This window comes from Bidens hawaiensis, unplaced genomic scaffold, assembly GCF_021521415.1.
Source record: "Bidens hawaiensis isolate Kalapana, Puna unplaced genomic scaffold, B.hawaiensis_p1.1 tig00009343_1, whole genome shotgun sequence".
In the NCBI taxonomy this organism is placed as follows: Eukaryota; Viridiplantae; Streptophyta; class Magnoliopsida; order Asterales; family Asteraceae; genus Bidens; species Bidens hawaiensis.
This window is the reverse complement of record NW_027491689.1, coordinates 494,827-566,369: the sequence shown is the minus strand read 5'-3', so window position 1 is coordinate 566,369 and position 71,543 is coordinate 494,827. Positions and strand designations below refer to the sequence as shown.

General features: G+C 38.0%; 5 protein-coding genes and 1 pseudogene across 6 annotated transcripts; 3 read left to right on the top strand and 3 right to left on the bottom strand.

Moving 5' to 3' along the window:
* Window positions 1-29,266: 29,266 nt before the first annotated feature.
* On the bottom strand, window positions 29,267-32,203 carry LOC143532100 (WAT1-related protein At5g40240-like). The gene is made up of 6 exons (XM_077027245.1): window positions 31,925-32,203; window positions 30,673-30,688; window positions 30,232-30,474; window positions 30,001-30,147; window positions 29,766-29,938; window positions 29,267-29,399 (listed from the first exon to the last, which is right to left on the bottom strand). The coding sequence occupies exons 1-6, from the start codon at window positions 32,146-32,148 to the stop codon at window positions 29,267-29,269; spliced, it is 936 nt and encodes a 311-aa protein (XP_076883360.1). The 5' UTR covers window positions 32,149-32,203.
* A 6,855-nt stretch (window positions 32,204-39,058) lies between these two features.
* Window positions 39,059-40,988, top strand: LOC143532086 (F-box/kelch-repeat protein At5g15710 pseudogene; annotated as a pseudogene). The gene is made up of 2 exons (XR_013135118.1): window positions 39,059-39,111; window positions 39,642-40,988. The product of XR_013135118.1 is annotated as an F-box/kelch-repeat protein At5g15710 pseudogene (transcript).
* Window positions 40,969-43,806, bottom strand: LOC143532087 (calcium/calmodulin-regulated receptor-like kinase 2). The gene is made up of 7 exons (XM_077027238.1): window positions 43,358-43,806; window positions 43,128-43,281; window positions 42,909-43,035; window positions 42,756-42,841; window positions 42,609-42,680; window positions 42,324-42,527; window positions 40,969-41,367 (listed from the first exon to the last, which is right to left on the bottom strand). The coding sequence occupies exons 1-7, from the start codon at window positions 43,621-43,623 to the stop codon at window positions 41,059-41,061; spliced, it is 1,218 nt and encodes a 405-aa protein (XP_076883353.1). The 5' UTR covers window positions 43,624-43,806; the 3' UTR covers window positions 40,969-41,058.
* A 2,546-nt stretch (window positions 43,807-46,352) lies between these two features.
* Window positions 46,353-49,847, top strand: LOC143532050 (transcription factor BIM2-like). The gene is made up of 7 exons (XM_077027204.1): window positions 46,353-46,516; window positions 46,621-46,708; window positions 47,814-47,883; window positions 47,963-48,058; window positions 48,943-49,277; window positions 49,363-49,477; window positions 49,547-49,847. The coding sequence occupies exons 1-7, from the start codon at window positions 46,435-46,437 to the stop codon at window positions 49,649-49,651; spliced, it is 891 nt and encodes a 296-aa protein (XP_076883319.1). The 5' UTR covers window positions 46,353-46,434; the 3' UTR covers window positions 49,652-49,847.
* Window positions 49,848-52,128: 2,281 nt separating this feature from the next.
* On the bottom strand, window positions 52,129-56,853 carry LOC143532090 (rhamnogalacturonan I rhamnosyltransferase 1-like). The gene is made up of 8 exons (XM_077027240.1): window positions 55,712-56,853; window positions 54,797-54,864; window positions 54,640-54,728; window positions 54,386-54,551; window positions 53,998-54,287; window positions 53,227-53,431; window positions 52,976-53,133; window positions 52,129-52,436 (listed from the first exon to the last, which is right to left on the bottom strand). The coding sequence occupies exons 1-8, from the start codon at window positions 55,998-56,000 to the stop codon at window positions 52,214-52,216; spliced, it is 1,488 nt and encodes a 495-aa protein (XP_076883355.1). The 5' UTR covers window positions 56,001-56,853; the 3' UTR covers window positions 52,129-52,213.
* Window positions 56,854-61,419: 4,566 nt separating this feature from the next.
* On the top strand, window positions 61,420-65,628 carry LOC143532049 (uncharacterized). Its single transcript, XM_077027203.1, has 4 exons — window positions 61,420-61,561; window positions 61,774-61,881; window positions 64,211-64,285; window positions 65,251-65,628. Exons 1-4 carry the CDS (start codon window positions 61,428-61,430, stop codon window positions 65,480-65,482), a joined length of 549 nt encoding a protein of 182 aa, XP_076883318.1. The 5' UTR covers window positions 61,420-61,427; the 3' UTR covers window positions 65,483-65,628.
* The last annotated feature ends 5,915 nt before the right edge of the window (window positions 65,629-71,543 follow it).

Below are 71,543 nucleotides of genomic sequence, written 5' to 3'. Positions count from 1 at the left end.
GATGTGTTCCCATTTCCACATTGGGAGTTCCGGTTGTTGCAGTAGACCAGATGGTTTCTGGTATTCTATCTTGACTCTGGCACAAGTCAAACATTTGCTCACGTAGGTGGCAATGTCGGCTTTCATGTTCGGCCACCAGTAAAGTGCCTTTAAATCATGATACATTTTATCTTAGCCAGGGTGGATAGAATATCGGGACTTGTGAGCTTCGTCCATCACTAGAGTTCTCAACTCTCCGTATCGTGGAACCCAAATCCGGTTCTCAAAATATCGGACCCCGTTCGGTCTGGTTTCAAGTTGCTTGCTCATGCCCCGCATGAGTTCCGATGGAAGATTATCATCTTTCAAAGCTTCCAGTTGCGCATCGCGAATCTGATCGGGTAAGCTGGCATGAATCGTGAGTTGCAATGCTCTCACCCGTCTGGGTTTATCTGTTTCTTTTCTGCTGAGGGCGTCGGCCACCACATTGGCCTTGCCAGGGTGGTACTTGATGGCACAATCATAATCTTTAAGCAGCTCGACCCAACGACGCTGTCGCATGTTCAGCTCCTTCTGATCGTAGATATGTTGGAGACTCTTGTGGTCGGTGTAAATGGTAAACTTGGTACCGTACAAGTAATGCCTCCATATCTTAAGAGCAAACACCACAGCTCCGAGTTCCAAATCATGGGTCGTGTAGTTCTTCTCGTGAACCCGTAGTTGTCTAGAGGCGTAGGCTATAACCTTCTCGAGTTGCATCAGCACACAACCGACACCTTGTACAGATGCGTCACAGTGTACCTCAAAATTTTCCGTTCCCTCGGGGAGGGCTAAAATAGGGGCGCTACAAAGCTTGGTTTTCAACAGTTGAAAAGCGGATTCTTGCGCGTCACCCCAGTTGTACTTAGTGCCCTTGTGAGTCAAAGCGGTGAGGGGTTGAGCAATCTTCGAAAATCCCTCGATGAAACGCCGGTAGTAGCTGGCCAGTCCTAGGAATTGTCGCACCTCAGTCGGAGTCTTAGGTGCTTCCCAGTTTTTGATGGCCTCTACCTTACCGGGATCGACGTGGATACCATTCTCGTTGATCACATGTCCTAAAAAGTGAACCTCGCGAAGCCAAAATTCACATTTCGAGAGTTTAGCATACAGTTGTTCCTTCTTCAGTAGTTCCAGAATTATCCTTAAGTGCTCTTCGTGGTCAGTCTCGTTCTTGGAGTAGACGAGAATATCATCAATGAAAACAATCACGAACTTGTCGAGGTACGCCTTGCATACTCGATTCATGAGATCCATAAATACGGCTGGTGCGTTGGTTAGGCCAAAAGGCATAACCGAAAACTCGTAGTGACCATACCGTGTTCGGAAAGCCGTCTTTGAAATATCTTCTTCGCGCACTCTCAGCTGGTGGTAACCGGATCGTAGATCGATCTTCGAGTAGTAACTCGATCCCTGAAGCTGGTCAAACAAATCATCAATTCGGGGTAAAGGATAACGGTTCTTGACCGTCACCTTGTTCAACTCCCGGTAGTCGATGCACATTCGGAAAGTCCCGTCTTTCTTTCGGACAAACAAGACAGGGGCTCCCCATGGCGATGAGCTAGGTCGGATAAAACCCTTATCCAACAAATCTTGCAACTGAGTGGACAACTCCTGAAGTTCCGCCGGTGCGAGTCGATACGGGGCTCGTGCTATGGGTGCTGCACCGGGTGTCAACTCGATTTGGAATTCGACTTGACGAATAGGAGGGAGTCCGGGCAAATCCTCTGGGAAAACTTCCGGAAAGTCTCGCACAACCGGTATGTCTTCAATTCGTTTCTCCTCCGCGGGTTTCTCAACAATCTGCGCCAAAATTGCCGGATGACCCTTTCGTAGATACTTCTGTGCCTTCAAAAGGGTAATGACGTTGGTGGTCATGCCGCTTCTCTCGCCTCGGACCGAAATGATCTCGCCGGAAGGGGTGGTGATATGGACTATCTTATCATGGCATATAATCTCCGCTCGGTTCTCGGATAACCAGTCCATGCCGACCACGACATCGAAACTACTAAGCGTAAAAGGAATAAGGTCGATGTCAAAGACATGACCTGACAGTTTCAACTTACATCCCGCAAGTATATGAGTTGTTACTACAGTTTTACCGTTAGCTAATTCAACAGGAAACTTAGCGTCTAACGGGGTTGGAGTAAGGTCTAAAAGTTGGCTAAAAGCTTTTGACACAAAACTCCTATCAGCTCCAGTGTCAAACAAAATAGAAGCAAAACAATCGTTTACAGGGAACTTACCAGACACCACATGCGGATCATTGCGGGCTTGACCCGATCCAATCACAAACGCTCTTCCTTTGCCATTTCCTCCACCATTACTGCCACTTCCATTACCCCCATTATTGTCATTCTGTTTCAGCTTGGGGCAATCCTTCCGGAAATGACCTTCCTGTCCACATTCAAAACATCCTTTAGTCGTCATCGGTGGCTTAGGAGCACCCTTCGCCGCAAGGTCAACTCTACATTCCTTCGCTTGGTGACCTATCTTTCCGCATCTTTGACACTTGACACGGTCACACTGGCCAACATGATGATAGTTGCACCTGTTGCACTTTGGATATTTCCCAGCATATCCGCTCGAAAACTGCCCGCTACCGTTGTTGTTGTTGTTGTGATTCTGAGTGTTAAAGCTCCGAGTGAATTCGGGCTTACGGTAGTGTTGTTGCGGTGGGAGGTTCGAGGATGAAGATCTGGTGTTGTCAAACTTCCTCTTCCCGCTGTTCGGGTTGCTGTTGCTGTTATTGTCGTTACTCTGGTTGTCACGGGCTTTAACGGTCGAACCCCTAGGTGGTAACGCACCCTAGGTCACAGCCTGATCCGTCAGTTTGTGAGCCAAACGGATCGCTTGTTGGATCGTGGCTGGTCTGGAAGACGTCACCATACCCTGAATCTGTGGTGCTAACCCATCAATGTACATCTCTATCCTCTTGCTCGGCGGATCCACCATCCGCGGACACATTACAGCCAACTCGTGCGAACGAGTAGTGTAGGCTTCAATCTCCGAACCCACCATCTTCAACGACCAAAACTCCGACTCTAACTTCGAAATCTCTTCTCTCGGACAATACTCCTCTCGCATCATGTTTTTGAACTCCTCCCAGTTCATCGCGTTAGCCAGTTCCAATCCAAGGATCTGCACATTTGTACATCGTCTGTGGACACCTCTGAGTGTGCCTCTGGCTCAGTCGGTTCTTCCTCCGATTCCACTTCGGGTTCCTCCTCGGGATCTTCCTCAGGATCTTCTTCAGGATCTTCTTCAGGATCTTCTTCAGGCTCTGCCCCAGGCTCGGCCTCAGGCTCTGCCTCAGGTTCGGCTGCGTTCTGAGCAAGTTGCATTTGTAAGACATCGCAACGCTCTAACGCTATCTCAGTTCGGGTCCTTGCTTCTTGGAGTTGGTCTTGCAAGTCTATCTTCTCAGCTTGCATCTTCATCATAACCTTCGTTTGTTGCTCACTAGTCTCTTGCATATCTTTCATTGCCGCTGCCATACGGGCAATCTCCTCCTGAGTCTCGGTTCCGTCTTTAAACAGTCTGGAAACGTTCGCTCTCGTATAGCGCATGTAACCCACATCACGCTCCAAACAAGAAACGACAGCTGCGAGAACTCGCTATACAGGTTCGGTTATGGGTGGTAGGGTGTTGGGATAAGCAGGGTGGTTCGGGTGAGGCAACGGGGGAACTTGTTCACGGTAGACCATACGTCTGATCTTGTTGGGGTACCAATCCCAGCTAATGTCGTTTTCATACAGGCCTCCGGATAGGCGGTACCTCTTCGGTGCAGGAGCTTCGAGTTCCGGGACTACACGGGGTGGCGAGGCAGTAGGTAACTGCGGTTCCTTCCCGTGAGCATGCGTCATCGAATCGGATGATGATGAGGGTGGCGTCGACATTCCTACAGGTAAGCCGTGTATATGCGCGCGTATGAGTGAAAGAGGTAAAGAAATAAGATTTCAAGACTACACAAACCTATGCAGTGCGTATCATTATAACTAATGGGTCGTCGCGGTTATAGTCTAGTATGCATGCAGCTTCTAGTTCGCTATAACCAATGGCTCTGATACCAATCTGTCACACCCTCAAAATCCACTAACGGAGTTTTACCGTCAAAGGGTGTGAACTGGCAGGATCGAAATCATTAGTTATAATCAAACCAAAGAAAAACGTTTAAATGTAAATAAGTGCGGAAGCGTAAAACCTTAATTCAAAAATTGCGTCACGCAGGACGACTTAAAACCAAATGTAACTGTTAAAATTAAGTTTGCAGAATAAAGATGTTTTCAATTAATGCATGCTCCTAAACCGCGCGCCCGCCTCGGCTACCTGAGAATAACATACTAAAAGTGTCAACACAAGGTTGGTGAGTTCACAAGTTAAATAAGACAAATCGTTTAGCGTTTTGCGTAACCTCGTTACGGCGTTTCAGTGTTGCGTAACCTCGTTACGACGTTTAAGTGTTGCATTACCAGATAGTGTTATGTCAAATTATATATCGATAGGTAGCTAATCTATACAACAAGTATCGCTAAGTGGTTCGCGACCGAAGCTGACTGTTTATCAAGTGCCCGTCACCAGGTCAATCCAGACCATGGTAAGTGTTAGCCAAAATTACACCCACTCAACCTCCAGTTGAGCTTAACTTCGGGTGGGGTTTGTCAAACCTAGTAGTACTACTCAACAGTGACTCGCTATTCCAAATATTAACCGGTCCGATGTGTGGGACTTCAAATGTTACGTTTGCCGCTTAGCCTTTACAAGTGATATATAATTTATAACAAAATCTTAAATATGCGTTTATCTCAGAAAATATGTTTATCGGAGTATGTTATCTCCCCCAAGTGAAAAACGTTTGAAAACAGTTCAAAGAGCGGGGTAAGTGAAACTCACTGTTTGCGAAGAATATCCCGATCTAGATCACCAAGTGATGTGCGTCGTAGAAACTCTCTAGCGTTCTAAATAACAAAGAGATTTTCTAAGTATTGGTACGTTTAACGAGTCTCTAGACTCGGCACATAATACCTATGCACGTAACAGATTTCGTGTTTCGTTTGTGAATCGTGTGTGACTTAAACAAGTACAATTGTGATACGATACATGAGTGAGCAATTACTTTCGTGTCACGTACTAATAACATACTTTACTAGCAATTATCCCCGTAAGGGCATTTTGGTCAACAAACAAAATTAACTAACCATTATTCCCCATAAGGGCAATTTGGTCAATTCATGGAAATCAATTAGCAACTATTCCCCGCAAGGGTATTTTGGTCAAAACATAACAAATATACAAAAACTATCATATTTCATGCATTTTTACACAACTCAGCAGTTAGTTTCATTATGACAGAATTTCTACTTGAAAGATTGTACTATTTCACCAATCATAACGTCTCAATTAATTCACCAAAAATCACCACAGAAGCATACATATCTTAGGTTTCCAGAACATATTTTATCTTATTTTTATTCCACATATTTTTCTTATAATGACCAAAACATTACAGCAAACTCATATCAGTCAGATTCATGCGCAACAGAATGTTATTTGCAATTCCCGTTAAACGAAAAATCCAATAAATGCAAGACCACTTGGGTTTGGTTCCTAACTCAATGAGTCAACTTCCAGAAGTGGAACCAACCCAATTGGCCTCGTGGTTCATGAGATATAACATTTACAACTTAACCTAACAGCAGGTCTAACAGCTCAGCTTTGCACCACGTTTTTGTAAAATAATAAAAGTAAACTTCTACTTGTCCAAAAATTACAAACTTATACTTTATAGAAACTAGACTCAACCTAGTTTACTGCAGTACCCACAATCTCAACCAATTTTCACGTTTACACTTCGTTACAGTCACTTAAACATCGTATACACATTCTGTCCAGAATCTGTTCACATCAAAACTCAACAATTTAACTATCTATGGACCATAAATCAATCATATAACATGCTAGACACTACAACCACTATCCATGCATATCAATTACACCATACATACAAGATTAGGGTTTGTGTTTTAACTCAAATCAAAGACAACAATCAATCAAGCAACAACATCAATACTAGTTATCAATCATCATGAATTCAACAACCATCATGTTAACTCATACATACATATAAAAATCGGCTGCCCAGGGTTTTCAATTAACCCATTAAACATCAAAATCAAACAACAAGAAGGTAAAGGATGATCAAATATACCTTCCTAGCACCTAGTTCTTCAATCAAAGGCTTGAGTTGATGGTGTATATGTGTGTGAAAGTGGACGGCAGCCAAGAGGATGAGGCTTAAGGTTTCCGATCGGGATTTGGGTGGAAGAAAGAATAATAAGTTAGGGTTTGTAGTTAAGGTTATATTTATAGACATACTAGTTACACTCTAGTCCCTAAACTTCCAAATGTTACATCTCTAGCCTAAATAGTTGGTTCCTGTTTCTTGTTTAACATTCCACATAACAATCAAGTAACACACATATATCTAACACATAATTAACACATAATTATTGTTTTGACGTTTGTCGTTTGTTTATCAATCGTTTGTGTCAACTCGTTTGCGTTTCGGTGCAAATCCCGAAAGACTACACATGTAGTAAGTGTTAAGCGTCATTTAAACCCTAGTTTAAATGTAATGAAGTGTGCGTTATAGATTTAACGATCTTAAAGTTTGAATTGACGGAGTTGAGTTAACGGGGTTAACCTGAAATTGACGATTGTCACATCATTTCACTAAAGCTAGAGAAAATAGTTATAAAGTAAAAATAAAAGCTAGTGAAAAGATATTAGAAGTCTAAAAGCAAATCTAGCTGAAAAAATTAAAGTAATTGATCTGAGCTATGAAGTGTTAGAAGAAAAAACCAAACTAATAGCTAAAAGGGATAAACAGATAGCTGATCATCAGGTGAGAGTGGTGGAACTAAACCGGAAACTTGAGAAATTCAGAAATTCCACCGCTATACTTGATCACCTCGTTAGTGATCAAGGTTCCCCAGTTAAAAGGGGAGGAATAGGTTATCATGAAGTTCCACCACCTTACAATCATAATTACACTTATGATCATAGTAATCAGAAATCTGTTGATGTTGATTATAGTCAGACAGTTCCGGTTAAGGTAACTATTAAAGATCCAGAAGTTAGTAAAGGCGAAACGAGTAAGCCTGTGTCTAATGTGAAAATTTCTGTGCCTAGTCCTGTCTCATCTAACTCGGACAAGTCTTCCGAGTCGAGTGAGACAAAACAAGAGGCAGTGTTACCAAAAAGTGGGGAGAAACATAAAACAACTGAAAAGAAATCTCCACTAAACCCGTATGTCCCACCTTATGTGAGACAAACAGGCAGTAATACAGCCTCAACATCTAAAACAACTATGGAAAAGAAAATTGAACACAGGAGTTGTTTCAGATGTAATCGATTAGGACACCAAATTGCTGATTGCCCTCTGAAGCAGAAATTCAGAGGTGTGAGGCCTTCAAAATCTGAGAAAAGAAACAGTAATCAATATAACGGAAAAAATGAAAACCCATCAAAATTTAGAAATTGGTCTAATTCAGGTTTTCAAAGAAATAGATCTCAGTTTTTCACTGCTAACAACCAAACCATAAGTAATAATTCATTTAATTCACGATGGTTTGGATGGCCTCATAGTCAATCTCCAAGAAGGTATCCGCTCAGGACTTACAGAAATTATTCTGATGCTAACTTTGGACAGCCAAGGTACGGGATGTATCGACCCAAGACCAAGAGGTCTTGGGTCCCCAGATTTTAACCCTCTGCTTTAATCGTGCAGGAACAGTTGAACAGGGCTGCAAACAATCTATGGGTTGTGGATAGCGGCTGTTCCCGGCACATGACGGGTAACAAGAATTTGTTACACGAATGGAAACCTGTTCAAGGAGGAAGAGTGAGTTTCGCTGGAGAGAGCGGTGGAAGGATCACAGGAATTGGGACTGTGACGAATGGAAAGATGACTTTAGAGAAAGTGAACTTTGTTGAAGAATTGAAGCACAATCTGCTGAGTGTTTCGCAGATCTGTGACAAGGATTACACCATGCATTTTACCAAGAATGAGGCGATTGTGTTGCATCCTGGTTTTAAGATACCCGAGGATTGGATTGTTATGAGGGCTCCAAGAGAGAAGAATACGTATATCATGGACATGAGGTCGACTGAAATGGCCACAGAAGAATCGTGTCTTTTGTCGAAAGCGACTAAATCGGAGTCCGAATTATGGCATAGGAGAATAGGGCATATTCATCTTCGGAAGATGAACTACATTGTCAAGAATGGGTTGGTGTTGGGTGTTCCCTTGAAGAATTTCAACTTCGAAGATCAATGCTTATCATGCAAGAAGGGAAAGCAACACAAGAAATCCCATCACACCAAGAAGATTAATTGAATAGTCAGTTCTCTAGAACTACTTCACATGGATCTCTTCGGTCCAGTGAATGTAAAAAGTCTAGGAGGAACATCTTACTGCTTGGTGATCACTGATGATTTCTCTCGATATTCCTGGGTATATTTCCTGAAGTCAAAGGATGAAACTGTTCAGATGGTAAAGAATTTGATTACCAAGGTTGAGAATATCATGGGAAAAAAGGGTTAAGTACATCAGAAGTGACAATGGGACTGAGTTCAAGAACTATGAGATGGAGATCTTCTGCTTACATAAGGGGATTGAACACCAGTACAGCGCTCCGTATACACCGCAACAAAATGGAGTGGCTGAGAGGAAGAACAGAACTTTAATTGAAGGAGCCAGAACCATGCTGGCTGATTCGAAACTTCCCGTGGTGTTCTGGGCTGAAGCAGTTGCAACAGCCTGTTATATCCTTAATAGAGTGTTAACTGTTAAAAGATTAAATAAAACCTGTTATGAACTTATGCATGGGAGAAAGCCCAACTTGAGTGGTCTTGAATTCGGGTCACCGTGTTCGATATTAAATACCAATTCTAAATTTGGTGAAGTATCAGACGAAGGAATCTTAGTCGGATACGTTGTTGGGACTCCCAACAGACGGGTCTTTAATACATCGACCAGCAAGGTTGAAGTGGTGTGTAACACTGATATCACAAGTTACAAATCACCAAAACCAAGCACGGGACCCGCCGCGGTTTTCGACTATGATAGACTTTTTAAATCTTTTAACATGCCTTATTTGGATTTTGCAGAAGTTGAGGAAAGAATTGCTACGAAGATGATATGCGATGAGGAAGACACTTTGGTGCAACGACCACAGTATGATGAATGTCAGCCTTCCTCGTCAAATGCTGTCAATACCCCTGCTGCCTCTACTGAAGAGGAATTCATCAATCTGTTTCACTCTCAACATCAATCACACATTGATGAGCTATCTTCGAACTTGGAAGATAATCTGAATGTCAGTTCGGTTCCGACTACGAGAATTCACAAAAATCATCCTCTGTAAAATGTGATAGGTGATCTGTCCGATGGTGTACAAACAAGACAAAGCTTGAATGACCACACCTGTGTTTACACAAGCATTAAAGAATCAGGCATAATCAACGAATGCTTGTACACCTGCTTTATCAGCCAGATTGAACCAAAGAACTATCAAATGGCTCTCAAGGACAGCTCGTGGGTCGAAGCCATGCAAGAAGAATTAGCCCAGTTTAAGAAGATGGAGGTATGGAACTTGGTTGCAAAACCAAGGAATGTGCATGCGATTGGCACAAAATGGGTCTTCAAATGCAAGAGAGATGAGAAAGGGATTGTTATCAGGAACAAGGCGAGGCTGGTTGTTAAAGGCTTTAATCAGCAAGAGGGGATTGATTACAATGAGGTGTTTGCTCCTGTGGCAAGATTGGAAGCCATTCGGCTGTTTTTGGCATTTGCTGCTCATAAGGAGATGAAGGTTTTTCAGTTAGATGTGAAGAGTGCGTTCCTAAATGGTAAAGTCGATGAGGTTGTGTACGTTGAGCAACCTCCGGGTTTTCCTGACCCTGACTTTCCCGATCACGTGTACAAGCTAAGTAAAGCATTGTATGGACTACATCAGGCACCTCGTGCATGGTACTCAACGTTATCCGACTACTTGCTTGAGAATGAGTTTGAAAGAGGTAAGATTGATAGCACATTGTTCTTCAAGAGAAAAGGGAGCGACTTTCTACTGGTGCAAGTCTACGTGGACGACAGTATCTTTGCTGCATCAAAGGTCGCCATGTGTCAGGAGTTTGAGGCCGTCATGAAGAAGAGACTTGAAATGAGTGCTATGGGTGAACTAACTTTCTTTTTAGGACTACAGGTTGATCAGAAGAAAGATGGTATGTTCATTCATCAGACGAAGTATGTCCATGATGTTCTCAAACGTTTCAAGATGGAGGACAGCACTCCATACGATACTCCAGTCTGCGTCAACCACAAATTGGGTGCTGAGTCAGACAACGATGCAGACGTGGACCCAACCCAATATCGGGCTATAATAGGTTCTTTAATGTACTTAACTGCTTCTAGGCCTGATATAATGTATGCAGTTTGTCTTTGTGCTCGCTTTCAGGCAAACCCAAAGGAATCTCACTTGAAGGGTGCGAAGAGGATTCTACGGTATCTCAAAGGCATGCCTAAGCTGGGGTTGTGGTACACAAAAAGAGGAGACTTGGAGTTGGTCGCCTACACAGATTCTGATTATGGAGGGTGCAATCAGAGTCGGAAGTCTACAACTGGTGGATGTCAGTTTCTTGGTGGCAGACTAGTGTCCTGGCAATGCAAGAAGCAGACCTCAGTCGCAATTTCAACCTGTGAAGCAGAATACATGGCAGCATCCAACTGCTGCTCCCAGGTTCTTTGGATTCAACAACAGTTGCGCGATTATGGTCTGAATTTTACTCTTACTCCTATTTGCATTGATAACACTGCTGCTATCTCAGTAACTAACAATCCCGTTAAGCACAGTAAAACTAAACACATTGACATACGTCATCATTTTATACGGGATTGTGCTGAGAAGAAACTGATTGAGCTCGAAAAGGTTGATACGCTAGATAATTTCGCTGACTTGTTTACGAAAGCGTTTGACAAAACTAGATTTCAAAACCTTGTTGAGCTGAATGGGATGATCAATCCCGAGTAGCCATGCTTTATGTTTTTGTTTAAAAAAAAATAATAAAAAAAAAAAAAAACGTAACTATCGCTTAGAAGTATGTCGGTTGCCTCAGTTTGAAGGACATGTCTTCGGATATGTTTGGTCCTCATTTCTACTTGTAGAATATGAGGATAGCCATTAACCAGATGACTGAAAGTGACCGGGGCGGTTTACGATGTGTTTTCATTCTTTCGCTGAAAATTAGTCGATCATACTTAGTTAGAAGGACACATACTTGTATGTGGTCGGTCCAGCTGATCCATTGGATCTTCGGGACAGCCGTTTACCTGAAAACTTCAATTTGATCGGGGCGATTGAAGTTAAAAAATTTTTTTCTTTTCTTTTCGGGAGATGAAATTATTTTTCAAGTCTACTACTTCGTAAGAAGTACCTTTACTATGTTTAACAGAAAATTGATCCAACCTTGGAAAGTGATAGATATACTGATTCTGTGTGCTTAACTAGTGAAGTTATAAGGCCTAAAAGACTTTAGAACAGTCATTGTATGTCATGGTAGCTTTTTATGGTGCGTAAAAGTAGAAGTGATACTAACTATATCTACTCGATTTTATGTGGAAACTTCTTATGAGTTGTGCATGTCTCCATATATATCTTTCCGAATGATAGGCAGAAAAGCGATTACCCAGTCATACACGAGCCCGTGAGTGTTCTGATTTCCGTTAAGATAGCGTGTCAAGAAACTGCAGTGATCCAGATTCGGGACTTGCAGTAGTTTATCTGAAGTTGTGTAAATACTTAAAAAAAAAAAAAATTTGAGACATTCTAGAGTTCATAATATTTATACTTCTCAATCAAGGTGTAAGAAAGAGAACGGGAAGCAAAATCTAAAGATCGAAGAGTACTTACTATTTAATCAGACACTACGGGTCGAGGTCAACTCGGGGTGACTTGGGGAAAGCCAAATACGCTTTGAGAATATATAGGAGGCATCATAATCTCTGAGTTGTTGCCCACTTAAATTTTGAGCTTAATTGAACCTAACCCGTATCACAGAAACGATGAAAACCATTCTAAGTTATTTACCTGCTTACAACATGTTTCTTTATGTCATAATACAGCTAAACACGGATCTGTGTGACAGTCACATAGTTAGTATGATTCCTGTTCGGATCTTTTCTGAAACATGGTAGTCCATATCGAGACTGAAATTTGATCCCGTGTATTTTATTTTTGAAATTTTTCTGCTTATGTAGTTGTTTGATTTTATACCTGGTTACTTGGTCTTAATCGTATCATTTAATTCTTTAAAGGTTGTTTTAAAACTTAATTGCAAATTGTAGGGGTTTGTTTTGAAAATTTTCATATATAGGCGAACTTATCCATAACTTCGCCTGCAATAGGCGAAGTTATCCATAACTTCGCCTGTCAAATTTTGACCCTATATAAAGAAGTTTTAAGGTCAAACAGTATCATTATTTCAAAAACCAGCGAACTTAACTTTCTTGTCAACCGGCGAACTTATCGTTACTCTAACCGATCATATTTCATCGATCAATCTGTGTTCTCTTTTCAGATTCTAATCCGATTAAAGGTGTGTAGGGTTCTAATATCAATGTTTTTGAGGTTAATCATCGGTCGTTTCGACTCGATTATCGACCTCGTCTTTCGAAACCTTAAACACCCGATTTCAAACTTGTTATTACGTGTTCGTAATATACCTGAACGTCTAAAACTTCATAAAATCATGTGTTACGGAGTCCTCGATCTCCAATTTCATCATCTACACGTCGTTCGATAAACCTAACTGTTGCCGATTCGAATTCGGCGAAGTTACAGTTTAGGCGAAGTTATCCGTAACTTCGCCTGAGGTTTAACTTCGCCTGATTATAGATTTTGAAACAGTTTATGAGGCGATGTTGTGGTTAGGCGAAGTTATCATTAACTTCGCCTGGACCTTTTTACTTAACAGTTATCAGACGAAGTTCAAGTTGAAGCGAAGTTGTTCCCAACTTCGCCCCACCTCTAACTTCGCCTATATAGAATAAATCACAACTTCGCTCATGGTAACAGGCGAACTTGTGATTTGCGTTGACGTGTATCTAACTTAGTCTGTTTGATGCAGATATGGCTGCTGTAGGTGGTGCAGGCGGAGATGACGGTGGTGATAACCAGAGACAGTTCTTCCTGGGTCACAACATGTATATAACATTAGACCCGGAGGCGAGCGGAGTTGATGATTTCCGCGAAATCATCACATTCTTACTACGCTCGCGTATATTCCACGTGATCACTACAACACTGCCGATATCCTTGCCCAACATTGAGGATTTTTGGCAGACCGTGGAATATGACTGTAGAGTCGAGCCCCCGGTGATGCGCGCAACAGTCAACAATCAGATTGTTCAGTTCTCTTCTGAACAGATCCGGGCGGCTTTACGATTTGGAGATGAGACGAGGGATGACCCGACAGAGTTTGTGACTCCTTTCCGTGATGGAGCGTTTTTGAGGATGGGATACTCTGGTCCCTTAGGGGATACGCAGAGAAGGAAAGGGTTTTTACTTGACCAGTGGCGCTTTCTCATGCATGTCATGATTGTATGCATGTCAGGGAGAAAGGCGGGCACTGATGGCATGGGCGCGACCATGCAGTCGGCGATGACTGCTCTGACTTACAACAAGCGATACAGCTTTAGTCAGATGGTCTTCTATGAGATTGATCGTCAGAGAAGGGCGATGGCGCGTGAGAGATTCATCATGTATCCAAGATTCCTACAAATGATCTTGAATCATGTTGCTCCAACGCTACCTCAGCGCCGTCCGATAAGATACGTTGAAAGTGTGAATAAACGAATCTTCGCCCAATGTAGATCTTCGAGTGCGAGGAGCAAACCTGAGCTCCGTCCTCGCCATACTCCACTGTTTGGGTACTTAATCAACCCAGGGTATGTGCCTGCTCGAGGGGACGAGTTTCGGGACCCGGCACCACAACAGGCAGGATCACCTCAAGTTATACCTGCTGCACCTGTTGTGTCACCGGAGGAGAACGTTGACCTTGACGCAGAGTTTGGCGGTCAAGGATTTTTTGACATGGAGAGGGTTGATCCAGAGGAGTATGTGTAAGTCTCGGTTGAGAGGGTGTCGACTGTGAATGTTACTAGGACATCTGCTACGATGGTTGGTTCTGATGAGGCAAGAAGGATTTTGGTAACACATGAACGGACTCATGGAAAGAGAAAGAGAACTGATGATGACAGTGAGTCAGATTACGAGGAAGAGGTACAACAGTTAATACGCAGATCAAGAAGGGAACGGATAGGTGCAGGTTCTGGAGCTGGTGAGAGCTCGAGGGTGGTACGTTTCACCCCACCCGCACTATCCGGTATGACAATGGTTCCCTCATCATTACAGGTTACAAGGCCAAGCGCCACGGACGTTCCCGTGGTGGCTACCTCATCTGCCTTTGGCCTCCCACCAACTTCATTCCAACTACCGACTCCGGAGATCGTTTCGTTGCCGCCGCCGACTGTCTCCAACGGAGGTCGTGGCACACTTTATTGAGTCGACTGTTGTGGCCACTGCAGGGTTATCGGTGACGATACCACCTGCGGTTACGTCTTTGCCTACTTCTGAGGTCCCGGTTACATCGGAAATCCCTCCTCAGTACACTCAAGATATATCACATCTGAGGTTTGATTTCGATGCAACCTTATCAGACTCAAAACGAATAGCAGCACTTGAACGGGTCGTGGCAGAGCAGTCAAGGATTAATCTTATCCAGACCCAGGCTATTCAACGCCTTGTTGCAGAGAATCAGATGCAGTCGTCCCTGCTGGTAGAACATGGAAAAATCATAGATGCTCTGAAGGAGTTCTTGGCATCTCAGGGGGAGACGAGCTGTAAAGGCGATGAGTTGAGGACCAAGAGACAAAATGATAGAGACGATGATCCCAATGCGTCGAAAGATGCAGGTGGTGAGTTGCCAAGAACTGTACAAGCTCTTGGGACTTCCACAACTCAGGGGGAGTCGACAACTGCAGCTGGTGGTGATGATGTGGTGGTAGTGGAGGTTGAGGAGATGGATGATGACTTTATAGGTGATGATGATGTACTACCGAGTGATGAGATAGAAAAGATTGGTGAAGAGATAGTTATTGATAATGAGATTGAAGAGGGAGAGATAGTAGAGGAGAATGTGGAGCATGAGATACCGCAAGTCGAGAACGTAGATATGAGTCAAGAGATTGGGAATGATGAGACTGAATGGGAAGAGCAGCCTAGATGGAAAGAAGGCTATGCTCAGTGGTTCGTCAAAACGAAGAAACCAGCGGTCCCTACAATGTTTAAGAAGAGTTACAACATTAGAGGCTATGCTGAAGCGAGAAAGGGGATTATTTGCTGGATATACGATGAGCAGTTGAGGCTCTTTGTTATTAAGAGGTATGATGGTGTTCAGTACTTTAAAAGACTTTTAAGATCATTGAATACACTGCCAGAATGTGAAGTGAAAGACTTAGCCAGATTGGGATTGATAAACCGAAGTGATGATAATATGGCTAGAGTTATTGGGAAGATTGTTTGGAAGGAAAGTATAAAAGAGAAGAGGTTTGAGCTGTTGAAACCACAAAAGGGAAAACTTATCGAAGACAAAGATCGTGGATTGAGAGCAGATGGTAAACCTTGGATGATTATGAAGTATAAGCCGATCCGGTGCCTTAAAGAAGTGCCGATGAAACAGATGCCCAAGGATGTGCTCAAAGATCTAAAGTGGTGGTATGTAGATTGTGAAACAGCTGAAGCAGTGATGGAAGACGAAGATGAACAAGAGCTGCTAAGAGTTTATGATCCGATGCATCTAGTGAACTTGTCGCAAGCTGATCTGCAGGTGCTGAATGAGAAGAAAATCTTTTATTTTCCTGCTTGGAAAGACGAAGCGAAGAAATATCAAAGAATTGTATCAGTTTGTGTACGCGAAGGAGTTCATGCTTGAAGATGAAGATGCAAGGTCGTTGAAGATTACAAGACACGTGTTTGAAGATAAAGAGTTGAAGCTACTGCCAAGGGGGAGTCTGTTGGTACATGATGTCAGTAGTTCAGTGTCTAGTGTCTGTAATCGAGTCGTTTGGATTTGAGTTTGTATGTAAGCGAAGTTGCTAACAAGTTCGCTGATATGGGCGAACTTGTTAGACAAGCGAAGTTAGGGACAACTTCGCCTGAACATGCCATGCGAAGTTGTCGTGATATATATGTCCTAGGTTACGGCTTAGAGATAGAAAATTCAACGAGTTAGTCATTCAGAGAACGAGTTAGAGAGAGTCTGTATTTGGTGATCTTTGTATCACGTGTTTACGGTTGCAATATAACGTGTTTGTGTTTATTGTAACGTGTTTAATCGTTTTGTCTTCTACGCTCGTAACGTCTTACGTAGGGATTCCGCACCTACGTAGAACGCGATATCTCGTGTAGATCCGGCTGGGAACCTACAGATGGTAACCCACTTAGGGGTAAACACCAAACCAATGGGGATTGGACAACACATAAATGATGGTACAAACAGTACAATCACATCCTTGTCAAAAGGCCATGATGCCCACCAACTTCTACCAACCACCACAATCACACGAATGGAGAATATTATTGGTGGAGAACCTGACAAGGTGGTTGGTCATACTCTCTCTCCTCCGGCTATAAATACCAATGAACCTCCAAATGGTTAAGGATATACTTCCTCCTATTATCACTATCTCATTATACTATTTCCTACAATCAAGTACTGATTCTCACGCCGGAGGGTGGTTACGAGAGAACCCCCCCATTCCTCGTAACGAGCTCACGGTGTTCTGTTTTGCAGGTTGTACTCATCTGCGCCAAGATAGTTTTATAACCCTCCGTATAGGATACGTCCCCATTACCCTCGGACTAACGTGTTAGACCTTGAGGAGTGGATTCGTGTTTCTTCATTGGCGCCATCCGTGCATATAGCTAGAACTGTAACTCACTCCGTTCTTGACCCAGATGAGTGGCAAGATTACACCAAAAGAGGTTGGCCAAAAAGCCAACCTAAAAGGGAACATAGAAAATCTGGACGTAGAGGAAACAGGTGGAGGTTTTTTGAACACCTCCACCATTCACCCTACCGTCACAGATAAACAAAAAACAAAGACACCATTCACCATGCCGCCAGACATCATGGCGTGGCTCGAGGCTGAACAACAAAAGCTAAGAGACAAGGTACAAGAAAAAATGGCATCCGTTGTGAAACCTAGATCACTGTTTGATACAGCTTCTAGTAGCAGCGAAGGAGACGAGTCGGAAGAAAACTCAACGCCGACTCGTGCGAAGACACCTTTCGCCAAAACGTCTCCTGCTAAGCAAACCAGCAAAGCAGGAGACAAGTCACAACGGTCAAATCTAAAGGCAGATTCACGCCTAGACGACCCAGACTATGAAGAAAGCTGGAAAGGACCAGACGTCAAAAAATTGGTAAAGTACCATCCAGAAGCGGCCGTTGATTTTTCCAAGCCATACCGACCAACAACATCGGAAGGAAAATCAAAGTTCATAGCAAGAATAGCCGAAGCAGAGCTACCAGAAAACCCAAAAATCCCACCAACGATGGGCCAGTATGATGGTATCTCAGATCCAGACGATCATCTGCAAACCTTTACGGCTGCGGGCCTAGTGTCCGGATGGACTATGCCGTTATGGTGCCACATCTTTACACTAACCTTGGTAAGAGCTGCTAGAGCATGGTTTGAAAGGCTACCAGATGGCCAAATCACAAGTTGGGAAGACCTAACAAGAAAGTTCACACAACAATTTAGCCAACAACGGCGACACATCAGTGACCCGGCCGACATTTTGAATATCGTTAGAAAAGATAACGAGGCACTGGAGGATTTCATCACGAGATATAACAAAGAAGGGCTAAACATCGGCGGCGTAAGTGAAGAGCTTTTGAGGGCAGCCTTTCGCCAAAACGTAAAGTGTGATGATCTTATACGTAACCTTACAGGCAGAGATGACATGCCGCAGTGATAGGATGATGTCATGACCGCGGCTAAAAGGTACGCGCGAATGGAAAAAAGTTTAGGAAAAGAACTGGCAAAGAACGATGCCAGGAACGACATTAATCGGGCCCGTCAGGGCAAAAGAGCGTCCTCCGTATGGTCAAGACTAAATAGCGAAAGAGAATCCGCGTTCGATCCATCCAGAACAAGACAAAGAGGTCAGCCAAGTACACCACAAACAAACACCACTAGGTGGACTCCGCTGACAAGAAGCCCAGCCCACATAATGTATAATGAAGGAATCCAGCTGAAGAAGCCGCCACCAGTCAAACAAGGGCCAACCACAGATATGAAAAGTTATTGCGACTTTCATGAGAAACATGGGCACACGACGAATCAGTGTGTCAACTTGAAAGACGCGATCGAAGAATGTGTCAAAAATGGCAAACTAGACCACCTTGTCAGAAACATACGAGGAAAATACAGACGCCCACCCCCAAGAGATGGCGGAAGACCAGAAAAGAAGATCAAAGATCTACACGCCAATATGATCTTGAGTAACGTTCAGAACAAGAAAAGGAGGACAGAATGGGCACCATGGAAGGAAGAGCAAGTCATCTTTCCAAAAGTCAGAGGGGGGGGGGGGCGAGCAAAAAGGCACCCTTAGTAATTACAGCCGTTTTCGGCAATTACAGGACGCCCTGCTTCTTTGTTGACACAGGGGCAACATCTAACATCATGTATCGCCAGTGTTTTGACCTGGTAGACGAAGAAGACAAACGACGGTTGACGGCAGTGAACGCCCCAATCGCAGGGTTCAACCAAAGTATCGCGTACCCGTTAGGGCAGCTGACATTCCCAGTCGAGCTAAGCGATGGGCTCCACTCCCGAACAGAAGAGGTTGATTTCCTAGTAATGGAAACCTCTCACCCGCAATATGATATAATCTTGGGAAGAGAAGCCATTGGTGACTTCAACGCCACCCCGTCAACAGCACATGGGATAATCGGATTACCAACTCAGACCGGGATAGCAATGATCCACGCCAACAAAGAATGCAACATGGCGGAAAGGAAAGCGCAAAAGCGCAAAAAACGAACAAGGTTACAGAAACAGAAAGATGGGTGCTCAACAAGAAATTCCCAGAGCAAAGCATAACCATTGGCCCAAACATCTCGGAAGGAGCGCGTGAAGCTCTTAAAACCTTGTTGCTCAAAAACATCAGTGTATTCGCTTGGACCCCAGAAGACATGACGGGAGTCCCAAGAAGCAAGGCAGAACATGAGTTAAAAGTTAACCAAAGTTTCGTCCCGGTAGTACAAAAGCAAAGAAAGATGGGGCCAGAACAAGCAAAAGCCTGTGATGAGCAGGTCCAGCAGCTGATCGACGCGGGTATAATCAGAGAAATTCAATACCAAACCTGGGTAGCAAACCCGGTAATGGTACCCAAAGCAAAGGGGCAATGGCGCATGTGCATTGACTTCAAGGACTTGAACAAGGCGTGCCCAAAAGATTGCTACCCTTTGCCAGAAATCGACCTTAAAGTTGACGCGTTGGTACCTTTTCGGTTCAAATGCTTCCTAGATGCTTATAAAGGGTACCACCAAATCCACATGGCATCAAAGGATCAAGACAAGACGGCGTTCAGAACAAACGGTGGGACATACTGCTATAAAATGATGCCATTCGGCCTAAAAAACGCAGGGTCTACTTACCAAAGGTTGATGGATAAAGAGTTCAAATTACAAATTGGCTGGAATTTGGAAGTCTATATGGACGATCTCATCATTAAAAGCAAGACATACGAAGCCATGATAAAAGATATTGAAGAAATCTTCAACATACTAAGGTCAATCAGCATGAAGCTCAACCCAGGAAAATGTTCCTTCGGCATGGAAGAAGGAAAATTCCTAAGAGTAGTTGTGACGAATGGTGGCTTTAAAGCCAACCCAGAAAAATTGGAAGCCGTACGAAAAATGCCATCGCCGAAATCAGTCAAGCAAGTGCAAACGCTGAATGGCAGACTAGTTGCACTGAATAGATTTTTATCTAGCCATGCAGAAAAATCATTCCCGTTCGTCTCGACCCTGAGAAACTGCCTCAAGAAATCTCAATTCCGATGGACGGATGAAGCGGAAGCGGTGTTCCAAGAAATAAAGTCACGCCTGGAAGTGCTGCCAACACTCACAGCGCCCAAAGCTGGAGAACCATTAATAGTATACTTAGCAGCATCAGAAATAACAGTCAGCGCAGTCTTGATGGTGGAAAGAAATGGTATTTAAACGCCGATTTATTACATAAGCCGAACTCTGGCGGATGCGGAAACAAGATACTCCACCTTGGAAAAGTTAGTCTTATCCCTGGTCCAGACAGCGCGACGTTTAAGGAGGTACTTCCAAGGCCACCCAATACATGTTCTCACCAACTTCCGCTTGCAAAATGTGCTAGCAGGCCAGAATTGTCTGGGAGGCTCGCAAAATGGGCAATAGAATTGGGAGAACATGCCCTCGAGTACAAACCAAGGCCAGCAATCAAGGGCCAGGTTTTAGCCAACTTCATCGCAGAGATTCCTCAAGAAAAAGAAGAAGAATGCAAAAGAGAGATCGAAACACCCATAGATCAATTGAAAGATGAAGTCTGGAAGATGTTCACAGACGGAGCCTCCAACGACGAAGGCGCTGGATCGGGCCTAAAAATAACCAACCCAGAAGGACAAAGCTTCACGTACGCATTACGCCTAGAATTCAAAAGCACAAACAATTAAGCGGAGTACGAAGCACTGTTGGTTGGGTTAAGAATCGCTAAGAAGCTAGGGGCACGTCACTTGGAAGCACATGTAGACTCCATGTTAGTGGCAAATCAAATCGAAGGATCATATGATGCAAAGGATGACAAAATGGCGTCATACCTGGCACAAGCTAAAAATTTAATGGCAACATTTGCCACATGCAAGGTAAAACTCATCAAGAGAAGTGAGAACAAACAGGCGGATGCCTTAAGCAAACTTGCAGCCGTTGGTTTCGAACACCTAGCAAAAGACGTTCGCATCGAAGTCTTGGCAACACCTTCAATAATGAACAAAAAGATTCTCGTCTGTTCAGAAGCAGAGAATAGTTGGATGACGCCAATCATCAACTACCTCGCAAAAGGCATTCTGCCAGAAAAGAAAGCAGAAGCGCGGAAGATTTGCCACAAAGCTTTGAATTACACAATCCAAGGAGACCTCCTCTACAGGCGATCGTACTTGGGTCCACTTCTCAGATGTGTGGACCCACAAGATGCAAATTATCTGCTTAGAGAAATCCATGAGGGAATATGTTGCGTACACGCATGGCCAAGGATAGTGGTCGCAAAAATCATGAACACAGGGTATTATTGGCCAGGCATGCATGTTGACGCCGAAAGAGAATTGAGAAAATGCAACGCTTGTCAACAACACGCGCCAAACACCCTGCGCCCGAAGAATGCCATGATACCAGTAACAACTTCTTGGCCATTCCAGAAGTGGGCGATTGATATAACTGGACCATTCCCAGAAGCACCAGGCCGCGTGAAATTTCTGATTGTCGCAATCGATTACTTCACTAAATGGATTGAAGCAAAGCCGGTAGCGACAATCAACGCGGCCAACATCAAGAAATTTATCTGGGAATTCATAATCTGTCGTTTTGGATTGCCCATGAATTTGGTCAGCGACAATGGAACACAATACGCTGACCAACACATCCGAAAATGGTTGAAGGAACTCAACATCTCGCAAACATTCACTTCCGTTGCCCACCCGCAAGGGAACGGCGAAGTCGAACGCGCCAATAGAACGATTGTGGGCGGGATTAAGAAGAGGTTGGCAAACCACAAGTCAGGATGGGTCGACCAATTACCTCATGTACTATGGGCCATAAGAACACACAAAAACACAAGTAATGCGGAAACGCCGTTCAGCCTAACATATGGTACTGAAGCAATGATCCCCGCCGAGGTCGGCGTTCCTTCTCCAAGGGTCACTTTACCAAGTGACAACGATGCGGAAAGACGGTTAGATTTGATGCTTCTTGAAGAACGTCGAGAGATGGCCGCAATGCGAGAACAAAACTACAAACGTCAATTGGAAAAGTATTACAATACCAAAGTAAAAATATGCGAGTTCAATACCAGAGATTACATCTTTCGCAAAAACGAGGCATCAAAAGCGCATGCACAAGGCAAATTGGCGCCGTCATGGGAAGGCCCATATCAAATTAACAAAGTGTTGGGAAAAGGCGCCTACACGCTGATGCATCTCGATGGCTCAATAATTCCGAGAACATGGAATGCAGTGAAATTGCGAAAGTGTTATATGTAAATCGATTCCAATTGGAAAAACAGGCCAAGGGTCAAACTTGAATGGAAACGATACTCCGCATTTCACAAAACAAACTTCATTAATAAAAACAATTTTTACAAGCAAGCACCTACGCCCGCATACAAAAAAAAGAAACAAAACAAAAGAAACAGGCGAAATACAAGCCAATATGACATTTGCCTAATCTACATCGTTGACACTCATCCCAGGATCAACGGTAGCGCTCTCTCCTTGACTACCGGCAGAAGCGGCGGAAGGCCCAGCTTGCGAAGGCTCGAGCAAGCCCCTCAACAGCTGCACGCCATTTTCTTCCTTCGCAAATTCAGCAACTTGCGAGAAAATAGGGAACGTAAGGGAGTCATATTCTGTCTCAGCGGCAGTATACTCCTTGTCCACATCTACGGCATGAAGAGCGTAGGCTTCGAGCGGAAGGTTCTCACGCATATGTGTGAGGGCTTCTTGAAAACCAGCCTTATGGCCAAGCTGTTGGGAAGCATTGACAAGGACGCCAACACAGTGTGTCAAATCATCATCGCTAATGATCCGCTGGGCAACCTGCATAAGAAACAAGAGTTAGTAGGATAAACAAAAAAAAACAAGAGGAAGGCGACAAAAATAATACCTTGCGAATGGCATGCTTCAGCAACCAGTCGCGGTCACCGACAGCAGCAGCAAGCTCAGAAGTCAAAACTTTAATGGCTTCCTCATTGAAAGCCAGCTTGCCAGCATCCGCCTTCCTCAACGCAGCTTCCGCCTATAACTCTTCAATACGCTTATGGAATGAAGCGTTTTCACTCTCGAGTCGGGCGAAAGACTCCTTCGCAGCAAGAGCGCGACTGCGTGCCTTTGCAAGGTCAGCGTTGGACTTCTTGCACGCAGTCTCAAACTCTTTATAACGGGCAGCGCGCTCGCGGGCAGATTCTTCAAGATCACCCTCAGCCTTCGCCAGTTTCGCCTCCACAGCGCTTAACGCCTGGCGATGATCAGACAACTCTTTGTCGGCTTTCCAGACACCGGCCTCGGCTTCCTTCACCATTTGCTCCATCTCTATCATACGAGTACCGGCTTCAATTTTTTCCTCATGAATGGCACGGTTCTCGTGAAGCAACTCCGCGAAGCAAGAAAAAGCCTGGACTTGGTGGAAAGCGGCGCAGAGTACAAAGTACTCCGAGGCTGGATCTTACGAGCAATGCGCTCACCAGGAGGAACAGCATACTCCAAATATTCTGAGCAAGTAGCCGGATCCTCAAAGTTAGCGCCGCAGTTAATGGTCCACCGGGGGCGGAAAACTTGGTTCGCCTCCATAGAATCGCGGGGATCCATGTCCACGTCAAGGACGCCACCGCCCAAACATCCGCTAAAGCCGCCGCTACTGCTACCTGAGAGTTCAAAAAATTTACCCTGTATCGTTGCACCAAGTTTAAAAGGTGGTAACGACACATCCTCATCACCATCAAGAATAAAACCCTTGTCTGGTGAAGACTGTCTTGATTTCAAAAAATCAGCAACAGAAAGGCTTGCTGAGTCAAGACTAACCTTGGGCGATTCGTCCACAATCGCCTTCATCGGTCGAGTAGACGAGGCTGGTGCAGAGACAACCGGGATCGACCCAGTTGACGCGCGGACAGTCGTCACAATGGTCTCGGCCTCAGACGGGTCAACCACACCCGTCATCATCGGCAAAGTCAGCATATGTACAGCAGGCCCAGCCTCCGACAAGCTGGCAACACTTGTCATCACAGGCAACTGGCAAATAAGGCCGACAGAGATGAAGTAACGCCAGAAGTGGCAGAGGAAACAGTCGGTGAAGAAATCGCCAGCAAGCCTGCAATAAACAAAAACGATTTTTAGAAGCAACTAAAGTTTAATCAAAAGAAAAGATATGCAGAAATCATACCTGGCGACTTCACAAGGCTGCGCTTGACGAACCCACTGAGACGAGGCTTCTTGAAGACGCGGGGCGTCTCTTCATCATCTTCATTAATCACTGGGGTAGGTCCCAAATGGTGTGGAACAGTGAACGCCCCACCCAGTGAAGAGGATGAAGAAGATGATGGTGGACCGGTAGATACGAAACCCGTATCCACAACGGTTCTAGAAGTTGCAGCTGCAGAAAGTACATCAGTTGCCACCAAAATTGGAGTGGCACCAGATGTAGACTGCGCAGACACAGCAACCACAGGCTGTGAAACTGTTGGCGAGGAGAAGCCAACAGAAGCCTGTGCGGAGGTGGTGGGGGAAGACGCCACGCTGGCACTTAGACCGAGTGCTTCAAGCAATGATGCCGAAGAAGGCGCCGGTTCCTCAAAAGGAACATTGGAGATCATGACGACATCGTCATCATCATCCACGGCTTCTCTTGCGGCGGCGTCTATCGGAGACGCAACCGTCTCCCCCAAACCGCGTTGTGCGCTTCTACTACTGCACTTAGGAAGGCGCACAACGTTAGATCTTCTACCTGAAAAAGAAAATGAAACGTTAGCAAAGGGACCAAATACAGAACAAATCAATGAAAATAGTCGGACTTACCACTCTGAAGAGCAACAGAGCTAGGAGGTGGCAACGGTCGCGAGGCAGGTGATCGCCCCATAGGAAGAGGAAACACAAAGTTTCGAGCGGTCCGAGCAAGGATTGCCTCCTCACGGGGACCTAACTCCCTCCGCCCCAACATTTTGACGCCCTCAGGCTCAGGCTGCAGAAGGAGCATGCGATCATCCACCTCTGAAAAGAATAACAAGTTAAAACATAGAGAAAACAAAAAAAAATTGATGCCAACCTTGACCGCCGTTAAGGATAGTAGGCACAAACGCTGCATCATCCCAAATTCGGTCATACCGAATAGCACCAGCGCGCGCTCTTTATAATGACGGAGTGGAGAGAGGCTAGCCTTCAGAGTATTATACCAGTCTGAACCGGTATAAGGAGCCACTTTCGGCTCAGGAAGCTCCTTCACATCCGTAAAAAACATGGGATGTGGAACCACGCGCGCAGAGATGTAGAAGAACAAACTCTTCCACTTGTGCAAACTGGGTGGTGCGTCCAAGGCGATAGCCTTGCCACCCGGACGAGTGTGCAAGTTATACCACCCATGGGTGAAACGCCACCGGTAGAAAGCACATAACCGGTCAGCCGTCGGTATAATACCGAGGCAATGACAGGTGTATTCGAAATGGCGGAGACGAGCCATTCCGAACGGATGAATCTGGCTGAGATGCAGCCCAAACACATCCGGAACGTCCACCAAGAACCGAGTAAGGGGCAATCGGAAATTACTCAGAAAGAAGTACTCCCGGTACACGGCAATCTTGTCGGTGGGAGCCTGACGAGCTGTCTTACCAGAGGCAGGCAACTCAGGCTCATACTCAGGGCCGATGTTGTAAACCCTAACCACATTGTTGAAGTCATCGGCAGACATACGACAGCCGACGAACCCCATGCTATTATTCTTTTTCGACTTAGAGGTTTGAGACGATTCAGCCATAAAATAAAGAAGGCTTGGAGAAAAGGAAATTGTGAGAAATAATGCTTAAAACGGTGTAACCTCCCCCTATTTATACTAATCGTAATTAATGACGAAGGGAGGTACAAAAGGGATAATTAACGCGTGGCCCAATCAGAAAATAACACGATAGTAGGGTGGCAGAGGACATGTGATACAGCTGGGCGCGTCACCGGGATTCTCGCCCACACGCCTGACACAGGCAGAAAGTCTGCAGGGCAGAGCAACCGTCGTCAAACTGTCACGTCCAGCAGTCGTTTCACTAACTCGCATTTAATGCAGCCGTCCACGCCAAAATCACACGTTATCTATAAAAAGGAAACGAGGATGATGAGTGTTGACCAATAAAGGCTCCACCAAGGGATGATTTAACCAAAATCACCCGCCAAGAAAGGCTCCGCCAAGGGATGATTTAACCAAAATCACCCGCCAAGAAAGGGTCCGCCAAGGGATGATTTAACCAAAATCACCCGCCAAGAAAGGCTCCGCCAAGGGATGATTTAACCAAAATCACCCGCCAAGAAAGGGCCCGCCAAAAGACGATTTAAACTAAATTATCCGCCAAAACAGGCGACGTCAAAAGACGATTTAAACTAAATAATCCGCCAAACCAGGCGAGGACAAAAGACGATTTAAACTAAATCATCCGCCAAAACAGGCGACGTCAAAAGACGATTTAAACTAAATAATCCGCCAAACCAGGCAAGGACAAAAGACGATTTAAACTAAATCATCCGCCAAATCAGGCGACGCCAAAAGACGATTTAAACTAAATCATCCGCCAAAACAGGCGTCAAAAGACGATTTAAACTAAATAATCCGCCAAACCAGGCGAGGACAGAAGACGATTTAAACCAAATCACTCGCCAAACCAGACGACGTCAACAGTCGATTAAAACTAAATCATCCGCCAAAACAGGCGGCGAAAAAACACGATTTAAGTTAAATCACCTGCCGAGACAGGCATCATCACAGGACGATCCACGATAACTGACAAGCCAATATAGGCTACGCCACGGGGTAACTTAACATAAATTACCCGCAAAACCGCGGATACAATCACCCCGACAAACATGAGGGATCATCCACAAAAGAAAACCAAAACAACGATGAAAATTGGCGAACGCACAACCAAAAGCCCATGATAAGTCCACAGCCCCCACTTCTTGAAAGAAAGGCGACTATGGACTAGGGGGACTTGTAGAGGTAGGGTAGGAAACCCACCATTTGGCTATGTAACTAGTTACATACGCCAAGCGGAACAATACGCGCCAGCATGCTACTAACGCAAGGCGTAGTGCATGGCGCCAAGAATAGAAGTCCAAAAATAACTTTTCCTGACACCTGGGGAATAGTAATAAAAGGTCCCACAAGCATGGGACAAATAGATGGTAACCCACTTAGGGGTAAACACCAAACCAATGGGGATTGGACAACACATAAATGATGGTACAAACAGTATAATCACATCCTTGTCAAAAGGCCATGATGCCCACCAACTTCTACCAACCACCACAATCACACGAATTGAGAATATTATTGGTGAAGAACCTGACAAGGTAGTTGGTCATACTCTCTCTCCTCCGGCTATAAATACCAATGAACCTCCAAATGGTAAAGGATATACTTCCTCCTATTATCACTATCTCATTATACTATTTCGTACAATCAAGTACTGATTCTCACGCCGGAGGGTGGTTACGAGAGAACCCCCCCCCCCCCCATTCCTCGTAACGAGCTCACGGTGTTCTGTTTTGCAGGTTGTACTCATCTGCGCCAAGAAGGTTTTATAACCCTCCGTATAGGATACGTCCCCATTACCCTCGGACTAACGTGTTAGACCTTGAGGGGTGGATTCGTGTTTCTTCAGGTACACAACGTAGACAATGCTAGCCAAACCATCGTTCATAGCAGCTTTCACTATTGTCAGACCGATCATATCCAAACATGTTGTCGTTAGCATAACAACAAACGGCAACACCTCATTCCTTCGTGACAATGCCTCGTCACTTCTTCTTGTCATCTCCAATTCTCAATCTTCTCTGCGGTCACAATGGTGGCATTATTTTCCTATAAATGTGATTCATGAGCATATGATAAACAAAAGCCATAGGGGTTTTTTAATTGTTATTTATGTTTTTAATTAATCATGTATAAAATATTATTAATAACTTGTCCTTGAGTTTATAGAAGTTAAAGAGTGGACTTTGGGGTTACCGACTTTGATATATTATATTATTTTGAAATCTTATGAAAATCTTGCATATAAATAATTAAATGAATAGAAAATAAAATTCTAGAAATCAATCATCATTATCGTACTCAGTATATTCCACCAATAACATAGTTATGGTAGGGTCTGAGAAGGGTAAGATGTAGACAGCCTTACCTATATATCCCATCAATAACAAATCAATGATATTGTTAAATTATTTAAAAGTTTAAAAGTACTAGAAGAAATATTATATAAATGTTTGAACAGAAAAACAAATTAGTAATGCATGTCCAAAAAAGGTAGGGGTGTGGTTATGTTTCGGAGCGGTTTTGGCTATAATCATATCAAAACTTCGGTTTTTGGAGTTTTTTAAACCGTTCGGTTTCGGTGTTTTCGGTTTCCGTTTTCGTTTTGGTTTCGGCTTGGTTTCGGCTTTTACGATTTTTGCCATTTTAGCTTGAAACTTTGAGGCCGAAAAAAAAGTTGACAAAAAAATAATGAATTTAGGTATAAATAATTTTCTTAATTGTAATATAATAGACTATTATACATTTGATAAAAAATATTTGAGTTACATGTTTATTAAATTTTTATAAATTACTTTATATAAAAAATAAAAAAATAATAATTTAGGAATTCGGTTCAGTTCCGTTTTTTTACATGCAAAACCAAAACCGAACCGATAGTGCGGTTTTTATAAAAAAAACATAAAACCAAACCGTCGGTTTTTGTTTCGGTTCGATTTTTTCAGTTTCGATTTTTCGGTCTTTTCGGATTCGAATCGGTTTATTCGGTTTTTTGCAAGGGGTATGATCAGGTTCTACACATGCTCAATTTGAAATTTATTTTATACAATCAAAACTACACCCTCCTCTCCATGTTTAGGTTTGAATAATTTGATAGTATTTACATTCCAAATGATAGGCTAAAATCTAAATACAAAAGAGTTACTACAATGGAGTAGGAAACTAAAACATGTACTTTGTTTCTTTAAATAAGCTAAACTAATTATTTACAACAAAATTTTACATAATATAAGTCTTGCTAGTAAACTTTATAATAAACTATATATATAATATTTTAAGTCTTGAAAATACTTATTTCCACAACATACTAACAATTTGATTAACTTAAGGATTGAAGTAGAGGAGCATGCTGGTCTGATGATCCAGGTTCATTTACAAAGTCTAAACTATTATCCATCTCGTCCTTCAACTTATTATTCTCTTTAGCTTGCCCCACATCACAGCATAAAATCCTGTAGCAATTATCACTGCTCCAATGGCACTGATTATATGAATTCATATTTCAATAATCAGTTAAAATCCTTTAAACAATGGCCAACAAGTAAGCTTAAATGAAATGAGACGCGTGTGATCAATACAGGTTATAGATAATTCTCAGTGAATTATTTATTAAGTCTTTTATATTTAAATTAAGAACAATTGTTAGTTTAAATTAATAAGTCTTATCTAGTTAGTTTTATTTGATTATCAAAATAGAGTTTGAGTAGGGTTCAATCTCATGTTTGTGTGTTCGATCAAGGGTCTGATTTCCACCATATGAAGCATATCCCGAGATTCATTAGTTGTTTGGATGTCCGAATATGATTAAGAAAATTTACCTTCCTAAATGAAGTGAATCACCAAGAAATGTGACACCCAAAATGACCCCAATAACTATAGAGAGCGGAGAAAACATGGCCACAAAAACCGGACCTTTCTTCTCCAAGCACCAAGTAATAGCATTTACGCGATACAGAATCGTATAACCAGCCTTCAAACCAAACTTGTCAGTCTACCAACACCAATTATGCAAATAAGTTTAGTTTACTTAATGCACTTACCCCTAAAAAAAACAGCGATCATCTTGATTCCGGGTTGCACTAACCATTCACTTGGATTTGGTTCTAGGAAAGGAGATAGAGCGATACATTGTATCGTTCCAAAGAAGCAGAAGAAAAAGGCTACAGTGAATTGATCTGGGAACTCTTTAGTCGTCGCGGACTGGATGCAAAAACCAAGAAATTAGAAGTTAAAAGGTAGTTGGGGGGGGGGGGGGGGTAGTGTAATATGAGGTTTGTATCTTACATGCAAAACGTTCCATATGCAACCAAATATATTAGACAAAAAAATGATAACACCTCCAAGTTCCCACTTAGATGGTTGCGATGAAAGAAGCGGATTAGATGAATCAAGAGTCACGAAAATATCAGGGCCTTGATAGAACGTGAACACCATCGCTCCAGATATTGCTACAACAGTACCCATTAATTTTGCAATAGTGTTTGGACTTGTGATGTCAATTGTCTCCATCCTAAAACACATCATTAAAAGTTACACATGAAACTATAAATCGGAAATAGTTCATGTCTTGTTTTAACGGTCGAAGCATACAATTTATTAACACTATTGATTCATGTAGCATTACCTAAAAATAATTGCAAGCATGAATGTTGTCGCAGGACTCAAGTTCGAGATGGCACTTGACTACGTCGGAGAGCTATAGTTAATACCTGCATACATAAGTACCTCCCAAAGGCAAAGCCTACAAACAACAAATAGACGTTAAGTTTGTTAAAGTGAATACAGTATTCACGTGCGATTCATTGGTAAATAAAACAGCATTGCAGTATATTTTAAGAAACAAGGATATATATATATATACACCTTTGATTATAAGCGTGTGTTTATACTAGTGATAATGGTGTGTCTAAATTGTGCAATTTCGAGAATCCGTCTTAAACGGTTACAATGGCACGCTAAAACATTACAATGGTTCATAAAAATGCGATTACAAGTTCAAGAGTTAATCGACTCCCGGATTAGCTAGAGAGAGAAAACTGGGTAGAAAAGGTCCCAACATAAAAGGCCATAACATGGGCTCGTGTAGAAATACAATTTCATAATCGATGGAATGAGAGATCTCATTTAGAGCTGGTTTCATCACTGAAAATTCATCACTAGAAATGCAATTTCATAATCGATGGAATGCTCTACGTAAGGTCGTGGGGGAAATTTTTGATAACTCGGGGAATGTTAGTCATTGGAACAATGTAATGATGGTCGATAGAATCATTGCGATGGTGATACAAAAACCAGTTACTATGAGGGCTAATGTCTCAAGGAAGATATTCATAATTTGCACATGAACCTTGACCTTGAAATTTTTTGGAAATCGAGAAGGTGGGTCTTGTACGACTGCACACCTTCCACATCGCCCGGAGTGACCCTGGGTGTGTGTATATGTGATATTATAGATTTGGTTTAGTTTAGGGGTATATATATATAGGGGAAGATTAACGTGCTAAACGTGAGAATCAAGTAGAGTAATTATATATACAAGTAGAGTAATTATGTAATTACTCTATGGAGTAATTACATAATTACTCTACTTGTATATATAATTACTCTATAATCTATAATTGTATATAAAGTAATTATATAATTACTCTACTTGTATATATAATTATATATAAATACTCTATTTGATTCTCACGTTTAACACGTTAATTTCATTTGTATTTGATCCAGAGTCTCTATATGTGTGTGTGTGTGTGTGTGATATTTAAGAAAGGTTTTAAGGGCAATAATCCAATAGTCAAAACATATATGAAACAATGAGATCAAATGCTTACCCTAAGAGGCCAAGGATGAAGAATCTAACTAGAATATGGAAAGTGAGCCGAGGACGACTAGTGTTTCTGTACAAGTTCAAAGTGTTATGTTACTTATAACCGGTTTATATTATGCTTATGCTCTTCGGATAACAAAAGAAACAAACATATGTAACATAAACCTGCGTATATGAAGGAGGAAAAACGGAAGAAGAATTAATGTTCCAAGAGCGTTATGATACACAACATAGACACTGCTGGTCAAACCATCGTTCATTGCAGCTTTCACTATTTTCAGCCCGATCATATCCATACATGTTGTCGTTAGCATAACAACATACGGCAACACCTCATTCCTTCGTGACAATGTCTCGTCACTTCTTCTTGTCATATCGATCTTCTTCGCAGTCACAATGTTGATCGAGACAAATGAACTTGAACAATGACTCCAAATCACATGAATCTCATTTTGATCCCCAAGAAGAAGTTACAATATTATTTTCCTATGAACGTGACTGGTGATTACATTATAAACAAAAGCCATAGGGAGTTTTTAAATGCTATTTATGTTTTTAGTCATGTATATGTTATTATTTAAAACTTAAGCTTGAGTTTTCAGAAGGTAAAAGAGTGGACTTTTGGACACTAGTGGGGTTACCAAATATGATAGGGTATGTTTGGCAGGAAGTTTTTAGGAGTTTTTATGAGCTTCAAGCTACAAGCTTTTAAGAAAAAGCTCCTACTCAATTAAAAGCTTTGTTTGGTTCAATGAGCTTAAAGCTTTTAAGTCAGGAGAAAAAGTTTAAAGCTTAAAGCTCCTACTAGTAGCGTTTAGAAAGAGCTACAAGCTTTTAGTATATTAATTACTTAAATAACCTTCCAAAACAAATACATTTACTATTATTGTTTTTAGTTATGTCTATTTTAGTAATTTTATACGTTTTATTAAAAGCTCCAGTTACCTTGCCAAACATCTAAATATATTTAAAATGCTACAGCTACAGCTTTCAGCCACCAGCTTCCAGCTACAGCTAGCAGCTAGTTTTGCCAAACATACCCGATATGTTATATATTATATTGATTTAAAATCTTAAGAAAATATTTCTTACAATATAGTTTGGTGTACACTGACCTACGTCCACAGTAACAACTAAATACCTTTATCTGTATCTATATTACTTATAAAACATATTGATGGACAGAACGGTAAATTACTCCTTTCCGGCGAGACGCCTGTAAATTTAATGTTCTTTACCTGCGGCAACACATTACAATTATATTCAGGCGACATTAAATTTGTGTCCGGCAATTGAATGTGTGGTGTGGTGTGGTTTCTACTTTAGTAACTGGCAATCAATGTTCCAATATATGTTATCATTTCAATTAACTTTCCCCAAATTCCACTCTCAATCGGCCATCTCTGACTCACCCATTTCAGGTAAATTATACACCGGTTTCTAGGGTTTCGTTGACGTTGATTAATTTCTATTGATTTATCGTTGATTTTAGGATGCATCTGATCCCTAATGTTTTGACCTTCTTTGTGTTTTTTATTGCTACAGCTTCTATGTTCTTGCTAATTTTGTTTATTTCTTCTCCAATTTTGTGCTTAATTTGATTATCATTTTGAATTTAGGGAGTTTCTTGTACAGAGTTTATGCTAAAATGGTAGTAATACACATTCAGTTACCATCAGACGCATTTTGGAAGATTGGTGTTGTATTGCTGTTCAACTTCATTTTGATGAAGGATACTAAAGAGTGTAGGTACAGGGCTTGTGGGGTTTTACAATATATACCAACTCATAATTTTGAATTCTGGTTAGTAGTGTGATTTATTTTTGTTTTTTGTTTTTTCTATATTTTTTTATATTTACCTGTAAGCAGGCTGCCATCAAGAAAAACTATAGACATGACGCATCATATGTTGGTGATGAAGGTGGCTTTGCTTCTTATTCTGCTTATTATGGTTTTTTCATATAATATGGACAGGATGCACCAAATGTTTAAACGGGCTGATTAGGTTCATGTTAGACCAGCGGATACGCGTAAAGGGGTCATGTTCGGGTTAACGCGTTTAACGTGTATAATTCTTATACATGATGAAAGGGACTAGATATAAACGGAAGAGGAAAATATTTTAGAAAACTATTATTCATTATTGCAGTAATATAAGCTTAAAGAAGGACGTGTGTGCAATCATCTTTTCTCCTAGATACTGTTTGCCATTTTTGAAGCTTAGCAGGCTTGTATGTGTTAGCTGCACGAATAATGACGAAAGTACCCTTGCCTTTTAATGGGGCGTTGTAGTAAACTTTCCAAGAGTCATGAGTCTTTCAGAAGATTGGATATTCTATGATAGTTTTATTCTTAGATTTAGCGGTCACAACTTACTTATATATATACGTGTGTCAATTTATCCACATGTTATTTAGATGATAGGGACAAAAGCCCGAAAGGATGCAAATTATATGATGGATATTCTTATAATATGTGCCATTTCTAAGGATGAACCTTCTAACAAAATAACTAAGCTTATTCCACTAAAAGAGCTCGATGAACTGACTATTTTTTCTGTTCTTATTTCTCGGGCAAGTTTCTGACTGTCTTTGTATGCTTAACTCTGGTCAATGTACATGTGTCGTCACGTTTTCGAGTGTTAAGAAATGTTTAGTTGATTTTTGTTCCAAAACACCTCTTTAATATTATATGGTCAAGTTTAGTTAACGCACATATAATTTTTTGTTTGTACGGTCAACTCTGGTTACCGATAGATAACTTGTGTAGTGTGCAGCTCATAATAGCAACAGATCTTTTACCCCTGGAAAATAGGGAAATTACACAAAAAAAGGTGTCGGAAGTTCTCTCAAGGTTTTCTAAACAATGAAATCCTCTTTTGAACCCTGGAGAAAACATGAAGGTTGACTTATTTTTCCTTTTTTTCAATGCTTGTTTTATTCTCTCATATCTATATAAATTTTTTATAGGTTCAAAATGGGTCTTACAGGAAGGCGGTCCGCGGGATTGAAACCCTAGAGAGCCTATTTGAGAAATATGAGGTTGCAAAAACTCCAGAAAAAGATGTAAGTGTTGCATAAAAAGAAACAAATATATACTCAAATTTGTCTAATTAGAACGTCAATATGGTCAGTATGGTCTTCTTCTTCCTCTGCACTTGCCTTTATATTTGTTTCTTTTTATGCAACACTTACATCTTTTTCTGACGCCCTGCTTGCGGTGCGCGCATATAATGTATATATGTGTGAACCCTCGGGTGGGCAAAAGTAAAATTGCACTAATTTTGACGTTATTTTACTAATCTCGTGAAAATAACGTTAAAAGTGGCGGAAGGTTAATCAGGCATCATGTGGTGGCGTTGATAGCCGAAAGACAAGGGCACATGCACCGATCAGCCGGTGTCCCGATGATTGAGTGCTATGTGCCTTATGTCCAAGGCTTGATGCAAAACTACTATCGAGCCGGGGGTCTCACCGGAAGCAGCCTCTCTATCCCTATGGGATAGAGGTAAGGCTGTCTACATCTTACCCTCCTCAGACCCTACCATAGCATTGCTATTGGTGGGATATACTGAGTACGATGATGATGATGATGATGATGAATATGACTTACATCTTTTTCTGGAGTAAACATACTTTTATTATAAAAATGCACATTTTATTACTAGCAAATTGTATTAAATAATTAATAAGATGAGGTGCAATTTGATGCAGATATGCGAGTAGAGACGATGCTGTGTAATTGAACGGGAAAGTTGCTTGTGAAATTTGTAGGCCAGCTGAATTGGTATTAACAGAACTCATGTTTAATGGTGTTTTTAAAGACATAAAATTAGAACAAATGGTTTCTCTTTTATTTTGTTTTGTGTGAGAAGAAAATCTTCAAGATGTTCAACAGCCTAGGGAAGAACTGGACATGTTTTTTACACAATTGCAAGATACCGCGCCAAGGGCGACTAAAGTTCAACTGGGTGTAAGGTTCAGTTTATTTTATTCATATTTGGTTATATTGTTATATTGTTATCTTAAAGAAAGAATGTTCTTAGTGCTGTCAAGGTCTTAAACCCTCATCGAATCTAAAGAAATGAGGTACCGTTTGACTTTTGAGGTCAAACTTATGGCTTCTTTGGTTCAAAAATTCGTATGGGTTTTCGACTTGTCAAAAATAATAATAAAAATGATTCGCATTTGTAGCACTTGTTATTTATTTTTGTCGAATTTCTAAGATGGGAAAGTCATTGATGACTAAAATTTGACATTATATAAATGATCAATGACGCATATTTTGACTCAAAATTTTGGTTTTCCGTTTACTCGAATCTGATACAGGTAGTGTATCACCTTGCAAGCAAAATATATTTATTCGTAGAATCTATTAAATACATGAGCGGCTTTTCAAATACTTCTTTAGTGAATTAAAGAACACAAATTGATTTTATCTATTATACGATTTTGTCGTAGTTTATTTAATATTTTGGAATATTAAATGTGCTTTTTTTATGTTGACAAATCCCCCTTGTGTCCCCGCTGAATGTAAATGAACGAAATGTTCGTTCGTTAATTTAAATGAACAAAAATAATCATGTTTGTTCGTTTATTTAATAAACGGACATAAATGAACTTCGCGTCGAATGGTTAACAGTTCACAAAGTTTTGTTCATGTTTGTGTTTTATATAACGCCTATCATTGTATCCACTACTTTGGTGCAGGTTGTTGATTTGGTCTACTGGTTGATTTGGGTTTTGACTGGGGAAAAGTCAAACAATGGGTTTGCTGCGTTAATTTGGGAGTTATGTGCTTTAAAGTATTAAAAGGTCTATGCAAATGCAGAGTGAAGACTTTATTACACTTTGCTTATGTTTTGTATTAGTTGGTTTGTTGAATTTTGTAATGTTGTTAGGTAGTTTGATCTTGTCCAGTTTGAACATGTCGATTAATCTACCTGTTAATAATCTACATGATAGAATACTTTTATTAAGTTAATTAGTTTACTAACTTACTAATATATATTTATATTTACATTTTTATATATTTTCAATCATAGGGTATTTTCAGTATACTCTCAAAACATGCCAAAATTTCGTGCTTCGAATCTAAGTTAATGCTTTAACAAGCACCACATCATCAAAATTTAGGCTTCTAAAAGAACCGGACAAACGCAAACGGAGCATGTTCATGTTTGCTCATGTAACTCAAACGACTAACAAACAATCGAAGACGAAAAACTAAATGAACAAGAGTTTCTTGTTCGTGTTTGTTCGTTAAGATGATCAATTAAATAATTCTCTTTTTGGCTAATATTTTTGTCTAAAATTTCAATTCTTGGTATCGTAAACTATACGAAATCCAAATTTTACTATCGCAAATGTCGGTAACAGAACGAGCCGCTACTAACTGAATCACAATTGTGTTCCCGCCGCAACGCGCGGGCACTCTTACTAGTTAGTTTATAAATGAATCTAAAACTGTTTATTTGTTTTTTGAAAATTAAAAGCAATTGTAAAATGCTTCAATTTGAAGCTTGAAACAAACAGCTTTTATTTTTCAAAAAACAAATAAGAAAATAAGTAGTTTTTAAAAGTTCACTCAAACACCCACTTGATTAACTCCTCTCTCTTACATCATACTCATGTTATACACTTGAACGTGTTTATGTTTAACTAGCTACAATTAATCCGCGAGATGTGGTGAGGGTGTGGCTGGAAATCAATCAGTATCGGTTCGGTTTATTACGTAGTAAACGTCAATGTGTGTAACCTATCTATTTTAACATTTCAAAAATACCATAAATAAAATTTTGAATTTTCAAAATAGTTTAGTTAAATAGTAAAATAAGTAAATAAGTAGGGGTGTGTATAAGAATCAAATAATCGAAAAAACCGTACAGAAACCAATGCATGTTACCTTTGATATTTTGTTGCAACATTAGGTGCATATGTAGGACCTAAACAACAACTCATGCCTCTTTATATATGGGCCTCCCGTTTGATCTATTTTTCTAATCTTAGCAAGCCCAATAGTAAAACTAGAACTCATTTTTATTCTTGTTTAAAATAAAAAATTAATTAAATTAGGGAATATCAAAAATATTTACGTGTTTTTACTTTTTACTATCCTATTACATTTTGTTGGGATTTTGAGATAAATAAAATTAGTAAATGAATGTTAAAAATATAATATCAGTATAAGACTATAAGCTGTAAATTATTCTATTAATTTAGTTTCTTTAGTACAGATAGTTGGAGAGCTAATAATTAATGAAGCGGTAAGTGTAAGGATCACGTACGAAGAAAATGACTACGAAGAAACATAGATAAAAGAGGTTCGCTACATAAGACTAAATTAATAATCAAAACTTTTTATTTATTATATTCATCTAGGTTTTCGGTTTTCTTTAGTATGCCCTTAATAATATTTTACTTACTATGAATCTTCAAATTATTGAGTCATTTGAAGATATCATAAGGATGATTGCAAATTGTTTCAAATTGTATGACAGTGCTTTTCATCAAAGCATAAGACAACATTTATTTAACATTATTTTCCCTTTGATTAATGATCAGGTACACTAATTCTCTCATAATAAGACAAGATTAACAAAAAAAAAATGCACATAGTAATCAATCACAGTACCATCTTTTGATCAACAAATGGACAACTTTTTATAAAGAATAACCATCTCAACAAATAATGCTTTCCAAATATAAAAGATATAATTCTTTAAAATAGTTTTATATAATCTAAAGACAATGAATTAAATTATTGAAAAAAAGAACCTAGAGTTTTTTTTATTTTAACGGCTCTTAATCTACTCCTAAATCCTATACATAAGTATTTGCAAAGTTCTCACACAATCAAATGATCATGTTTAGTAGAATTAATTAACAAAACCACAATAACTAAATAATTAATTTACATTTTTTAACAACTAATTTACTTTTAAATTCACCTAACCTGTATTGCAGGATTTAAACTCTCGACTTTCAAAAGAAAACGTAAATGTTACATACCTGAATATCATTGGATCAAAACTCAAAAGTGTTTATGGATAAGACTTGTGAACATAACCTAAGAGATTAGTGGACATGAAACATGACTAATGTACTAATCATGTATTAAATATTACATTATTATTATTTTATCTAAAAGGAATCAGAATGAGAAGCACCCAACACCAAATGATTACCATCCCCAAGACTCTTTTTTTGTTTCTATCCACAAATCATCATCATCATCATTTTATTCATCATTATTCTTGTTTGGGTTATGATTTTCATATGTAATATATGTAATATGTTATATGTCCTATCAACCCTTCAACCATTAATCAATCCAAGGTAATTTATATTTTATAGCTCAAAAACATTAACTTCTTGTTAATATCTCTTAATCTTGTTGTTAATATATTGTTAATAGCTCAAAAACATTTAAAGATTGGGATTTTGAGTCTTGATTAAGGTTTCAAGATTCTTTGATTTAATTAGTGGTGCACAAACTGGTTTAAAACTCAAAATCAGTTTGGGTTGAAATTGGTTCGGTTTCGTCAACAAAAGTCAAAACCAGCTGATGATCGGTTCTGGTTGAAACCGGTTTCTTGACCAGGTTACGATCGAAACAAGTTTTGGTTCGGGTTTTGACAGGTTTTTGCTTGGTTTTGGCCGTTTTCGGTTCGGTTAACTGGTTTTGGTGGAGAAAATTACAAACCAGTTCCGAACCTACATAATCGGTTTTTGCCCGGTTTTGGCCGGTTTCAATCGGTTCCAAACCGGTTTCTACATAATCGGTTTCAAAACCGGTTCAGTTTCGATTCAATTTTCGGGTCAGGTCAGTTAACAGGTTTATTATTTAACACTGGTTTTCAAATTAGGCTTCTTGAAAGTTGAAACCTTTGTAATAAATAAGGTTCTTGGAAGATGGTGGTTGGGATTGGAATAGGTGAGTCATCTAATTGTTGGTCATGAGATTTAATGACCCAATTAGGTAGGATGGGTGAGGAGTGGTCAAGAAACCCGAGCCCGAGCCCGATAGGTCGAGGGGTCGGGGTGGGGTCAAGAAACACGAGCCCGTCTAAACAAAAGGCGATCAAGACAAAACCGAGGGGTTTAGACGAAGAAACCATGGCTACATTTGCTAAAACACCTCATTACAATGGTGTTCAAATGGAAGACAACATATAGGCAATGTTACCCGAAGATTTACTAAACGAGATACTAGCACGGGTCCCGCCTTTCATGATCTTTCGGGTCCGGTCCGTTTGTAAAAGATGGAATTCGATATTGTTAGATAACGCATTTCTAAAGTTTCATTCGCAAGTCCCATCACACGGGCCTTGTCTTCTTACATTTTGGAAAAACTCAACGCCACAATGTTCGGTTTTCAGTTTACCGTTAAAGCAATGGTATAGAATCCCATTCACATTTCTACCGCAATGGGCTATTTGGTTAGTCGGGTCGTCAGGCGGGGTTAGTTTGCTTTTCGGGTATCGACGGGTCAACTTTCAAAATACTAATTTGCAACCCACTCACACAAACATGTAGAATACTACCAACTATGCATTACAATGATTACAATCAACAAAGACAGTTGACTATGGTCGTTGACCGAAAGCAAAAATCTTTCAAGATTATCGCTTCGAACGATCTTTACGGTGACCATTCGTTACCAATCGAGGTATACGATTCAAACGTTAATAAATGGACTATACACCAAAAGATACCAGCAGTCAATGGCTCGTCAAAGATGGCATTTTGTGACCCAAGATTATATCTTGAAACACTTTCGCCACTCTGGTTAATGATGTACGGGCTTGACACGGGGTTATGGGAACCCGTGCCAGCGAAATTCCCGCGATCTTTACTAGACGGGTATTTGATTTCGGGTAATGAACATCGGTTATTTTTAGTTGGTAGAGTTGGAGTTTACAGTACTCTTCAAAGTATGAAAATTTGGGAGTTGGATCATGTGAAAATGATGTGGGTTGAAATTACGAGAATGCCCCCGAGATTCTTTAGAGCTCTTTTAAGGCTGTCTGCAGAAAGATTCGAGTGTTTCGGACAGAACAATTTGATTCTTTTTAGTTCTTGGAATCAAGGGAAGGGTTTGCTTTATGATGTTGATAAAAAAGGCGTGGTCTTGGATTGTCGGTTGTGTTCTCGAGTTGTATACGAGTCAGGTTTGTTTTTACGAGCCAAGATTCGATGCTTCAATCTACTAAACTTTAAACATGTAACATGTTTTTCAAGTTTCAAAAACTAGTACATCAGTACAACAACATGTCGAATGTATCAAAAGGTTATTTGTGAGGTTTCGTTTATGCTGGACATATGGTTTAACTGATTCTGTTGCATCTCTATGATCCCTGAGAATTCTTGGCCTCCAAACGACACGTTGCTACGGGTTTCTGATCTCATGATATGTTTATGTCTTAGCCTTTTTATAATCTGGGAAACCTCGTTGATGTTGGGTCGTTTTTTGGGTGTTTTGTGTAAGCATCTGTGAGCTAAACGAGCCAAGCTTCTAACTTCTTCAAGATCGCAGTCTCCCGTCAGTTTCTTGTCGAGGATTTCATCTGCACCATCTGAACTCATTGCTGCCTGACAGTAACATATATTTATCAAGTTCTTAATCAGTTAAGATTCTTAAAGGTTATATGGGATAGCGAATAACGAGGTTTTGTAATTAATGTTATAGTTCGGAAAACATTTGAGTTGAATTGTTGCAAAATAGTTGACAAGTTTTGATTTTGACCATGAAAGTCAAAATGTGGAATGAAAATATGAGAAAAGATTAAAAAAAAAAGTTCTTTTGGTGACGTGGACTAGTCCAGTATATTTAAAACAACTTTTAAATAAATGCATGATGTTTCACAAAATACCCTTCAATAGTATTAAGGTAATTGGTGGACATGTAATCGAACCGAACGCTCATGAAATGTTTGACTTGAAGTCTGTTTATGTTCGTTTATTTGATATACGAATGAACATGAACACATGCAATCTTCATTCATTTATGTTTGTGAACGTCCGCTTATGTTTTTTTTCACCTAAATCTGTTAATGTCCATTGGTTCATTTACATTCGTTTATGTTCGTTATTTTAGGCCTATTATCATTTAGTCTAATTTAATGAATTTAAAACATCATCAGCTACAGTTTAGTCTAGTTTTATTAATTTTTAAGCCCAAAAAACTAATGTTCACGTTCACGTTGACTTTTAATTGATGTTCACCTGGTTATGTCCGTTTATGTTCCTTCACTAATGTTTAGTTATGCATGTTCACTTATGTTCGTAAACCGTTTGATTATACTAATAACAAACGAAATATGCGTACACAAAAACATTCATTTTCTTAACAATCGAGCATGAACAAGAAACCCCTCGTTCGTTTAGATTGTTCAGTTAAAATTATACGAACGCTACGAACACGAACATGTCACGTTCGTGCTCGTTCAGTTTGTTTACAAGCCTAATAATTGGTCTTTTGGATATAAAAACAATGCTAACAGTTTTATAAAGTGATTATTAATGGCCAAAAATAAGTAAAAACTTACTAGATTGACATATTCCATGAGGTTTTGATTTGGATGAATGGCTGCAATGAGTTCAAAGAGTATAATCCCAAAACTGTAGATGTCACTCTTTTTGGTAAACTTGTTTGTAGACACATACACAGGATCTATGTACCCGTATGTACCTTTAACACACGATTTCTTATCATCAAAAACCTCTTCTTTAGACAGTCCAAAGTCAGCAACCTATTTAATCACCATATTATTAAAAAAAACATTCATTCATACAAGAATATTAATTATAGCGAATGATATTTAACATCTTGCCTTTGCTCTCATTAAGTGATCTAGCAGTATATTAGCCGACTTCAAATCTCGATGTATGACAGGTGGCACTGCCTGTTTGAACATTCGTATTAGTATAAATAAACTTTTCACGTATCTTAAAAACGATAAGAAAACGAACATATTTACCCCGTCATGAAGATATTCGATCCCGTGTGATATGTCAAGAGCAATTTGAACCCTTTCTTCCCAATTCAAAGTCGGTTTCTCTTCATCTAACAAAACTTATCACAATAAGCAAAAGAATCTTAAATATAAAAAGTTTCTAATAAACCAACTTACTATATAAAAAGCTTGCTAAACTTCCATTCTTCATGTATTCGTATACCAACATTCGTTGCCTTTTGTCTACACAATATCCAACTAGATTCACCAAGTTTCTATGATGCAATCTTCCTAAAAGTGATACCTGCAAAAAGATAATTATAATTTTAATAAAATGGTTAAAAAGTTTCTGATAATTAAGCCAACGGGTTATAATCTATATTTTATAAACATTACCTCAGTTTGAAACTCTTTTTCGCCTTGTTTGGAATCAGAAGCAAGAGCTTTCACAGCAACGATATCGCCACCTGGCATCACCGCTTTATAAACAGGACCAAAAGACCCTTGTCCCAATACAGTCGTAAAGTTTTTCGTGGCATTTTGGACGCCCCTGAAACGTACATTTCAGTTACATTAACATCACAAATCACAAATCTTTATCAGACAAAACCGTTAAAAACACATACTTGTAAGAGTATTTTACTAATCCAGATGTCGGTGACTTGTTACACAATGCAGAAATCGGTGAAGCTTTTGCAGGGTAAGTTGACTGTTTGACATCACTCAAGATAATACTTGTGTCTGCAAAACTGTTGTATGTGGGTAGTGTTGATGAGCGGTATTTACGTCTTTTGTACCACCATATGCAAAAGAATACAAGTGTTGCTATGAGTAAGCCAACAGCCAGACCCACAGAGACTCCAATGATCACTAAATCAACTTTGTGAACCATGTTTTTGCTCTCTGTTCACCATCAATAAGAACATCCTGTAACCAACTTCCTGATTAAATTTTCTGCATCATTAAACCATAACCAACACACAATTGTTTCACAAACCTAAATTGACAGCATAGATTATAGCCTCATAGGGTCATGAGTTAAAGATTTAAAGACTCAAAATCTATGCGGTCGATATCACCGATATATCAAAGATACATCAGTTATCGGCCCCTTGGTAAAATATCAGTCATAATATCCATCCCGATATTATCGGCGATACTGTCCGAATTATCACCGATATTAGTGTTTTAATTCTTAATTCTCAAATTTTAGTGTTTAACGTTAGTGTTTTTAAGTCTTAATAAGTTCCTACTTGCTACAATTGTTAGTGTTTTGCAAGTTGCAAAAGGTTAATTTGTTAACGGTAGGAGACTATACTGAACTGTTAGTGTTAATTGCCGTAAATATAAATTTTACATGATATTAAAAGTACCGACTAAGCAGTAAATGCTGAAAAATACCGGATATCGGTCAAATACCATCATGTAAAATTCATATATATTGAAATATAACACTAACAATTCAGTATACTCTCCTACCATTAACAAATTAACCTTCTGCAACTTGCAAAACACTAACAATCGTAGCAACTGATTAATACTCAAAACACTAACACTGATCACTAAAAACTGATAACTAAACCGATATCGGTGATATACAGGTCAAATATCAGTCAATATCACTGATATTATCGGAACCGATATTTTGACAGATATTTTATCAAGGGAGATGATATATCGGCAATATCGACTGCATAGATTACCAATATCCCACCGTGATAACCGGCATCACAAATATACGACATTTTTCCGCATAAACTGCACTCATTGGGGCATTTCATCGAACACTTAGAGGGCATCTTTTATCCTAACGTATAAACCTTTAATTCCATACATATTTATGGTTTATTCATGTTAAAACATGCATATACACAAGGCAAAAGAAGAACAAACCTGTTGATGAAGAAACAATAATGGTGAAGTGGGTTAGTGCCATTTGCTCATATACTGACATTGCCGGACCGGCCGTGAGGATTTGTGCGTTGGGTTTCTCATCATTTTGTAGTATTCAATCAAACAAAGTTGAATTTGCCACTGCCGTTCTTGAAAAGACTAGTGTTTTATTATATATTATTGTTTATGTGATCAACTTGGTTAGTTATATTAGTTGGGTTTCGGTTATTTTTCGGTCTATTCAGCAGGTCGTGCATAGTAACTCAACGACGCTGAAAAATGATAACTTTGTTTTTAGTAAGATCGGTTTTGTTATTCAAAAATGGGTGGCGGCGTAGCTTATTGTCCGCTTACCTGTCTCTCTATTGTAATTTGATCATTTTATTATAATATTATGAAGATGTAACAATCTTACCGAGCTAGATTGAGCCGAGCTGACAAGGTTATGTCATTTTCTTTAACGTCGAGCCAAATTAAGTCGAACTAGGCGAGCTCACCTTGGCTTGGCTCATGAATAAACATGTTTGAAACCAATACATCATTACCGCTTATATTTGTTTTTTATAGCTGGATTGTTATCATTCCAAATTAAAATATTTATATGTGTAAGAGATTATTAAGCCTGCTATTATAAAATAAATGTTTTCTTAGTGTCGTAGTTTATGTGTTAAAGAAAATAAATAAAAGTTTATATAAATTACATGTATATACTAATTTGTTTGTAAGTGACTATTGGCTCACGGTAATTTAGTATAGATAACTTTAATATTATTTTAATAAAAGTTAGTTAGCTGTATATATTTCTCCCTTTTGACGGCTTCATCTTGAATAACGTCATTCATTTAGTTAGCTTGCTCGACTGATGTTTTAAGGTTCATAATTTCTATTGTTTTAGGGTTCTCATGTTTCTAATTTAAAACATTAGATATATTTGTTAATTTATCTAATTATCGTGTTTAATATGATATAGTTGAAATTGTATATTGTTTGCATTACGTTAAAACACAAGGCATTAATCCACTTCATATATACTTGAAAGAATAAGAATAAATATAAAAAGTAAAAATAAACCCATTAATTTCACTCATCACCTGAGAGCGTCCTTCTAAAAGGTCTTCCCCTCAGGGATCCTCGTCATCTCTGAAGATGCCCTTTGAAAGAGCTTTCTCGTCTCGCTTAAGCATCATATATAGTTGAAACATAAAGCATAATCAAAACCAGACTAAGAAATTAATTTTCACAAAACGGCTTAGTCAAATTATCGTTATTTTTACTACAGTATTAAGTTATTTCTCGTCATATACACTTAAGTAATTCTCAAAATGTGCTTATGGACCGAGAATTCATCTTTGTCCACCAAACTTTAGGATTTCAAAAATGTTCTCTCAAAACATTTCGTTAACTACATGTTATTAGTGTAACACGTCGTTAACGACGTGTTTGACCTACTATCATACAGTCAACGACGTGTTTAAAGGGGACATTTTTAAAATCCTAAAGTTCGGTGGACATTTATGAATTCTCTATCAATAAGAAAGCACGTTTTGAAATATAACTATATAAAAGAAAATCACATTTTATTAAAATAATAATCATAATAATAATAACAAACAGTCAAACACCACCGCGTTAATAATAATAATAATAATAATAATAATAATAATAATAATAATAATTTTATAATAAATATCGAGAGCTAGGGCTTTTAAACCCGTACAGTTGTACCGTTCACTGGAATTTAAACCACCACCACCACACTCCTCCGCCGTACTACCTCCATCACCACCGTCAGCTATACTGTTTGCAGCTGATGGTGAGGTCAGTGAAGAGTCATCATCATCATCCTGAAGAAGAAGAGGATGAAGACGATTTCATTTCTAGAACCACTGACGGTTTATTATTATTATTATTATTATTATTATTTATTTATTTATTTTGGTATACGCATATGTATGCATGTATCATTTGTGAAATTGAAGTTTAGAATTGAATGCAGATGGGAGGAAGAGCGGTCAGAAGGCGAGTTCTCATCGGTCGAAGCATTCGGAAACCGAGCAGCGCAGAAGAAGCAAAATTAATGAGAGGTGTTTTATTTTTGAAAGTTAGGTTATAATTGTTAGGATTTGTGAAGGCTTCGGGCCGGTTTGAGGCTCGTGGATAAACGAACCGAATGTGAACTATGCTCATATTTTTAATAATCGAACGAACATGAACAAATGTTTAGTTTGGTCATTTTGGATGAACCATTTGCTTAATGTTTTAAATTTGTTCGTTTGTGTTCGTTTACGTTTGTTCATATATGTTTGTTTAGATTTTAACTGAGCGAATATAAACTAACACGAACATCTTCATTTTATAAACGAACAAACATGAACACAAATATTCGTCCGATTAAGTGTTTGTGTCCGCCCTCATTTACAAGCCTAGGGTAGTAGAAGCACAAGGAGGGATGGTTCCCTAAGTTACTAAATATAAACCAAGCTATGTAATTGTAATTTGTGGTTCTGAGTATAATGAAATAATCTAGTTGTAGCCCGTGGTTGTAGGTCCCTCGCTGGACCTAACAGTGTTTAAAATTCTTGTTCTTGTGTTGTTGATATTTTCTGTTTTTGTGTGATATTCGTGTGTGTGAGTGAGTGTGTTAGTTATTTTCGCTGCGTGCCACTCTGTTCTTAACAAAAATGTTGTGTTTGAGTTAGGATTATAGAGAGTTTGTTAGGTTAAAATTATTAGGATTTGTGAAGGCTTCGGGCCGGTTTTGTGGTTGTTATTGTTTTAACTAGGGTGCGTATTTATGTTTTCTGGTCCCTAAGTTACTTAACATAATTAGTTTTTATATAAGCCACACTATGTAATTGTTATTTGTGGTTGGTTGTAGGTCCTCTGATGGGACCGAACCACGTTAAAGTTCTTGTCTCGTTTATATCTTCTGTTTCTGCGTGATATTCGTGTGAGTGAGTATGTTGGTTAGTTATGCTGTGTGTTACTCAGTTCGTAACAAAAATGTGTTTGAATTAGGATTATAGAGAATTGGTTAGTGTTGTGCTTATTGATACGGCTGATTTGATCATATAGTGAGTCAAATATGAGTTTTGTTCATGGTTTTGGTTGTTTTGATGTTGATTTCTGGAACACACTTATATGAATTTTGTTATTATGATTGAAGGTAATAAGCTTGAAATTGTGCAGGTTTCAGATTCTGCGGGACCTAATTCCTGAAAATGATCAGAAAAGAGACAGAGCTTCATTCTTGTTGGAGGTTTGTATCATTGTATGCAACTTCTTTTTGTAGATTTTTGATGCCTGAGTATGACGTTGTGAGTGTTTCTTTTATGTAGGTGATACAATATATTCAGTTTCTACAAGAAAAGTTGCAGGCGTACGAAGGAACGCATCAAGGTTGGAGTCCAGAGCTCAGTAAATTAATGCCATGGGTAAATTACATAATCTTCGTATCTGCGTTTTTTGTTACTATATTGTTCATTCATAGGGGTCTACTTCATAGTTCATCAATCTAAGCAAAAGATATTTAGGAAAAAACAGTGCAAAATAAAAGAAAACGATGAATAGAGATTGCCTGTTAACGCAGTTTTAGAAGAGTATTTACAAATTACAACACGAGGGCTGTATTTCTAATGAGCTCTGGAATTTTACTAGCAGACTTTGTATTGACATAGTTAGATTCTGCTTATTGTCTTCACTCTTCACTATGTTTCGGAGGGTAAAATAGGATGTTTCTTAATTAGTTTATGTCACAAAATACCATCTGGTTTGTTTTATTCGATATATCTTCCAAGTTCTAACTTCTAAGTTTGGCGAGGCCATGTTGTTCACCGATAAACGTACTGGTTATAACTTATAAGTAAATCTAAGTTAGGCTGCTGGTTTGTTGCTTGCCAATTGTTCTCAGAACAGAATTATTACTAGTAGCGGTCTGTGTTTTTATTGGGCATTGGCAGGTGGCTTGTCGTTGCGGCAGTGATAAAGTGGTGGTGTGGCGGTGGAGACAAACATATGGCGCTAACACATGACCCTTTTTAAGTTAACAAGTTTTCTAATAGTCGGCCGTTTTGACCCTTTGACTAACTTGAGTATAACCAGAAGAACCTTATCTGATCATAAAGCATGTTTAGGTTTATAAAAATATGATTACATTAAACAAGTCATGTGCTATTGTAATCTACTAATGAGGTTAGTTTCGACTCACTGAGTGGATTTAGCCTTTGCTTCATGTCAAATTTATTGATATTATATTGTGCCCGTGAGTCGTGACATGGTATATTGATCTATAGTTTTTTTTTTTTTTTTTTTTAAACAGAGAGGAACGGATACCTTTGCAGATCAATCACAGCCCATAAAGAACGGGTCTGTTGACGAGGATAATATTGTCTTCACTCACGCCATGCTTACTGATCCACACAATTTGGTAGAATCCGCCATGAGTGACCCAAATGCCTTCAAAACAACAGATCATGCTGACCTGTCGTTACAACAAAACACATATGAACCCGAGCCTATACACACTCCTCATGGTTCTTTCCCGGACGTTGACCTGTTGACTTCACAATCCGGTCAACAAACTTGGAACGGTATTCAAAGCAGCACTCCAAATATTCTAGAAGAATCGAGCATCTCAAATGCTTATTCCAAAGGGTGAGCATCTGCTATATTCATTTATTTATTTAATTTTATTTTAATTTTCGTTTGATCTGTTTGAGATAAATCGGTGTTTCTACAGGCTGTTGAATAATCTAACGCATGCGTTAGGTTCGTGTGGAGTTGATTTATCACAAGCCAGTATTTCTGTACAATTAGATATCAAGAAAGCAACTTCAACATCCTTCGGGATCAAGGTAAATAATATGATTACATAACTTGTATCATAATACACTATGTGCGTTGATTAACATATCGGTATTCAGGATCATGGATATTCATATGAAGCAATGACGCAGTGCGGGGTTAGAACTGAAGATGACGTCGGCATTCAAGAGCATAAGAGGCTCAGAACTGAAGAAAACCAGTAATTAATCATTATTGTACATGTTTACCCGAAGGCATTACAGATTTACTTTTACTTTTTTAATTTTAATATTCAGTCATAGGCTTCCACTGCGAATCAGAGAAGCTGCTCTTCTTAAATCCAGTCATAGAAAACCTAATTGCTAACGCTCACACGCCTAATTACTTTGTCTACGTTCGAACTTTTGTCTTTGGCTTGTGCTTCTTAGGGGTGCTCACGGTCTGGGTCGGATTTTGATAAAATATCTTAACACATCTCAACTACTGTCATCCCGCCACCGCCACTAACTTCTAGTCTACCAAACCGTCCCGAACACTGTTATTTTGACCGCCAGTGCCACCGTCTCCACCGATCTTCCCAATCATTGACGCCCAATTACCCACCGCTTACTTGACAGCGACGTGACGTGACACTTTAACCTAAGTTTTAACGCCCTACACAGCCACCAGCTTAATTCTCTTTCCATGGTATACATAAATACATGGTACAAAATAGACCGATGGAGCACAATCGGCACTAGAACTGGTATTTGTTTTGCATGTTTTTGGTATCTATACCATACGATTTCAATATTTTACGGAATTTTCAATTATGTTGTTACTGAACCAATAAAATAAGTATGGTATTCATTTTACATGCCCGCTCATTTTCAGTATTTGATATTTTTATACGATGCCGATACGGTGCTCATCCCATCCCTTTTTACAACCACCATGTTACATATAAGCATACAATTTCATAAAAGCTATGAACAAATATTGACAAGATTAGCACAAAATCCACCTATTTACCAAAGTGGTTATAAAAACACACATTTTGAAAAGTTTGATAAATAATCTATATCACAAAGTTTCAATTGAAAACTTTGAAAGTAAAACATTTTTTTCTTTTAAAAACGCTAATTCATACCGCAATACCGCCTCTGACTCTATTCATATATTACATCATTTTCACAAACACAAAACGTGAAACCTCGCGACTTAAAAAAACAAAGTCTTGTCAAACATCGTTGTACTTGTACTGATAGGCGATAGCCAATAGGCCCATTGCACTTTGGTGAAAGTTAAAACTAAATGCAAAAAAGAAAGGTTAAAAGTAACTTTGGGTAGATTTAACAAATCAGTTTACTGTATATGAAAATAAAGAATGCTACAAAAAAATATACAATAATATAATTATCATTTTATTAAAAATAATTTATCAAATGCAGTATAATTGAAATTTAGCAAGCCTTATACCATCTATGGTAACTTGTATCCTAATTAAACGTGCTTTGTCTGCACAATATTCTATTCACTTGTTAGTGACTATAATATTAAATTCTTTAAATTCATGCATCCAATGAATATCATATTTTAAGGGTGATTGACTCTTTTTAAAGTTTATGTTGTTGAATAAGACCCAAAAAGGTCTTTTTCTTGGATCATTCAACACATTAGGATTTCTTGGATCAAGCTTTCATGAATTTATGTGTACAATAATCAATAATACATGATACATATTTCATAATTTCAAAGTTATCCTTCCTAAAATATGGATCAAACATGTTATTTTTGTATAAAATTGTGTTTGAAGTTATTCATTTTATATACTTGTGTTTAGTAAGTATAAAACATTTAAAAGCAAAATTAAATATTACTACATTGTTTTGCTTGTTTTAAAGTTTTCATAATCGGACCAATCACCTACACAGCCGCTTTTGTTTGGGCCGGCCGGTTACAATGAGCAAGGGCAGAAATCATGGTTAAACCGGATTTTCAAAATTAATTTTTTTCGAGTAAACTGCGGTTTTCGTCCCTGTGGTTTGTCCAAATCAGCAATTTCAGTCCAATAGTTTTCAAATTTGCAATTTTCGTCTCAGTGTTTCGTTTCACTTGCAATCAAACCCGATCCCACTAACCCCGTTAAGTATAGCCGTTAAACCCATCAGTGTGACTCTCACGCGAGAGGCAGTTTTGTCCTTTTTTTCTTCCCCAAATACACCCCAACCCTCTCGTGAGAGGGCTTGCGGATTACTGTTGGGGTTTATTTGGGGAGAAAAAGGACAAAACTGAGGCACAATGATGTGTTTAACGAGCAGACTTAATGGGGTTAGTGGGATCGGTTAACAGCAAGTGAAATGAAACCACAGGGACTAAATCGCAAATTTGAAACTACTGAACTTAACCACAAATTTGGACAAACCATATGAACGAAAATCACATTTCACTCTCTTTTTTATTCATTTACTGTTTCAGGTTCGATGCCATAAAAAGTAAAGTTTCATATTTTGTTTAAGTTAGTTATATCTTTTTAATTTTCGGATAACTTATGACAACATCCATTTTTAAAAACCGATCCAACCCAGTCGGTAAATCCATAAGACGGTCTAGTTCCATAACCAGTCCGGTCACAAAAACATTGTTTTTTTTAACAATCCAAAATGAGAATAAAAGATGATATGAAAGTTGGTATTAACTATTAAGTATTAACTATTAAAGCTAGAAACAAAATGTATACTATGTGAAGTATACATACAACCAAACATAATCTCCCAACTATCAGTCAAAGAATCAAGTCAATCTTTTCAAGAATCCAAACACTCGTACGGGTTAGCGTAGAAATACTCTTCTTCCTTCGGTCTATCCGAAATCATCACACGTCGGGCCGGGCGACCCATTCGGTCCGCGTGAACTTCTTTGACCGTGTTTGAAAAGTCCTCCCAGTTCAGCGACCCTTCACTGTATCTGTCTATTAAGTCAACCAAGACTTTTCGGTCAAGCCGGATGGTCTTCTTGTACCCCAAGTATCTGGTACAATTATGAAATAAAAAATTAGATTTTGTTATAACGGGCCAGGCCAGATTGGGTTGACCCGAATACATTTTTTCTCCATTTTAAATAACTAATGTGGTATTATGATTAAAAATACTGTTTTTTTTCAAAATACGTGTCAACTGTAAAAACGGGCCGCGCCAGATTGGGTTGACCCGAATACATTTTTTCTCCATTTTTTAAATAAATAATGTGGTATTATGATTAAAAATGCTGTTTTTTATTCAAAATATGTGTCAGCTGTCAAAACGGGCCGGGCCAGATTGGGTTGACCCGAATACAATTTTTCTCCATATTATGATTAAAAATGCTGTTTTTATTCAAAATATGTGTCAACTGTCAAAACGGGTCGGGCCGGTTTGTCCCATAAACATTTTTTCTCCATTTCCTTAAATAACCAATCTGTTATTACGAGTTTGGGTTGAAACGGGCCGGGCTGGGTTTGAGACTTTGACCACTTACTACTTGGTTGGCCCGTTCACAAGTGAATGACACGATATATATTAATGTAATACCTTCGATGACCCTCAACGACTCGAGCCATGTTTCCATCATACGTTGGAACAAAGATATCGCTTTCTAAAGAAACAAGATAATCGAGTGCAGCCATTTGCGACGAATGGTTTTGAAAGAACCCGAGCTCCAATGGGTCCAACAACGTCTCCTTTCTCACCTGTTCGTAATAACCGTTAGCTTACATATGTTTAAAACATTATAGGGGTAAATTGGTAATTTTAGTTGTCATTAGATAATCGGTCTTATGAACCAGATTTGGGAACTCAGCAGCTAAACTCGCCATTCGTCTTTCACCACCGTAAATTTCACCCGCAGCAATATAAATTTGAATATTTCGATCGATTCTTAACGCACGTAATATCAAAGCGATTTCTTCTGGTGTCATTGGACACAACCCTTCTTTTCTCTTGAAATCAGAGTTGATTTCTTTCTCTTTCCACCATGTATAAGCATATCTAACAATTCAAAAACGAGCAGTTTGATTAATAATAAAATAAAAAAACTGGTTGAAAAAAAAATCGAATCTTGTAACAAAAAATCACTTCATTTAAAAGTGACCCGTTTGAGGAATAATAAAAAATTACAACACTTGTCGAACGAAAATCGAATCTTGTTTCAAAATCACTTCATTAAAAGTGACCCATTTGAGAAATAATCAAAAATGCAAAACGGGTCAAAATAAAAATCAAATCTTTTTTCAAAACTCACCTCATTAAAAGTGACCCGTTTGAGGAATAATCAAAAATACAAACGTGTCGAACTAAAATCGAATCTTGTTTCAGAATCACTTCATTAAAAGTGACCCATTTGAGAAATAATCAAAAATACCAAACGGGTCAAAATAAAAATCGAATCTTTTTTCAAAACTCACCTCATTAAAAGTGACCCATTTGAAGAATAATTTTTATAAAAACGGGTCGAAATAAAATAATAAAAATCGAATCTTGTTTCAAAATCACCTCATTAAAACTGACCCATTTGATTTATAAAAATAAAAATCAAACCATGTTTAAGAACTCACCTCATTCTTGTCAATTCTTCAACTTCTTCACTATTGCACCCTTGCGTGCAGCCCGAGAACGCCAACATATCCATTTCATATCTTAGATGAAGAACTAAAAAAGGCCCTTTTTTCCTAAGAATCTTCACAACTTTTTCACCTAATTCCTCAATCTGTGGAGTGATTTTCAAGCCACTAAAATTGACCCGACAACGAAGCTTTTGTATCTCTAGAGGGAGACCGTTGTTTGCAAGTCGAGCATCAGTTCTATTTAAATGTACAACTTTAAATCTTTGGATAAGTGGAAGAATCTGCGGACCGTTAATAATTCGGCACGTTAGAATCATTGTTCGTGTCGAAAAGTCAAACTTAACATGATTACGAGAAAAAAAAAACTAAAAAAGTAAACCTGATTATGATAATAAGAAATGTCAGACCAACTAATCGGTGCTAATGAGCGTAAATTTCCACGTTCGACTCGTCTTTTAAGCCTCGGTGGAAGCTCTTTTAATATCCGAACCTCGTCCCTCAACGATCTAATGAAATGATCAACGTCAAAGATGTCTTCAAAGTCACTGGAGATTATAAATTCAAAATCTTGTGTCAGAATTTATGTAATTACTAATTATTAGCTAGTTTGACTAGTGGAAATGGTCAACGTACCTAGGATCGGCCCAAAATGATGATTTATCCAATTCGGGAACAATAAGTGTGACATTTAAGTATCTAGCAACTGCAACCATGTCACAGATCTGCATATCCAATAACAAATTAGCAAGTTGATCATTTGTAATTAAAACGGATTAAATAATAAACTTACGGCTCCTCGCATTTGATTTAGTCCTCCGTTGCAAGAAACCATTAGATAACCATTGTTCTTGTAAGCCCCTGCAATAAACAGAACTAAATTAAAGATTTGCAAAACTCTAAATTATAAATTAAACCATAAATTTATACAAATACACAAAAAAGATTACTAGAGAAACCGAAAATCTTGAAATTTGACACAAAAAATAATCATTCAAGAAACTAAAAAGCTTGAAGCTTAACACAGAATTTAATACAAGAAACCAAAAATCTTGAAACTTCACACTAAAAATCATTCAAGAAACCGAAAATCTTGAAACTTAACACAAAAATCATTAAAAAAAACTTTAAACTTGACTAAAAAAATCATTCGAGAAACCAAAAAACTTGAAACTTAACACAAAAAAAATCATTCAATAACAGTAAAACTCCGAATCTAAAAGGTTTGAATTATTCAATGACTAGCTGCAAACATCAGAAAATCATGAAACTTAACACAAAAAATTCATTCAATAACAGTAAAAAAAAATTATTCTAGAATCCAAAATTCATGAAACTTAACACAAATTCATTAAAAAAAACAAAAAATCTTGAAACTTTACACAAAAATAAATAAATAAAATAAATCAAAAATCTAAAAGGCTTGAACTATTCAGTGACTTACTGCAAACACCAATTCACAACCAAATAAGCAAACACTCAGAATTCAATAACTTACTCTAGGGTGGAAAATAAACTTTGGTTTCCAAAAAAATTTACACAAAAAAAAAATAAATCAAGAAACCAAAAATCTTGAAACTTAACACACACAAAAATAATATTCAATAACAGTAAAATTTCAAATCTAAAAGGCTTAAATTATTCAAAGACTTGCAGCAAGCATCAACTAACAACCAAATAAGCAAACAATCATAATTCAGTAACTTACTCTTAGGTGGAAGATAAACTTTGTTTTCCAAGAAAGAATTTGAAGAAGCAGAAGCAGAATGAATATTATTAATATTATTATTATTACTAATCTGTTGAGATGAATAACAAGAAGGCCAAGTTTTCAACAATCTAGGACCCCAAATCTCACCAATTGTCAATAACTGCACAACACAGATCCACAGCAACAAAGTTGTCATCCCTCTAGTCATCCACAATATCATTCTAGCTTGTGACAACACATTCAAACTACTACTACTACTACTATTAGACTTATCTCCACCACCCATATTATTCAAAATCCAACTACTCCTCTGTTCTCAACTACTCAACAACATATGATCCAATTGTTTTCAAAACACAAATTAACAAATGGGTATTGGATTTGGTGATGTGGGTATTTGATTATTTCATCAAAAACTCATTTTTTGAAAGAATCAAGAAATGGGTGTTAATGTGTTATGAATCTTGAATTGATCAATCAAATGTGGGTTTTGTGTAAAAACACAAATTAACAAATGGGTATTTGATAATTGTGTGAAAGGTTCAATCTTGGGGTCTAATTTTGATCAAAAACTCATTTTTTTTATGAATCTTGAATTGATCAATGTGGGTTTTGTGAGTGTTGAAACACAAATTAACAAATGGGTATTGGATTTGGTGATGTGGGTATTTGATTATTATGTGAAAGATGCAATCTTGGGGTCTAATTTTGATCAAACACTGGTTTTTTGAAGGAATCAAGAAATGGGTGTTGTGAATCTTGAAATGATGAATCAAATGTGGGTTTTGTGTAAAAACAGAAATGAACAAATGGGTATTTGATGAATGTGTGAAAGATGTAATCTTTTTGATGAAAAAGTGATTTTTTGAAGGAATCAAGAAATGGGTGTTAAGAATCTTGAAATGATGAATGTGGGTTTTGGGATTGAGTAATGAGTAATTGGTGGGATGAGAATTTGGGGGTTTTGTAATGTGTTGTTAATTTGTTGGAAAACGAGTAGAAACTGAATTTGGTGATGGTGTAATTGTGCCTGTAATTACGGAGCAGATTATTGCCTTTTTCTTACTCTTTTTTACTGCAGAAATACTTGGATTTGGAGGTTGAACTTTTCCAAGATTTGATATTATATTATTAGGTTTTGGTTTTTATTATTATTATTATTACTTTTTTTAATGGAACGACGAGTTTTTAAATGAGCTACTGACTATTGATGTGTATAAACCAATCTGGGTTGAAAGTTGAAACTGGTTCGGTTATGTCAAAAAAAATCACAACCGATTTATGATTGGTTTCGGTTTGGGTTGAAAATGGTTTATTGTCCCGGTTGCGATCGGTTTTGGTTCAAGTTTTGATCGGTTTTAGTTTGATTAACCAGTTTGGAACCGGTTTTGGTGGAGAAAATTACAAACTGTTTATATACCTACGGTTTCAATCGGTTCCAAACCGGTTCGGTTTCGATTCAATTTTCGGGTCAGCCGGTTAACCGGATATATTTTCCCACCTCTAACTGGCTAAAATCATCACATCGGGATACATTCGTCTTTCGATCTTGGAAAAACGCTCACCTAAGGCCAACGTCGCTGAACATTCGCCGAAGGCATGCCAATGCGGTGAGATAAATTATATTAAGTTTGGTTATTATTATTATTATTATGTGTTTTGTTCCGATGAAAAATTGCAGGTTTAAATTTCACTTACAGTATTTTGTTCTGAGTGAAGCTTATTTGTGAGTTTTCTTCAGGTTGGGTGAGCCGAGTCACCACGTTTTGTGTTCGGGTGTTTCGTGTTAAAACAAACAAAAATATTATGTGTTTTGTCTATTTGGTAATTCATGATTTTGTTATGGCTTTCTGGTATTAACTAATAAGGAAAATATTCTTTTGATTTATGCAAGAATAGAATTATTGAGGATGGTGTTCTTTAATAAATGTTTGTCTATTTTTGTATATTCTATAAATGAATTGAAATGACATATGACACACTTTGCTAACCAAATTTCGTAAATGTTTTTCAGTCACTATAAAAATGTTGATCAATTTAATATTACTACTAAAAGAGTTTCTTTTAAAGGAACAAAACTTTAATCAGGTTTTTCAGTTTTATGATACTTTTGTTATGTGACATTTATAAACAATAATTATATGATTTATATAGGACATGTGTATGAATTCTAGTTACTAGTAACCAGATTTCATAATTGCTTAAATTAAGCAAAATTTAATTAGTAAATAACAACCAAAATTACACACTTTCTATTTATATCAATTACTTCTATAACGATTTAACACTTATAAAAAAATTGACATGATTGAAACACTTAATAAAAGTCGTGTGTAATTGTCTCTTTATAACTATGAAGAGTTATAATTTATCCCTACTAATTACCAGAAAGAAAATAGGGTGAAACTTCATGATCTCTACCATCTTTGATAGATAAGTTGTAATCTAGTCTTATAGATAGGAATTAGTAAAAAGCAAATTATTTTTCAAAGGGTTGGAAGTAAATATAAAGTGATTTAGTTGATATCCACTCAAAACATCATATCTTCAATTGTTTTTTTTAAGTTATATCACATTCTTTAATAAATATTTTGCTAAAAATCAAATTAGTTTAAGAAAAGGTGATTGTAAATTGAAAATAATTTATTTGCATCTCTAAAATTTTCTCTAGAAAAGTTATAATAATATAAAAAATAATTACACATTGTGATCATAAGACTGAGGGATGTGGGGGCTTCAAAGGGGGCGCTAGAGCCCCTCCGCTCGCGCCCCCAGGCGCTAATACCACACCAAATGGGCGCTAGAGGGGGCGCTACCGAGGCGCAAACACCACCCGTGAGCATGGTAGCGGGAGAAGAGAGAGGATGTGGGGCTTTAATATGGCCGCTAGAGGGGCGCTACCCACACCAGGGGCCAGGGGCTCCAACACCCCCGTTATCCAGTTTCTCTCTCTGCCACACGTAATAATATTATTGGTTCTTGACTCTGCTGGAGCCCCCACACCCCTTAGTCTAATAATAGTACTTTTTTATATTACATGAACTTTCTATCCGCTATTTAAGTTTTTGTTTTTCTCCCACAAACACATCTATATCTTTTATCAAATCGTTTATATATGATATATATCAACATTTGTATATATTTTTTTATTATCAAGACTTTCTGTTATATATTTAACCAATAATAACAGTAACAAAATTAAAGTCTCAGTGAGTTATTGTTGTATAGACTACAACAACCTGTCATACCAAATACTTATCTATTTCAGAAGTTACAATATTCCAAATGTCCCGTGACTATTTTTGTCAAGCTAAAAATATCTATTATTCGAATTACAAATTCCAGTAATTACCTTCATGGCTTCATGGACTTAGAAATATGTTTGCTAGCTTCTATTCCCCCCCCCCCCCTCCACCACCACCATATTACGGGGTTTGTTTTACGTTATCCGTTTCTTATAATAAAAAGTTTCATAAATAAATGAGATATTATAACCCGATTTAAAAGTCATATGAGTTTGGTGAGACCCATGATCCGCTTATTTTTTTACTATAAAAATGTTTTTTATAATATTTTTTTCTATTTTATATAATTTTTGTATCAAATAATTGATGGGATTAATTTTCAATTTCATGAGATGTTATAACCCATTTAAAGGCTATCTGGATTTAGTGAAACTCATACCCGTGAATTCGAATCAAATGCATGAGAATCATTCATTTACAAATAAATCAATCTTGTGACTTGAAAGTAAGTAGAAAACAACCCGAGTGCTTTTAAATGTTTCGTTATTTAAGATTAAGATATGCCTATATAAAATAACCAAATGATATTAGAAAGTTTTTTTTAATATTATAATATTAATATTACATTATTTAATCTTTCATGACAAAAAGTTAATATTTGAAAGTAATAAAGTTTATGCTAATCATATGAATTATTTATTAAAAGTATCTTATCAGCTAAATATTCTAAAATGCATATGATTTTAATTCCTTTTGTGTAATCTTTAAGCATGTATTTTGAATTAAAATATATATATATAAAATAATATAATAAAGGTGTTTCTTGAGGATTACCGGTGGTGGTGGCACCGGCGGTGGCAGGGGGACTTGATGATGGTGCATTGATTGGGTACAGACTCACAGTTACCTATCATTTATCCCAACTCAAATCATTATTTATTATATTTGAAAAAAAAAATAGTTATCATACACAAAAATATTTAATTATAATCTTTTTAGATTGTTATAGATTTTTATCCTAAGTTAAATGTTTTTTTCCCCTAAATGCTAATCACTAAACTGAGTTTACATATCAAATCAATGTCTATAATTAACACCGGTGCATTTGGCATTATAATAAAAACTTGAACAAAGGGTTCTTGCTTATAGGTTAAAAAAAGTTGGATAAAAATTTCATCAAATAAGTGTGAGGTCGAGTCTCATAGTTTCAAAAGATATGTAATTTAAAAATAGAGTGCGAAAATATACGGGTTCCCGTTTATAAAATGTTTATTACAATTTAAATTTTTTAGCTGATTTTTTCCAAATCTAATAACTATTAACATTGGGTTGTAAATCTACAACTCGCCCGTAAATGTTTGGATTAAGATGACAAAACAGAAGAAGGCATCAATCCGAATTCTTATTTGATTATTTAGTTTGGGATGTAGCCGTAACTATTTTTAGAATATCGCTTATTGTATTTGCATCAAATACAATAACTTTACTTTTAGGTTTTTTTTTTTTGGTATTTTTGGATATTTATATGAGTTTTTTATGGGCTGTATTTTTCTTAGGGTATTTTATTGTATTTATCGGGTATCTGCAAAACCCAGTTCCGGTTTCGGGTATTACTGAATACAAATCCGGTCCGGTTCTGGTTACGGGTTTTGGTACTAAAATGCATACCCGATGAGTAGGGTCAGATACAATCTCTTGTATTAAAAAACCTTGTTCCAGTTTTTTTCAGGTCGGGTTACAAGTTTGGGTTTTTTTTGTGCACTTTTATCTAGAGGTGCACAAATCGGGGTTTTCAAATACCCGGGTTCGGGTATGACCGAGTATTGAAAAATCGGGTATTGGCAATATCTGGGTCCAGGTATTGTCTCTAAAAACCATATCCTATGTATCAGGTTTGGGCCGGGTATAAAATCGGGTATTCTAAAACCGGGTATTTGAATACCCTATTTCCGGGTTTTTACTGGCATTTTTTCGGGTATTTTTGGATATATATCGGATTTTTAAGGGGTTGCACTTTTTAGGATTATTTTTCTGGGTAATATCGGGTTTATATTGGGTATTTGAAAAACCCAGTTCGGGTAAGGAATCGGTTCGGGTTTTCGGGTATTATCGGGGTACAAATCGGGTCCGATTCCGGGTACGTGTTTTGATACTGAAATGCATACCATATTCGTACCCGACGGGTAGGGTTGGGTATGGGTTCGGGTATTAAAAACCTGAATATAAAAAAATCCGGTTCCGGATATTTTTATTAGGTCCGGTTCCAGGTTCTTTTTTTTTTCACCTCTGCTTTTATCATCAGTTACTAAATCAAATAACTCATTGCAAACCTTGATTTTAGGCCCACACCCACGTGTACTTATATTAGGCCCAGCCCAATTCAAATCCCAATTCCAAACTAAAACCCTAAATCAATCAAATCAAATCAATTTCAGGGTTTTTGTTTTGCTGCAACAATTGAATTGAATATGAGGAAGCTTAAGTTTCATGAGAAGAAGCTTTTGAAAAAAGTAAACTTTTTGGAATGGAAACGCGAAGGCGGCCACCGTGAAGCTCATGTCATGCACCGCTACCATGTTACCGGCCGTGATGATTACAAAAAGTAACACTCTTTATCTTCTAATTACATAATTTACTTGTTGGGTTTTCTTAATTCATACTTATTATTATTATTATTATTATTATTTACTTGTTGGGTTTTGTTAATTTGTTAATTCATGCTTGTTATTATTATTATTATTATTATTATTATTATTATTATTATTGTTGTTGTTGTTGTTGTTAATTAATATGTGTGTGGTTTGATTGAATTAGGTACTCGGGTTTGTGTAGAATGGCGCAGAAGCTGGTTAATATATTGAAGCAGATGGAACCGACAGACCCGTATCGGATCGAGATGACCGATGCACTTCTTGAGAAGCTGTGAGTTTGTTAATTTGTTACAAATTGAATGAGTAGTCTACAGATTATTGAGTTGTGTTGCTTAGTTTAGGTTCCCTTGATTAGGATGTGGACGGGTCTGTTTTTGGATCAAACAGAACCAAAATCTGAACTTGCGGTTTTTTGGTATTAAAAAAAAAACTGTACGGTTTTGGTTTTCACAATGGGTTCGGTTAGGGTTCCTGTTTTTTTTCGGTTTTAATAGTTAGGCTTACAAATTTCGGGCCAATATAGCCAAAATAATAGTAGCTTGTTTCAATCAATCAATCAATCATGCCCAGTAAAATCCCACCGACAGCAAAGCTATAAGTAGGGTCTGGGGAGGGTGGGATGTAGGCACACCGTACCTCTATCCAAAGGAATAAAGAGGTGGCTTCCAGAGAGACCCTCGGCTCTAAGGTGAATGAAGCAAAATAAAGGAAATCAAAGTTTAACAGTTATATAAAAACTACTACTAATTATAATAATATTAATAATATTAATAATAAGATCACAGTTTAACAGCTATATAAAAGCTAATAATAATTATAATAATAATAATACTATAAGTAAGGGAAATACCATTATGGTATGTAACCTAAATAAGTTAAGTCTAAGCCCTAAGGTATTCAATTCTTTCTAAAAATCCTTAACTTTAATTCTACTTCTCCACGAATTCCTATCCTCAACCATGTCCTCGGAGAGGTTTAGGTCTATCAAATCATGCCTAATCCTCTCATCCCAAGTCAATTTCGGTCGTCCTCTACCCCTCCTCCCCTCTATAGTAATGTTTTCTACGGATCTAACAGGATTCGTCGTCTGTCTTCTCTTTACATGTCCAAACCATCTCAATCTCCACTCTCTTATCTTGTCTGCTATGTTCGCCACCCCTAATCTCTCGCGAAACACAACGTTTCTTATTCGGTCTAGCCTTGTGTGCCCACACATCCAACGTAGCATTCTCACTATAGTAATAGTAGCTTGTTTATTATTATTATTATTATTATTATTATTATTATTATTATTATATATTGTTTAAATTTAGTTTTTTTCTGTTTGGTTTTTGGTAAAAGCCTAAACTGAAACGAAAAATCAGTTTTTTCGAAACAAAATAAAATCAAACTGTTGGCTTTTTTATTGGGTTCTGTTTTGGACTTTCGGCTGTTCAGTTTTTTTATTGGATTCGTCTTTTTTTTTTTTCGATTTTTGATGGATGCAAAACTGAAACCAAATAGAAAGTGGGGTTTTGAAAAACATAAAACCAGATTGTCATTTTTTATTGTTTTGGTTATTTTTTGTTTGGTTCTTATTGGACATGGTTAATCGGCTGTTCGCTTTTTTTATTGGATTTGGTTAATCGGCTGTTCGTATTTTTTTGTTGGAGTTGAACGAGCTGAGAGTTTACATGTATAGCACTATAGCAGTATAGATTATTGAATTGTGTTGTTTAGTTTTGTTGCCCTTGATTAGGATGTGAACAGGTCGGTTTTGGGGTTGAACCGAATCAAAATCTGAACTTTCGGTTTTTGGGATTTTGAAAACTGTTCGGTTTCGGTTTTATGGGTTTGGTTGGTTTTAATTTTTTTGGTTTTACCAGTGAGTAATAAGTTAGTAGTTAACAAGTATAGGTTATTGACTTATGTCCTTTCAATTTGTTACCTTGAATAGGATGTGTAGTTTTCGGTTCAGACCGAACCAAAATCTGAACTTTCGGTTTTTGGGATTTTGAAAACTGTTATGGTTTTGGTTTTATCGTGTTTTGGTTTTCACAGTCGGTTCGGTTTTGTTTTATTTTGGTTTTACTAGTTAGGCACTTAGGCTTGCAGTTTTTGGGCCAAAAATATTAGTGAATTGTGGTTAAATATGTTTGTTGGTTAATGATTAATTGATTATCATTTGGACCTAAAGTTTTTGAGTTATTTATTATATATTATTTTAAATTATTTTTTTCTGTTTGTCTTCTGGTAAGCTTAAACTGAAACGAAAAATCAGTTTTTTGAAATGAAATAAATCAGACTGTGGTTTTTTATTGGGTTCAGTTTTAATATTGGACTCATCTTCTTTTTTCGGTTTCGTTTTTGGTTTATGGTTGATTCGAAACCGATACTAAATTAAAAAAGTGGGTTTTTAAAAAAACATAAAACCATACCGTCAGTTTTTAGTAGGTGTGGTTATTTTTGTTTGGTTTTTATTGGATTTGGTTAATCGGCGGTTCATTTTATTTGCTGGATTCAGTTATTTGGCGGTTCAGTTTTTCTCGGTTTCGTGTACACCTTACAAGTGCTTCGAAATTATTTTGCTAATTGCATACCTTAAACCTATGATAATGCAGATACAACATGGGTGTGATACCATCTCAAAAAAGCTTAGCTTTGTGTGACCGTTTATCAGTTTCATCCTTTTGTCGGTAAGAAAGATGCAATCTTTAATAAAAACGTATAATAATCTTGCTTTTATTAATTAATCATAATAATAATAATAATAATAATAATAATAGTAATAATAATAATTGATGTTGTTTTATTCAGGTCAATCATAAAATATTTTGTTCCAATTAGGTCACTAAAGTTTCTTTTTTGTTCTAATCCTAGATATTTTACCTGGATAGCAGGTTTTGTAGGCGTTTTATAATTTTTAAATAATTTGACATTGCAAAATATTATTTTAAAAATTGACAAAATTAGTAATAATTGAGAAAAAAATTTTAAAACTGTGAAAAATTGCAAAAAAAAATAAAACAAAACTGAAAAATTGCAACACGAAAAAAAGATTTGTGTTGCAATTTTTCAGTTTTTTTTTTGTAATTTTCCTGATTTTTTTTTTGCAATTTAAAAATTATCTTTCTCAATTTTTAAAAATATATATTGCAATGTCAAACTATTTAAAAATAAAAAAAAACCTATTTAACCTGCTATCCAGGTAAAATAGGTTGTGGCTCAATGGTATAGCACTCACTTTACAAGTGAGAGGTAGGGGGATCAAACTTCACTACCACCAACTTATATGGGAGATATGAGGGATGACCCTGGCTTGTCAGGGTTCGACATCCTGATCTCACCCGGTTTTACCGGCTCCTCACTGTCGTGCCGTTTGGCGGGCGTGGGGGTCGGGTTTTATCCGGTGAATCCCTCAACAAGTGGACCGCTAGGGGCTCCGTCCGTCCGGACTAGTGGCCGGCTCGGGCTACCTTTAGCCAATGGGGGCCACGTACGGGGTACCCGGCGTTACTTAGTTGGCCGTTCAAAAAAAAAAAAGAACAAAAATGAAACTTTAGTGACCTGATTGTAAATACTTCAAAACTTGGTAACTATTCTATAGAGTAATCTCATTGTGATAATAATAATAATAATAATAATGTTTTGATTGTTTTAGGCGACGGCTTGCAACGGTATTAGTAAGGTTGAAGTTCGCTGAACACTTGAAGGAAGCTGTGACATATATAGAACAAGGACATGTTCGTGTGGGCCCGGAAACAATTACTGACTCGGCGTTTCTAGTAACAAGAAACATGGAAGATTTTATCACATGGGTTGATACATCCAAGATTAAGAGAAAAGTCATGGTGTATAATGACAAGCTTGATGATTATGATGCAATGGCGTAAGACAAAGGTACGAAAACACGTTTATTTGTTGCTATATGTCAAGAAGGATTTTAATGGCTTTAAGTTTAAGGTCATAATTAGTTTTGCTTCGTTGTATTCAAAGGTAACGTGTTTTATCGTTAGTTGAAAGTTAATCGGTTGGTTTATTGTTTACCCTGTCTATCAAGTTTTTATTTATTTTTAGATGAAATGAAGTTTGATTTTATAGTTTATTTTTATCATTATTGAGTTGTTAGAAGTCTTTAAATTATATTACATGTTAGAACTTATAAAATATATGTATCACACTTATAAAAGTCTGTTTATTCAAAATTTATTTATTTTGTAAAATATGTAAATATAATAAAGAATTTAAGGATTAACCGGCCAATAGCTTTGATGGGCCAACCTAGGGCCTAAGGCCCTCATTTTATTAAACAAGTTAAAATACATTAGCTTTGATGGGCCAAGTTAGGTTTTCACTTAGTGCCAACGTTCTCACCTTACCTATACTTACGGCATGTCGTCGAGACGGGCTAACCCAAAAAAAAACAGCGTATCCTATGTTGGGACGACACTAATCAAGATGATCAAACAGTTATAACACAACACCAAACCAATGTCCCTAATGTTAACCTAGTTTTTTACACCTCGTAACAAATGAAGTACGATCCACGAGGTCTAGGTAGACGTGCACAAAAAAACCGGTTCTGGAACCTAACCGGTGGAACCGAACCGGAACCGGTTCCAGTTCCAACCCGGTTGGAACAATACCCGGTTTGGGTATTTTTGTACCCGAAAATCGTACCCGGTTCTAATATTTATATGTCAGTACCGGTTCCAAACCGGTTCCTACCCGGTTCTTAATTGGAACCGGTTTGGTTCGTACCCGGAATAACCGGTTCCGACGGGTTTTTTTGAAGGGTCAAACAAAAGTCAAACTAGCCGTTGGAACCGGTTCCAACGGTAATATAGCCGTTGGAACCGATTTTTTTAGACACCAATTAGCCGTTGGAACCGGTTCCAACGGTAATATAGCCGTTGGAACCGGTTTTTAAGACAATAGATCATCCGTTGGAACCAGTTCCAACGGTAATATAGCCGTTGGAACCGGTTTTGGGCCAAACCTATATATAAGTTGTTTCCATTACTTGTTTCACCACCAAACTCAAAAACAAACTACAATACTACTCCTTTAGCAAACCCGTTCCTTTACCCGACCATCCAACTAAATATTATTATGGCACCCATCAAAAAAACTAACAACAAGGCTAAGAAGAGTGTTTTTGTTGCCCCCGTTCCTGTTACGGAGGACCCAAGGGTTGTTACGGTAGTCAACCATAACCACAACCAAGACGTATGGAAGAATTGGGATTTGATTGTGGATGACGAAGGTTATCAAAAGGCTCGTTGCAAACTATGTGGTTCAATATTAAAGCACGATTCCAACTCTACTTTGAGAAAGCACATCGAGAAGCCATATTGCAAGGCGTTGAAAGGGATTGGCGCGACCGGTCAAATTGACTTGGGTAAAGATGGTACACTATTTCGTTACAACACGACTCAAGTTCAAGATAGAATGGCAAAGTTCGTTATTCAACGAGGTTTGCCGTTTAACCACTTTGATGACCCGGAGTTGACGTCGTTGATTCGCGAAACTCTACAACCGAGATACACACATGTAAGTCGTACTACCTTAAGACGTCATTGTATCAGGTTGTGGGAGTGTGCTAAAAAAGAGTTAATCGAGTCTTTTCATTCTTTAGAAGCCATGGTTAGTTTAACTACCGATGTTTGGTCGGCACCACACGGGTTGCCCGAATCATACATATGTGTCACCGCTCATTGGGTTGATCCGGTGACATGGCAATTGATGAAACGCACCATCGCTTTTGAAAACTTCCCGTTCCCACATACCGCCGAAAAATTGTTTGAATTACTTGATGAAGTTATAACAACTTACAACTTGAGAAATAAAATATTTTCGATTTCGTTTGACAACGCTTCAAACAATACTAAGGCGGCTGAAAAATTTATCATTAAATATTCACCACCTTGTTTCGGGGATTTTTTTCATGTCCGATGTGTTGCACATATCATCAACTTGGTTGTCCAAATAGGTCTTGACAATGAACACATTTGTGATGATTTAAAATACTTTAGACTTATGTTACAAGATGTCTTCAAAAGTGGTAAAAGAAGACATCTTGAATATAAGAACTATTGCAAGTCGGTTGAAAGAAAGTATTTGGGGCCGAATTGGGACGTTCCAACCCCTTGGAACTCAACTTGTCATATGTTAAAGTGTGCTTTTGCCCAACGCCAAACTTTACAAGCTTTTCATAACAATCTTGTTGAAGAACGCGAGGCCGATATGTTTCCGGAAAGTGTTTGGGTCCAAGTCGGTTATTTGTTGGAGTATCTTGATGTGTTCAAAAAGTCAACAACAAAATTATCGGGAGTCTATTACCCTACTAGTTGTTGGGTTTTGCAAGAATTGTACTATATGTCTTGTGTTTTTAAAAGCTTTGCGGAGAAGAACAAACTCTTCGAAAATATTGTTGCGGTGATGAAAGAAAAGTTCATAAAATATTTTGAAATCATACCGCCGGTCTTCACTTGTGCCGCCGCATTAAACCCCTATTGGAATGTTAATGGGGTTGAAACAACGATTGAGGAAATATTCGACAACTTAGGTATGCACGAGATTGACCCGAAGTTGTCGACGGAAGCGAAGGACAAGTTCAACAAAAACCTTCAAGACCTTTATGACCATTATTTTCAAATGCATGGTCCAAGCACGAGATCGTCTTTTGTGAAAAAAACAACAACTGGTAGGCCGTGCAATGACCCACTTATAAACTTGATGCATGAGATTCGTGAATCGGCATCTAAGAGGCAAAGAGGAAACACACCAAGTAGCGAACTTGGTCGATGTAGTGGAGCAAACTATGTTTAGGGCGCAACGGTCGACGAAATTCGCAATATTGATTTGTTGGCTTATTGGAAAGGTAAACAAAACGAATTTCCCATTCTATCTGCCATGGCTCGTGATTTGCTTGCCGTACAAGCCTCAACGGTTGCTTCCGAATCGGTTTTTTCTCTTAGTGGGAGGGTGTTATCTATGCGAAGAACAAAACTAACTCCCGAGTCTCTAGAGGTTTGCATTTGCCTAAAGGACCATTTGGATGCGGTGGATCGTGTACAACACAAGGCGAACTTTGAAGACGAAATACCAATAGAGCGTCATATTCATGATGAGGAGGCGGAGGACGGGGTTTCTTCCGATAACGAAGACGAGGGTGAAGACGAGAATGAAGACGAAGAAGAGTTGTAATTATTTGTTTTGGTAAACTTATTTGTAACTTGTTCAACTAATATTTAGTTTTGATTTGTTTTATTATAATTACTTTTGTTACTCATGATTAATTGTTTGTTACTTTTTTAATAACGACGAACATTTTATTCATCTAAAAAATAACTATTACAAACATTATTAAAACATAAACGATACTAAACAATGTTTAGTAAACATAACAACTAAAACATAAAAAACAAAGTCCGTCGTTTTAACCCCGGAATACTTATTTTTGGGTTGTAGAGCCGGACGACTCTCCCACTTCCGTTTTTTTAGTTTCCATTCTTCTTTTCTCTCGACAATACTTATTCGTATGTTTTCGTAATGTCGAGTTGGACGCTGCTTTAAGAAACTTCGAGCAATATTTGCAACGTGCCAACTCATGTGAGTCGGTCATGAGACACAAATCGTAATGAACCCAAACATCGGGGCATCTTGTTGTTTCGATCACCATAACAACGTCATCATTGGTTGCCATTTGTTGTCGGTTTAAGGTTAATTGTGGTTTGGAGTGTGTTTTATAGTTTTGGGAGTGGTTTAACAAGTACACAAACAAACCTTGCTATTTATAAAAAGAAGATAACCTATTTATAGTTAAAAAACCGGTTCCAACGGTCTAAAACGGCTATATAGCCGTTGGAACCGGTTCCTAACGGCTATAATGTTTAAATTTCAAAAAAAACCGGTGGAACCGGTTTTTACGTAAAAACCGGTTCCGGTTCCAACCTACCCGGTTCCTAAAAGTTTGCATTTCTGGGCATCGGTTCGGGTCGGGAACCGAACCGGTTCCTGTCTGGAACCGGTTTCATTTTCTACCCGGTGTGAAAAAAACCGGTTCCGAACCGGTTCGGGTTTTCAAGGTGAACCCGATTTGTGCACCCCTAGGTCTAGGGGTGTTTAAAGGAGTGGGCTCGGCTCGCTTTGACTCACGAGGACTTGGTCTTGGCTTGTTTCTTTAATTAGTTTAAAAAACACACATGAACACGAACTTATACACACTCCTCAGGGCGGACATTGACCTGTTGACTTCACAATCTAGTCTAACAAACTTGGAATGGCATCTAACATGTGCACTTGGTTCTTGTGAAGTTGATTGCATGGTAAATTGCATGGTTTGTACAAATAGATATCAAGAAAGCAACATTCAACATCCTTTGGGTCAAGGTAAATTGCATGATTTGTACCGTTTCGATAATAATATAAGATAGGAGTTAAATTATGCGCGTTGATTAACATATCGGTAACTAATCATTGTTGTACGTGCTTCTTCCTTTCGTGCCTCTTCAACCCATCCTTGGCTGATTTTCCTGATTCCTTCATTTCTTCAATGTCGTCGAGATAGCAACTAACGTCATCAATGCTCTACATTATTTATAGCATTTATATTTTGTGAAACATAACGTCTGTAAAATAAAAATTTTGATATTTAATTTTTAATATAATTTTCTTGAACATAACATTTTTGTATGAAAATTATACTTTTATAACCAATCATTTTAATGAATTCTTTGGTAAACTTTCACCTCTGGTTTCTTTTATATTTAAAAAAAATATGTTTTCAAGACAAAGGATCTTATTTTTATAATTCTAACTAGTTAAGACAACATAAGTTTAACAACATTATAATTCTTAACTCGTGTATAATTCCTTCATGGATAAACTAACATAACTTAAAACTTGATTCTTAATGTATAATTCTTATATATAGCACTACACTGTTATTTCAAAGTTTATTTTGAAGGATATAAAGTAAATAGTCATTATATACTATATAATAATTATATATATACTTTATTATAAATGCATTTCAAGTTAGACAGTGTAAGTTTAAAATATATACCTGATGTATGATTAATAATAAAACATATACATTCTATCATGTAAGATATCACATATATATTTATAATAAAATTATATCCGTTCAAACCTTATGATTTAAATGGTTATAAGTGTGTTTAAAAATAAATCAATAGCAAAACCAAAACCACCTATTTGACATACACACAAAAACATATAAACTATAAATACAATACTCACCTGGAACTCAATAGTCTTAAGTGTTAATGTACGACGTTCGATAAGATACCATTGAGGCCTGCTTGATAGACAGTGAACAATAACTTATCGAATATAAAGAAAAATTACTTTTATTATAGGATGTGAACAATAACTTGAAGGCCACAAGACAACTTATATGGATGTACTTTTATTATAGGATGTGAACAGTAACTTTTCGAATATACAGAAAAATTACTGAATTTCTTTCTTCTTCACTCACAACACCTTAAATCACTCCCCACATTATAAAAACTCCACTAACATTTTTTGATTTCTTGAATGTTTATCATATGAGATGTGTAGTTATCTAGTCCATAACCATTCTTATAACTCATTGTATCATATTGTACTTGTAGATATGATATGTTCTAAACCAATTCCATTATAAAATAAACAAAATAATACAATGTTTAACTATGATTCTTTTCATCAAACATGCATATATTTCTCACCAAAGTTAATAACAATCCAACTTTTCACTCCAAAAATCGATGAAATTAGATAATAATAATAATAAAAATAAAATACGTGACGGGGCATGAAGAAGAGTAATTAATTAAGAGACAGTAGAAGCAACAGAATGAGCCCAAAATCTAAGTAGACCCTTCACCTCCACATCATTTCTACAATCCATTATCATCAATGCTGTCATTTCATCTCTTCGTT

Coding starts and splice junctions, on each gene's coding strand:
- LOC143532050 (XM_077027204.1), top strand. CDS start 46,435: ATGGTGAGGTCAGTGAAGAGTCATCATCATCATCCTGAAGAAGAAGAG. Junction 46,709..47,813: donor AGAAGCAAAATTAATGAGAG/GTGTTTTATTTT, acceptor GAAATTGTGCAG/GTTTCAGATTCTGCGGGACC. Junction 48,059..48,942: donor TCAGTAAATTAATGCCATGG/GTAAATTACATA, acceptor TTTTTTAAACAG/AGAGGAACGGATACCTTTGC.
- LOC143532100 (XM_077027245.1), bottom strand. CDS start 32,148: ATGACAAGAAGAAGTGACGAGACATTGTCACGAAGGAATGAGGTGTTG. Junction 29,939..30,000: donor CCGGAATCAAGATGATCGCT/GTTTTTTTTAGG, acceptor TGGTGTTGGTAG/ACTGACAAGTTTGGTTTGAA. Junction 29,400..29,765: donor GATTCACTTCATTTAGGAAG/GTAAATTTTCTT, acceptor TAATTGCTACAG/GATTTTATGCTGTGATGTGG.
- LOC143532087 (XM_077027238.1), bottom strand. CDS start 43,623: ATGGTTCACAAAGTTGATTTAGTGATCATTGGAGTCTCTGTGGGTCTG. Junction 43,036..43,127: donor AAAAAGAGTTTCAAACTGAG/GTAATGTTTATA, acceptor ATCTTTTTGCAG/GTATCACTTTTAGGAAGATT. Junction 42,681..42,755: donor TCGAATATCTTCATGACGGG/GTAAATATGTTC, acceptor ATGTTCAAACAG/GCAGTGCCACCTGTCATACA.
- LOC143532090 (XM_077027240.1), bottom strand. CDS start 56,000: ATGGGTGGTGGAGATAAGTCTAATAGTAGTAGTAGTAGTAGTTTGAAT. Junction 54,865..55,711: donor AGTTTATCTTCCACCTAAGA/GTAAGTTACTGA, acceptor TGTTTATTGCAG/GGGCTTACAAGAACAATGGT. Junction 53,134..53,226: donor CTGCTGAGTTCCCAAATCTG/GTTCATAAGACC, acceptor TATTACGAACAG/GTGAGAAAGGAGACGTTGTT.
- LOC143532049 (XM_077027203.1), top strand. CDS start 61,428: ATGAGGAAGCTTAAGTTTCATGAGAAGAAGCTTTTGAAAAAAGTAAAC. Junction 61,562..61,773: donor GGCCGTGATGATTACAAAAA/GTAACACTCTTT, acceptor TGATTGAATTAG/GTACTCGGGTTTGTGTAGAA. Junction 61,882..64,210: donor GATGCACTTCTTGAGAAGCT/GTGAGTTTGTTA, acceptor ATGATAATGCAG/ATACAACATGGGTGTGATAC.